The sequence below is a fragment of the Phyllopteryx taeniolatus genome, chromosome 16, assembly GCF_024500385.1.
Source record: "Phyllopteryx taeniolatus isolate TA_2022b chromosome 16, UOR_Ptae_1.2, whole genome shotgun sequence".
Classification (NCBI taxonomy): Eukaryota; Metazoa; Chordata; class Actinopteri; order Syngnathiformes; family Syngnathidae; genus Phyllopteryx; species Phyllopteryx taeniolatus.
The window spans coordinates 7,801,987-7,874,075 of record NC_084517.1 but is presented as its reverse complement, the minus strand read 5'-3'; the positions used below and the strand labels follow the sequence as shown (position 1 = coordinate 7,874,075).

Sequence of the window (72,089 nt, the reverse complement as noted above, 5' to 3'; positions counted from 1 at the left end):
TGTGACACTCTTGAGGTGGTCCAGCACGAGACGTTCAAAGGACTTCATGACCACAGATGTCAAAGTGACAGGCCTGTAGTCATTCAGACCCGAGATTGCAGGTTTCTTGGGGACTGGAATGATGGTGGAGCGTTTGAAACAGGATGGAACTTCGCACAGTTCCAGAGATCTATTGAAGATCTGAGTGAAGACTGGAGCGAGCTGGTCCGCGCAGACTTTGAGGCAGGATGGGGACATGTTCTGGGCCTGCCGCTTTGTTAATCTTTTGTTTGAAAATGCGTCTCACATCCTGTTCATGGATGGTTAAGGCAGAAGTCAGGTGTCATTGTGGTCGGGGTGCGGCCGGGTGGGTGTGTGGTGTGAAAGTGTCCTTTTCAAATCTGCAGTAGAAGGTATTCAAGTCGTTGGCTAGTGTGCTATTGTTCTCAGCTTGGGGGGATCGTCGCTTGTAATTAGTCAGCGATTGGAATGCATGCCAGACTGATTTAGAGTCGTTTGCGCTAAACTGTTTTTCCAACTTTGCTGCATAGTTCCTCTTTGCAATGATAATTTCTTTAGTCAGCTGGTTTCTAGCTTGATTATACAGAGCCCTGTCCCCACTCTGATATGCGTCCTCCTTAGCTTGGCTTAGCTGCTTAAGTTTAGCAGTGAACCACGGCTTGTTGTTGTTGAATGTGCGAAATGATTTTGTTGGTACACACACTCATCTTCACAGAAACGGATATAGGATGTAACAGTGTCCGTATATTCATCCAGGCTGCCAGCTGAATTTTCAAAGACACTCCAGTCTGTGCAGTCGAAACAGCTTTGAAGTTCAATCTTGGCTTCATTGGTCCACTTTTTCACAGTTTTCACTGTAGGCTTCGAGCATTTAAGTTCTTGCTTGTACGTCGGTATTAAGTGAATTAAGCAGTGATCAGACAAGCCCAGGGCTGCACGAGGTATAGCACGGTATGCGTTTTTTACCGTAGTGTAGCAGTGGTCTAAAGTATTATTTTCCCTGGTAGGACAGTCGATGTGCTGCTTGTATTTAGGGAGTTCGTGGTTGAGTTTAGCTTTGTTAAAGTCCCCGAGAATAATGAGGGGTGAGTCCGGGTGTGTTTTTTCCATTTCGTTGACTTGTTCGGCGAGCGTTAGCAGTGCGGCGTTCGTGTTAGCTTGAGGCGGTATGTAGACTCCAGCCAGTATGAATGATGCGAACTCACGTGACGAGTAGAATGGTTTACAGTTTAAAAATAGCGACTCCAAATGCGGGGTGCAGTGTGTGCTGAGCTCCGTGACGTCCGTACACCATTTTTCGTTGATATAGAGGCATATCCCGCCGCCCTTTGTTTTCCCTGATGATTCCATGTCGCGGTCTGCTCGATGAATGTGGAAGCCGGGAAGCATGATGGCGCCATCGGGTAAAGCGTCGCAAAGCCAGGTCTCCGTGAAGCACATGGCCGCGGAACGTCCGAAGTCTTTACTGGTCTTTAACAGAAGATGAAGCTCGTCCATTTTGTTGGTTAGGGAGCGTACATTCGCGAGGTGGATCGACCGGAACGCCAATCTGTGTCCTCTCTTGCGGAGTTTCACCTGAATGCCACCACCCTTCCCTCTGTGGCGCCGCTTCCGTCTCCATGCGCCGAAAACCACGGACGCCGCTCCGGTGAGTAACTCGGGGAAAAAAACTGAGCGGATTACGAAACTTGGTGACAGAAAGTCCGGAGTAGCCTCCTTGATGGTTAGCAGGTCTCCCCTTGTTTAAGTGAGTCGTGTAAGGTCTCCAAAGACGGACGAAAAACACAAAAACAAAAACAATACTCGAGGGCGTTACCGAGGCGACCACACTGGTAGGCGCCATCATGAATAAACGGATGTTTTTTTATTCTTTGCTTGTATGCAAACCACAATCTTTCCGCCTTGTCAGAGGACTGTGCTCTATTGGTTTTTCTTTTTAATTAGCGTGATATACAGTACATCATCACATCTTAGCAGGTTTTACAGACATATGGTAAATTTTTTCTACAATCCAAAATGGTCAGTTTAATAACTTGAAACTGACAAACGTAACAACAACAGATTTACTGAAAATTACCAAACGATAATCAGGCATTGCTTTATTTTTGTGGACCAACAGAATAGACCGAATGAAACTGGCCTGGACAAAAATGATCAAACTGCTCCAGCTGTTTGAAGGCTTCTCTATACTGCATGTTTCAGTTCCTTTCACAGATGTTCAATAGGATTTAGTTCAGGGTTCATAAAAGTCTCCTTTATAATAGTCTTAGTCTAGTAATTATTAGCCATTCTTGGGTGTTTTTAGCTGTCTTTTGGCTTATTATCCTGTTGGAGTACCAATGACCTGCAACTGGGCCAAGTTTTCTGACACTGGGGAGCAAATTTACACTTAATTTAACTGTACCCTCCACAGATTCAGGATACCCTTTGTCAACAAAGCAGTCCCACAATATAACAAAGTCATATCCATGTGTCACAGTAGTGTTCTTTTCATTTTGTGCTTTATTTTTAATTCTTTTTTTTATATTATGTGACTTGCTAGAAAGCTGCAGTTTTATCTCATCTGTTCAAAGGACATTCTTATTTTGGCAAATTCCTGGCCTGTCAGTTTCAAGTTATTTCAATTTCTACTGTAGGGTTTTCTGTGTTTAATGGAAGGGTCCCAAATATTGTGTCTGTGCCTTATGTACAAAGAAAATAATTACCACTATGTTATCAGATAAAATTAGCATCTCTTGGTACACACTGCATATGTGAATAAAATGTATAAAATAAGAAAGATGAAGGCCATCCTACCAGTGACAACATGAGGATCGATGTCGAAAGTGTCATTGACAGGGATGATGGTGCCCCTCCGGTAGTACCTCTGGCACAGTGAGAGTGCACTTCCATTGACTCCGACGCCTTGTACATAGGCGTACTGTCCCAGTGAGATTAGAGGTAGAGCTAGGTACTGACAGGGAAATGACAATTGGCAATTAATTTCTATTGTACAGTTAAGGAAAGAAAGAATGATTCATTCTAAACTGCTTTGTGAGATCTGAATAGCAATGTTAGGTTTTAAAGGTATTGATGTTTTTTGACCATTTAGACCAAAGCAGTGCAGTTACTCCATCTTCCTATGCTACCTGATCAATGGCAAAGTTGATATGACTGTGCAGTTCTTGCTGCGTGTGAACAGCCTGAGGAGCATCATCCTGGTAATCCTTCAGGAAGAGATGTTTGAATGCCGCCGTGTTTTCATCTTTAAATGTCACAACCATCTGGTTGCTCAGGCCAAACAGCACCAACTGAGAAGCAGGGAGAACAAAGACAGTAAAATACTTTACAAAAGATGAAAATTTACAAAGTACAGTACTGTATATGTACAGCTAGTCCAACATTCAAAATGTATGTATTGTCGTTTTTTTTTTACCCAATATTTTACACTGGAAGCTATAGCTAGTTTAAGAATGGAATTTTGAATGCAATAAGTAGAATAGATTTGATTTGACATTACAGTTTGTCTCCTAAAACTATAATTGAAAATTACCACTGCTTCAAAGTTGACAAGAACAACATTGTAAAAATGGTTTGGAGCTGCACAGTAATAAATAAGGTCAGTTGTATTTATACATAAGTAAAAACAGTTTTGTCCATGGACAGGATGGCTGTTTCTTTTCCTTCAACAAAAATGAGTTGATTAATCTAAATTGGTAACTTTCTTGAGTTTATTTTAGCCAACCATTTACAGTGTGTACTATTACGTACTTCAGGTTTAAGTAGTTCTAAATAGGGATACACCGATATCAGTGTCGATACTGTACATCTGTCCTGGTACTCGGACTAAAATAAATAAGTAAATAAATAAATGCTCTGATACTACACCACCAATACCACTTTACCAGCCTGACATAACTTTTGGGGAGGTTGAGTAGGATCCATGTGGAGATACTTTAAGGTGAACATGGATGACAACTCCTTGTTAGATGACTACAAATTAAGCTCTGCAAAATGGATGATTAACTCCACTTGGTTGGCCGCCACCCTATAAACTATTTTTAGAGTTTTCAATTATTGGTAACCTAACATGCATGTTTTCGGAATGTGGGTGGAACAAACTCAACATAGAAAGGCCAAAGCTGAGAGTGGAACCCCGCAAATATCAGAACTGGGAAGGAGACTAAACTCGGTCACCATGTTGCTAATTATTGTACAACCTCTGCCCTTTGCAATATGTGAGAAATGACTTCCAGGATTTGAAGGGAAAATTTTGAGCAACAGTAAAAGATGAAATAAGTGGAAAGGCTTGCTTTACATGTACCTGCACTGTAACAATGATGATTTTGAGCAGCTGCAGGCCTAACTTGAATGGTTTGCGTCCCTTGGCATGATACTTGTCACAAGGGCTCATGAAGAAATATTTTAGTTTTCTTCTAAGGGCCTCTTCCTCCTCTTCCTCCTGTTGCCGGTGGAGATCAGAGCCCATAGGTCCATGCCCAAGAAGATCTTGAGACCCATAGCTGAGACCCATGGAAGAGAGTAATCTGTCCTTCTCTGCGACAGAAGAAAAAGCAACAACTTCATTACTTTTAACACTAACCTACTTTAACAATCTAGCACAATCTAATGAGATGCAATACAAGCGCTTCAGCACAAATTGTTCCTCTAAAAAGATTATGCTCAGATATATGGATATTATGACAATAACTAACAATGATTAGCTACAAGAGAGTCTCCATTTGTTGATCATAATGTTGCTGTGGGTTAGTGTACATCACAGTACAATATATCATAGCAATGTAGCCATTCATACAACAGAACAAGTCATGGCTTCATGTGACTCTCAGTTCTGTGTTCAGGTTAATAGGCCCACAGTAAATGTATGAGTAAATTGAGATCAGGTCACCATTATTTCAGTATTATGTTTTGTGTCATTTTTGTTTGGTGGTGTGCCGTGATATTTTTCTAATGTAAAATGGGTGCCTTGATTCAATAAAGGTGTCACGTGGTTAGGGCGAAGGAGAGTAACGCAAGGCAAGAACATGGTGGACCCAATTGCAGGGAAGCAGGGAGGCAAGGCAGGAGTGCGGGAATCTCAAAATAATAATATTTAATCTTCAAAAAGGGGAAAACAAGGATATTGGCTAAAGCAAAACTGAACGAAGTCCCACAACAGATAATCAAACCAAAGTAACAAAGAAACACTTGAACATCTAAAACTGGAAACAAACTATGACCTGTGAGTAAGACGTGGAATAGATAGGGAAAATGACACCTGACAATCACATACCACAATGATGAAGACAACTGGCGACTATGACATGGCAAAGACATGTGACAACAACAATAAACCAACAAGAACTGAAAGAAACCAGGGAACTAAATACAAACAAATTGACGAGACAACGAGGAACACCTGGACAAGACACGAGTGGCTGGAGAGAGCTGATTGGTCGACACAAAGTAGACGAGAACAGGTGGACACAACAACCTAATGAGCACACGACAAACATGGAACACAGGAAAACATGGAACAAAACTAAACAACCCAAACCAAAACACAGACCATGACAGTACCCCCCCTCTAAAGGAACGGATCCCAGACGTTCCCCAAACAACAACCAAAAAGTCACCAACCCAGGGTGGGCGGAAGGGGGCCTGGAGGAGGGTACAGAGTCCACCCCTCAGGTCAGTGTGGTGGCCATCCAGGCCACCCGAGGGGAGGTGCTTGGCTGAGCCGTTCAGGAGGTCGTCCAGGACGCCAAGCACCAGGGTCTTTACAGGGCCATTCAGGCGGACGGCCATCTTGTCGAACCCAATGGTAATGCAGGGGCCAGGCAATAGGGTTGGGTGGCGGCCGCTGGAGGAGCTCCGCCGGAGCGGGGACGGGTGGCGGCCGCTGGACGAGCGCCGCCGGAGCGGGGACGGGTGGCGGCCGCTGGACGAGCGCCGCCGGAGCGGGGACGGGTGGCGGCCGCTGGACGAGCGCCGCCGGAGCGGGGACGGGTGGCGGCCGCTGGACGAGCGCCGCCGGAGCGGGAGCCTGGCGCAGCTGCCGAGGAGCCGGAACGGGAGCCTGGCGCAGCTGCCGAGGAGCAGGAACGGGAGCCTGGCGCAGCTGCCGAGGAGCAGGAACGGGAGCCTGGCGCAGGTGCCGAGGAGCAGGAATGGGAGCCTGCCACAGCTGCCGAGGAGCAGGAACGGGGCCTGCAGTCGCTTCCTCAGCCTACCGCCATTGAGGTTTGGGAGTAGAGGGTACGGGAGTGGAAGAGTGCACAAGGTCTCGGGAAGTTGAACTAGGTAAAATGGCTGGTACTGAACATGGTGGCTTGGGGGCATGTTTGACCAGACGTGACTTAATTGGAGCCGTGGAACAACGTGTGGGAACAGGTGAAAAATTAAGTGACTTGTGAACAGGGGAAAAACAACGAGGGGGCAAAATTTGACCTTTACTTGGGCGCCTCCGTTGGCCACCACGCAGCGTTTCCAGGTAGATGGCCAAACGGGTGCCCAAGAAAAGGTCCGAGGGAAAGGATTTGGACTCATTGGGGTTGGAAACGGGGAGACGTGACAACTGACGAGGACGGGATAAACTAGGGAAGGAACCAGAAAAATCTAAATCTGTGTCAGATTCAGACAGGAGGTTAACTAAATTGGGGCCATCTTCACAAATCAGAAAAATCAGAATCTAAAGAAACATGTGGATGTAAAATAGGGCATGGTGAATAACTAGGACAAGTGGGGGGACCTGATGAACAGAACAGAAAAGACTGAACGATAGGGCTTACTGGAGGAGGGTAGGTATGGATGGCAGGCTGAGGACGGTGGGAGGCAGTTTGGTGGTGTCGAGGGTGACGCCATGTTCTTCCCGCTGGGTCCTGTTCTGGTCGGTTCATTCTGTCACGTACGTGGTTAGGGCGAAGGAGAGTAATGCAAGGCAAGAACATGGTGGACCCAATTGCAGGGAAGCAGGGAGGTAAGGCAGGAGTGCGGGAGTCTCAAAATAGTAATATTTAATCTTCAAAAAGGGAAAACAAGGATATTGGCTAAAGCAAAACTGAACGAAGTCCCACAACAGATAATCAAACCAAAGTAACAAAGAAACACTTGAACATCTAAAACTGGAAACAAACTATGACCTGTGAGTAAGACGTGGAATAGATAGGGAAAATGACACCTGACAATGACATACCACAATGATAAAGACAACTGGCGACTATGACATGGCAAAGACATGTGACAACAACAATGAACCAACAAGAAGTGAAAGAAACCAGGGAACTAAATACAAACAAATTGACGAGACAACGAGGAACACCTGGACAAGACACGAGTGGCTGGAGAGAGCTGATTGGTCGACACAAAGTAGACGAGAACAGGTGGACACAACAACCTAATGAGCACTCGACAAACATGGAACACAGGAAAACATGGAACAAAACTAAACACAACCCAAACCAAAACACAGACCATGACAAAAGGTTGGCAACTCACAACGCAACTGGCCTGGTGACATCATCAGCTCAAAAGGGACTTTAAAAACTGCAGATAATATAATCAGGTGAAATCAATAAGACTAATAATTGGTTGCATTCGATTTTACTTGGGCTCCAGTCCTGGAGGACGGCACTCCCTCATTCAGTGGCAATGCACAACAATACACATAGATCATCACACAATTAATCACTTTAAATTGCTCTAAATTGCTTGAGGACTCTGCACCATTTGCACAATGCCATTACATGAACATCGCCACACTAGTGGTATACTTTCATTGCTCAATGACTCTCCATACTGGTGTTTTTTTTATGTCCTTAATGTATATTTTGTGATAGTGGCTGTTTGCTCCAATTACCGGAGAGAAATTCCTTGTGTCTTGTAACATACTTAACCAATAAAGCTCATTCTGATACACAGTGCAATTGATTGACATATGCACAGCTGAAACCATTCCATTCTTACAGTATTTGTATTATTATTTTTCTTTTTTACTATGAATTGCATTCTGATTGAGTCAAATTAGGTTCATTATTTAATCTACAATCTACAGGAATTAATTACAATATGTCACATTGGGCGGCACGGTGGTCGACTGGTTAGAGCGTCTGCCTCAAAGTTCTGAGGACCGGGGTTCAATCCTCGGCCCCGCCTGTGTGGAGTTTGCATGTTCTCCCCGTGACTGCGTGGGTTTTCTCCGGGCACTCCGGTTTCCTCCCACATCCCAAAAACATCAATGGTAGGTTAATTGACGACTCTAAATTGCCCGTAGGTGTGAATGTGAGTGCGAATGGTTGTTTGTTTGTATGTGCCCTGCGATTGGCTGGCAACCAGTTCAGGGTGTACCCCGCCTCCTGCCCGAAGATGGCTGGGATAGGCTCCAGCACTCCCATGACCCTTGTGAGGATAAGCAGCTCAGAAAATGGATGGATGGATGTCACATTGGGCTGATGTCATCCATCTCACGTATATTTACCTGTGTTATGGATGGACAACATCTCAAACTCAATTTATGAGAGGATATTTCTGTTGTGGCAGCACGGTGGACGACTGGTTAGAGCGTCTGCCTCACAGTTCTGAGGACCGGGGTTCAATCCCCGGCCCACCTGTGTGGAGTTTGCATGTTCTCCCCGTGCCTGCGTGGGTTTTCTCCGGGCACTCCGGTTTCCTCCCACATCCCAAAAACATGCGTGGTAGGTTAATTGACAACTCTAAATTGTCCGTAGGTGTGAATGTGAGTGCGAATGGTTGTTTGTTTGTATGTGCCATTGGCTGGGAACCAGTTCAGCTGGGATAGGCTCCAGCATGCTCGCGACCCTAGTGAGGAGAAGCGGCTCAGAAAATGGATGGATGGAATATTTCTGTTGTACTTTCTCTATAATTTCTTACTACAGTACTATCAATACTGTTACGCAGTTGGGGTTAATGTGTGCGAATCTGTGCTTGTATTGTGCTGTTATTATGGGTCATTAGTTTGGCCTCACGTCGGTCGCGCCTCTTGAAAGTTGTTGGTTCAGTTCTTCTCAATGTTCTGGCTTGTTCCTGCTTCCTGCTGAGTTTATGAAATAATATATACATTATACAGTAATTCAATATATTTTTTTTAGATTGAGTGCCTGCCATTTGTGGGGTATTATTCTGTTTCACATATTCTTTGTAGTCATCAAATCATCTAGGTCTCCTCAAGTGGTGAAAAACACGTAATATTTCATACTACTGTATGCAAGAAAAAAAATGCCAATTTGGGTTTGAATATTTATTTCCCCATGAGAAACAGCTCGATTCTTGGTCCTATTGTACCTCACATCACCGAATAAATTGTAAGAAATGAATGGGTTTAACCATGCAAATAATTACTTGCTTAATAAATAGCAATATGTTGTTAAATGTAATCTCATTTTAGAAAGGACATATACCCCCGCAATTGAATAACAACAGATGATGGCGTTTTGAACAAACCTGTGGAAAGGTCCTGAACGCACCTCGGGGATGCCATGGGGATGTTTGGCCGGTCACAAGGGAGACAAAAGGCTGAATATTACCTCAGTAACTTGGCCGGGAGGATGATCATTTTCCAATTTTTTGGGGTCTCACTGAATAAAAAAATAAATAAATTCTGCGGCTGAGCGTCGCAGTGCACCGACAAACCGTGGAATAGGAAACATAGCTTAGCTTCCTCAATTCCACGTGACTTTGTCACGTGACTGCTGTCAATAACACCGGGCAGTGACGTAACAAAAACATTGCATATTGCACACACGATGGAAAATATTTTCACCAAACAATATATATATTTTTTATCAACTGTGTTATGATGAAGCTCTCCAAACAATGACCATATGCAGTGTCTTATGAAACAGTTAACACTTAAAATGTAATACAGCCACCGAAGTTATGTCAGCCTGTCACAGAAGAAAATGTACAATCAACCCCCGTTTACATCTTCAGACCCACCCAGGATACGTGACAATACGTGGCGACATACCATAAAAAATGTTAACATTTATATACAGTTTTAACGTTCCTACACGCTATAAACACATTTAAACTCATTAAAACGCACAAAACTAAACGAAGGTTTTGGAGTGTCCTAGTCAAAGTCCAGACTTGAATCCAATTGAAATGCAGTGGCACCTTAAAAAGGCCATGCTCAAAAACCCAATTTTTTTGCTGAAATTGAACAATTCTGCAAGGAAGATTGGGCCAAAATATCTCCACAGAAACGTGAAAGACTCATTGCCAGTCATAGAAAACGCTTGATTTCAGTTATTGTTGAGACTGGCCACAGCAGTTATTAGCTTTAGGGGGGCATTACTTTACAGGTAACTGCATTTTTTTGGTCCTTAATAAATGAAATGACCATTTAAAAACAGCATTTTAAGGTCACTAGGGTTATATTTGTCTGATATGCAAAAATGTAAGAATTTGAGAAGTGGGGCTAAACTTTTTCACAACACTCTATAGAGACACAAGTACCCTATGTGCTCAGAAACTATAAGAATCATCACAAAAATATCTAATTCCAGTATTGAAAATATTTTTGATTGAATTTCTTGAGATTATTTAGTTTTCATTCATAATCAAAATTATGTAAAAAAATACTGAAATATTTATCTGTATAGTGAATCTATGAGTTTGAAATACCTTTGCTATACCCAGATTTATTGCAATTCACCTGTATGTGCATGCGTTGGAATCAGCAAGATTTACAACGCAGGAAATAAGATATTTAGTACTGTAAATCACTGCCCAAACACACGGCACTTGTACCAAACCTCTTTCCATATTTCACCACACTACACAGCTATATACGTGCATGTTATGAAGTTTTGTCAAAATATTCAAAAGAAACAGAACCTTTCACTCAATGAATATTCTGTTGCTTTTAAACATATAAATTTGTTTATTTTCCCATTAGACACATAACCACAATCATAAAATCATTCATGTACCAGTTGTACTTTGTGTTATTATATACAGACCCGGGACGCTGACAGTAAATTAAAAAAAATAAACAAACTAAAGTTACAATTACATGCAAGACAATGTCAACCTGACATCTAACTTTTGTTGGGCTAAATCTGCCATTAATTCTATGTATAAGAATTATTGTACACATTTTTTTGTGTTAAAAGAAAAATCTATTTATAACTGTTCATCTATGCAGCATGTAAATGAGTAAGACAATAGCTCCTTAGCATATGCCCGTTTTTTTAAACAATACTCATCAGCCATGATTATGAGGAGACGAGTATAAAAAGTACGTCAGAAATAATATTCCCCAATTAATGTAGGCCTTGTAAAATGTGGATTCATTCATCAAATAATATAAGCGCTTTCAATGAAATACCTTACATATTATACATTATATAAATGAATAATACAATATTGAAACAAGATGTTTTCAGTATGGTACAAATTTGAATTTTTCCCATGAAGTGTTATTTCATGAAATATAGTAGGACATGATGAACACAGACTGAGAAAACAACTAAAAGCATCTTCTCCGACTAAGGCTGTTGTCCATGCCTATCACAAGCCGTTTTTACACTGCATTACCTGTAAATTGGGGCAGAAGTGACAACAGTAGAGCCAGGATTTATTAGCCTGTGCCTTTCAGGCAGAACTCGTTGAAACGGGACATTAAGCGTGCACCATTAAGATAATTAATTCCATGGCAAAGTCAGTGTGACAACAGCAATCGCTTACAACAAAAAGGTGTAGACAGTGAAACCCGGTGTTAAACTTCACACTCTGGTCGGTAGCTAGTGGAAGCTGGCAAATTTCCAAGTCAACTTCAACCCCCTTCGCGGATTGGTACCTTACACACAGGACAGCAAGCTGGGAAAATGTCAGCTTACAGGTCGATAGTCAATGTGAAAGAGGCTACAGTCACTTTATACAATGAAAGTATAATGGGAATACATCTGTTACTCCAATATAAAGGAATAACTGCAATTAAATATTTATCTTTGTCCTGCATTGAAGAACAAAAAATCAAAAAATAAACACAAACCTCCCTGGTTTTCCGTGCTGTCCTTATCTGCCATCTAAAGCTTTGTCCCGGGCTATGACCGACTCATTAAACTTGATCATGAGTGTGGTGCCTTTGTGCCAGTGGGCAGTGACTTTGGCAGGGAAGCCACTGTGTGTGAGAATGGCCTCCACGATGCCTGCTGTAAAGGCAGCGCAGTTTAAGCTACTGTTCTCTTTGGGCACAGAGATGTACGCATTGATGAGGGGCTCCTTTTCTATGATGTAGTAAGTCTTGTCGTCATCATTGGCCTGCTCCAGTTTGTCAGCTTCCTTCCCAAACAAAGACTTCCATACGTTCACCTAAAAAGGAAAGAGTATGTACAACTTCAATTCATTTTACATGCACTCCCAAACAATTTACTTCTCCATTTAACCAATCACATGTGGGAACAGTTAGCCATCAATAAAACAGCAGCAAACAGAGGTAGCAAAAGTACTCTGTACTCAATTAGAAGTACAGATAATTGCGCATTAAAATACTGCGGTAAAAGTAGAAGTACTGATTTGAGTCTTTAACACAAGTAAAAAAAAAAAAAAAAAAGTACAGACTGAAATATATAAACCATTTTGAAAACTTGGAACAATGGGAGGAGGGGAGGAACTTAAAATAGTGTCCCTCTACGAACCCAAATAGCATTTAAGCCTATTTTGACAAAATAAGGAGTAGAAACTACCGTTGTTTGTTTTCAAATATAGGGATTAAAACTCATCTGAAAAATAAATACTCCAGTAAAGTATATGTGAAAACTGTACTTAAGCACAGTCACAACACATCTGTACTTTGTTACTTCCCACCACAGGCAGCCCACAACTAAAGTTTTAGACTCTTTGACAGTACAAACCTTGATAAAAAGCAGCATGTTGAGGACTTTTGTCTCCCTCTTGCCATTCTTCTCTCTCAGCACCAGCACATCTAGCATGCCAGCTCCCACACTCTGGCCCATGTCAGCCAGGCGTGTCTGCAGCTCCGAAACAGAGTACACTCGACTCTGACAGTACTGGACCATCTCTGAGAAGAGCAATGCAAAAGCACTCACACTGACTTCAGTCTTGGGTCTTGTCAAGGGGCGCTCCAAGATGTTGGATTTCCCTCGAGTGAACCGGGTGTCCATTTTCTGAGACTAAAGCCAGTTAAGATTAGTACCAATGAAAGGGGGACACACAACAGATTTAGAGAGCAACACCACCATTATAATGTTCCACATTTTTCTGCTTTGGATTATGCAACATCTTCACGGAAAACACCATTTTAAATGCACATCTTACAAAAAGACAGGGATCTCCGGCTTTGGGGTGAAATTTCAGGACGAACTGTCTCAAAACCTTTGATTGCACATTTCCAATTGTTCAATGTTTCAGTACTTTTGTACAACTAGCTGTTCTCTAAAAAGGAGATGAACGGCAAATCCCCCCCCCCCCCCCCCCCACCCTAAGGACGTCCACTTCCATGCCTTTCTGTGACACTTACAATTGGCAATTGCTATTGTTACGAACTACCAGAATGACAAATTAAAATTTGGTTTGAAAAGAAAGCACATTATAAGAACATCCTTTCACATGACAATAAAATTTATGACACTTCAGCGTTACTTAGACTTCCCATAAAACAGCATATTAACTTTGTATAGATCATTATTTTATTCTTAGCAATATCTCAGTCGAACGCTACCAGCAGGGTGTTAGCTATCTAGCTAGCTGTCGTTTTCTACAGGAGAATACGGCATAACAGTTATTTCGGAAAAGGAATCATATTATTTACTAATAGTCCCCAGTCTGTACTGATGGTGATGGTGAAAATGAATATGTATATATGTAATTGAGGAGTAGTTGGTAAGCCAAACAAACCGTATGGTGGCCTGCAGGGTAAGCTGTCTTCTTCGTCGCTCTTTTCTGGTGACGTTTCCTCAGGCATTGATAGACTGTTTCGTACCGCCACCTACAGTTTCAAATTGAGACTGCACGTTCCAAACAAAAACTGTACAGGTACTGTACATGTACCAAATGTTTTTACTCAGAAATTGGATCTATTTGATATATATCCAGAGCAGTGAAAACAATAAATAACAATACAAACTATTTTTCTTTTGAACTTGACAGTTTTTTTTAAAAATGCTTGCTCTGTTGTTTTGTTTCTATTCAATGTCCTCTCGACATCATTGAAAATCAGGGCTTGCAAACCTTTGTATAAAAGTTGGAGAAATCATTGAGGATGATCTCTTCAATTTTAAACCACTGTTTGAATTGAATTTAATTTAATTTAATTAGTCTGCCACAGGTCCAAATTTGTCTTTAGTTTACTACAAATAATGTATCTTTGTTTAACTATGTATTCCAGCACGTAGAACTAATAAATGCTCATCTATTAGATGGCAGAAGGTACATTTAAAAATAAATAAATAAATAAACTGTATGTACAGTATATCCACTTTCTTTTTTGTTTGGTGATTTTTTTTAAATGTGCCTTGCCGCTAGTTGGTAAACATTGATATAAAACAATTTTACAGTCAAAACTGCATGGATTAAATGTACTGTATTCTATTACACTTGTTATACACTAGTTCTTCTAGGATAAGAACGGTTCAAACACGTTTCAATAGAACCCCTTGAGCTATATACACAAAACTAATGTAAAACAACAAAAAGGAAACGCTACTGGACATCAGACTATCATTATCTTAAGCAAGATTTATTAAAGGCCTCATTTAGTTTAATTAAACGTATACAGATGACGAAACCCACTTTTAGTAATGGCCACTAGGGTCCGGTAAAGGACTATTTAAAGCCTCTTAATCGAGCATTTTGTATTTAGCGAAGTTAACGTGGATGTCAAAATCAAAAACGAGATTCTATACACCTGATTTTAGAATTGCACCGAATAAAGTGAGTCATTTTAGGGATAGCGTTTAAGTAATCCAAACTAATGGCCAAGTGACGAATGATGACATCTACAATTGCACTCGGACTGGAGTGTCTAACCTTCAATATCAATGAGATTTATTAACGTAAATAATCCACTTCAGTATATAGTATTACCATATACACAGTAAACCACTATTATTACACTTAATTTTTCTTAAAGGTAAATGTACAAAATACGCATCCAATACAAATTTTCGTACCTGGGAGGTACGAGTAAAAAAAATAAAAAATAAAAATGAAAGTATGAACTTGCTGCTGGAGGGCGACTCCAACTTATCGTCACCTCCCAGTCGACGTTACGTACGCCGCCGCCGCCGCCGTGGCGTGCCTGCAAATCTAATAACATGGAGTCCTGTGCTTGGCGCCTGCAAGGGAGCCATGCAAAACATCCCAAAACAGTCTAGAGTGACACCAAAAGAGCAGATTCGTGCATGTAAGCAGCCGGGGGCTTGTAGCCAGCATCGTCTCCGGGGCGTCAAGCTTCTTGCTCGGTCTTCAACTATGACAAGCGTCGCTTAGGCTGCGACTCCTTCCCCTGGATCCGCAAACCAGGCCGATTATCAGTGAGTATTTTCCGGGTAAAATGCATTGCAATGCATCGCGGTTCTTAGATTGACCTGACAACGACCGATCACGAACACTGGCCACGTACTTACTGTGGGCTAACACAAACCGAGCCAAGCCGCTGTACCTTTTGACGTCTCGGCTATTTTCTTTCTGTCTCTACGAGGGACAGAAAGGACGTGGGCCTGAAAATAAACGCCACATCTTTATGGAACCATTCGGGCGCACTGTCTCGTTTAAATGAGCAGAGGTGTTGTGAAAGTGGGTCAGACAGGCCTATAGCTGCTGCTGGTTGGGGGGCATACTTACGAGTGGACAGCTAAAACATCAACATTCTGCAACTCTGCAATCATTTGCATTGTCTGACATACCTGCTTTTGGCACACCAACTGCAGTTTTGTCATGTCAATGAATGCAATCAGTAGTGTTAAGCAATGTATGAAGGTTGAAGGCACAAAGCCTAACTACCCCCTTTTTTTCTTCCTGTTTGGATGTTTGCAGAAGACAAGGAGGAGTGCACAATGTAGGCAGGCTGGTCACCAGTGGGACTCCATACTGTTCTCTGAGTGGGAGGGGCAATGGAGTCTGAAGAGCGACCCCTGACCCCAGGGACCAGCTATGTCCCCCCATCTTTGAACTCTGCACAAAACCCTGTCACCTCAGCCTTACAGCAGGTAAAGCCCTCATGTCACAGTCATTGTTTACATTTAAGGTGGAGAAAATGGTGGGGCATGTCGTAGGCAATGTTATACAAATCACACAAGCAATATAAATAATTAGTAATTTATTATAAAAGTTTACTGAAAGACAAATGTTACTTAGCAGTCTTAGGCCACCATTGGAATTGTTGTTGTAACAATACTATAATGACCGTAAAACAGCAGGGCAAACTAGTGGTTAGCACATCCGCCTCACAGTTCTGAGGTTCGTGTTCAAATCTTGGCTCTGGTCTTTCTGCATGGAGTTTGTATGTTCTCCTCGGGCTTGCGTGTGTTTTCCTTCACATGTTAGGCTCATTGAAGACTCAAAATTATCCATAGATATCCATCCATTATCTGAGCCGCTTCTCCTCACTAGGGTCGCGGGCGTGCTGGAGCCTATCCCAGCTATCATCGGGCAGGAGGCGGGGTACACCCTGAACTGGTTGCCAGCCAATCACAGGGCACATTGAAACAAACAACCATTCGCACTCACAGTCATGCCTACGGGCAATTTAGAGTCTCCAATTAATGCATGTTTTTGGGATGTGGGAGGAAACCGGAGTGCCAGGAGAAAACCCACGCAGGCACGGGGAGAACATGCAAACTCCACACAGGCGGGGCCGGGGATTGAACCCCGCACCTCAGAACTGTGAGGCTGACGCTCTAACCAGTCGGCCACCGTGCCGCCTTATCCATAGATATGAATGTTAATAGTTGTTTGTTTATTTGTGCCATATGATTGGCTGGAGAAAGTCAGGCTCCAGCTGACTTGTGACCCAAATGAGGACAAGTGCTATAGAAACTCGATGACTGGAAAATGACAATAAAACAAATTTGTATAGAATCCATCAACAGAGTTTTGTGTAAATATACTTTATATAATCTTGCCAACTGTATCTGCCTTACTATTTATAGCCGTAGTCAGCCCTCTCAGACACATACATTTTGTGGGTACAGTACATGAGTTGACTCACCAGTTGCATGATGTGCCAAACAAATATGTTTCTGTTGTACCGGTCCACAGAATAAAATTTATTTCAAGGCTGAGGTGCCCATGAGTCATCATACATATTTAAAAGTATTTACAGAACACATACTGCATGTGGGGGATTTTGGGGGGAAATGTATGGTAGTACATTACAGTAAGTATTGTGTTTCTAAGTTATACATTTTCAAAAAGTCGAATAAACATTTGAAGATTTAAACCTCTTAACTTGTGCCTCTGGACCTCGGTTACGCCCTGATTACAAACCTGCTCCTATTTACGGTTTTATGAATGCAGTGAAAGATTACTAAAACAACAAAGGTAGTGTTGGTGAAGAATTTTGCATGGTACTGTAGATCAACAGAGTCGCTTGGATTATTTTTCCTTGTCAGGCCACATATTTGTAGGCTGATAGAACTTGTGAAGCACAATTGTTTGTGACCCGCATAGCCCAGTGGAAAAAAATTACATATGCCAGTCACACCCACGAGGTGGTTTGATTAGAAAACTTGGAGCTGATGGCCTTGTGCCTTTAGGAAATTAATAATTGTGAGACAGGTTCATTGATATACATTAGTTTTGCGATGGAATCCACCCATCCATTTTCTGTACTGCTTATGCTCATTATGGTTGTGAGATGGAGCCTATCCCAGCTTACTTGGAGTGAAGGATGGGGTACACCCTGGACTCAATTACAAAACTATATTAAAAATATTTTTTTAGAAAGAAAGAAAAAACAGTGCCTTTCTTAGATATATTACAGTAACCATTCAAAATATGCTATATATATGCATATATATATATATTTTTTTATTCTTGCCACTAGTCCTCACGTTCTTCCGATGTGAGCGACGTCCTGACTTCTGCTAAAGGCTCACAATGTCACGATGGGGATGAGGGTCCCGAGCAGACCGAGGGCTCTGAGCACAGTGAAGACCCAGCGAGGAGTGCACAGAGGAGTTTCAAGTCCTCAGCCTTTCCTTCCTCCTTGAGCTGGGACTCTGACTCGGAGAAAGAAACACTCGATGGTAACACATGACTTTTCCTATCTTGTAAAGGTTTTGCATCTTCAAGAGTGAAGTAACTAGTCAAGCCAAGCAAATACAACCATTATCATTGTTGTCTTCTTATCATTTTAAATGTGATTCAGTCTCTTTGTAGTCAGAAGTCTCTCAGTTCCCTCTCTCTGTGTAAGCGACATACAAGACAATATCGTTTTGACTGTGGATTTTAACTGTTCGGCTGTGAAGTGATCGTTTTTGTGGTTTGTGTGTGCTGTTATATGTCAGAGGAGGAGCTGCAGCATTTTTCTAACCCTCATGGTCTGGCTGCTCACAGCCCAGGATTTCTTTCCTCCGGACCCAGGTGAGGAAGGTGGTACTGTGGTGCACTGTAACATCAATTAAAGCAGTTTCTTACACAAAGACCTTTCAAAATAGCCTCATCAGAGCAGCAAATGAAAGTCCTCGAAATAGCTGCCTTTCCCTTTGACACAGAAGGTCGTATGTTCATGTGACGGTGCGCTTTTGCACAGCTACCCGGCTTCCTGAAATCAATTAGCGCCTGCATTCGATGTAACGTATTATTAGCTACTTGTTGGACAGCGACATTGCTTTCAACTCAACAGGCCAGGAGAAGGGTCAAACATTACTGCATTGTCCCGCCATCACAGCATTTACCATTTGTATTGGCATTGTCTTGGCTCAGTTACCTTAGTTAGGGCAAAAATATTGGCGGAATGACTTGAATAGAATTCTGTGCCTCAGGAAAAAGGGATAATTGCCTCCTGGAACTGGCTTTGTAAAAGGGGCTGAAAATGACCAAGTAACCATGTTAAAAAAAACAAAAAAAAAAACTATATATATACTGTAAATAAAAAAAAACATCATCCAGAAGTTTTAGTTATGCATTTTCCATGACATTGTTTTGTCATGTCATCTCATTAGACTTATATTTGTGTCCATAGTTCATTTTAGTCATGATCTTCAATCTTGTATTGGGAATGGCAGAGGAGGCACATCTTTGTAAAGTCATCTCAGGTACATCCCATAGATTATCAGTGAGGTTCAGGTCTGGACTTTGTGGTGGCCAGTCCATGTGTGAAAATGTCACATCCTCCCTGAACCACCCATACGCTGTGACTCATGGTATTGAATCATTTATAGTGTAGTGGTTCACACACCAGATGTTTCTTCTGTTGGCATGGGATTGAGCCCCATTTATTGCCCGTTGGGATTAGTTCAGGATGGATTTTGCTTGAAATCAGTTGAGATAGATGCAATGCTGTGACTCTTAGCACAACAAGGGGTATAGAGAAGGATTGGATGGAATCTTGGCATTTCCTTGGTATTTCCTTCTTGGAATATGATCTGCTGGTTGCAGATTAGTTTAGTCACATATACCCCACTTTAGTCATTTAATGTTAATTATTATTATGTAGACAGCTAAAGCATATTAATCACTGCAGTAATCATTCAATTGCAGACTTTTTCCCCCCTGTTTGTTGAGTGAGTTCATGTGGTGACTTTTTGCCTGGTGGGTGCACCAGTCACACAAGTTCTATTCAAAGCTATATATATTTCATATGCATGAAAAGCATTAGTGTGACATTGTATATATATATATATATATATATACACTAAATATGTGTATATACTGTACACACACTAAATATGTGTATATACTGTACATGTATATATAGGTATGTACTTGTTTGTATATAATATATGTGTACTGTATAGGCGGCACGGCGCACGACTGGTTAGCACATCCGCACGACTGGTTAGCACATCCGCCTCACAGTTCTGAGGACGCGGGTTCAACTCCGGCCTCGCCTATGTGGAATTTGCATGTTCTCCCCGTGCCTGTGTGGTTTTTCTCCGGGTACTCCGGTTTCCTCCCACATTCCGAAAACATGCACGGTACGTTAATTGAACACTCTAAATTGTCCGTAGGTATGAATGTGAGTGTGATTGGTTGTTTGTTGTTGTTTGTTGTCCTGTGATTGGATGGCGACCAGTTCAATTGGATGGCGACCAGTTCAGGGTGTACCCCAACTCCTTAGCTGGGATAGTCGCTAGCATTCCCGCAACCCTAGTGAGGATAAGCGGTGTAAAAAATGGATGGATGGACGGATGTGTATATGTATATACTCTCTGTATATGTATGTACTGTATATGTATGTATGTATACAGTTTGTGGATGTTTAAGTATATGCAGTGTATGCATATACTGTATGTTTATATACTGTCTATAAATGAATACATTTATATATACATTACAAAATATAAATACATCCATCCATCCATCCATTTTCTGAGCCGCTTCTCCTCACTAGGGTCGCGGGCGTGCTGGAGCCTATCCCAGCTGTCATCGGGCAGGAGGCGGGGTACACCCTGAACTGGTTGCCAGCCAATCGCAGGGCACATACAAACAGACAACCATTCGCACTCACAGTCACACCTACGGGCAATTTAAAGTCTCCAATTTATGCATGTTTTTGGGATGTGGGAGGAAACCGGAGTGCCCGGAGAAAACCCACGCAGGCACGGGGAGAACATGCAAACTCCACACAGTCGGGGCCGGGGATTGAACCCGGGTCCTCAGAACTGTGAGGCTAACGCTATAACCAGTCGGCCACCGTGCCGCATAAATACATGTTAAATAAAATAATGTATATTTTGTTTTATTTATTTATTTATTTTGATGCTGTCCAGAATTGATTGTGAGGATGACAGAGAACCTGGAAAATTACAGCACTTAGAGCAAGAGGCTGGGCTGTCTGTCTCTGGGGAGGTGTGCAAGGAAAGTAAAGAAAGCACAAAAAGAGAAGAACCAAATATATCTCATCCTGGCCCAAAAGAGTGTAAGTACCCACATGGCAGAACAAAATCTGCTTTTCATGGTTTTCTGTAAGGTTCTTTTTCATTCACAACTTTTGCTTCACAGTAGGAGGTAGCCATGACTGTAACATATCTGTGGGAGCTGAGGTCATCCTCTGCAAATTAAAACCAAATGACACTTCCCTGATGGAGGAGGACACAGACAAAAGGGAGGGAAAGAAAAGCCTAGAGGGAGAAGATAGCAAGGAGCGTGAGAGGGATGTGTACACCTTCACGGGAGACTCTGACCCTGAGAGTTCCCCACCTGCTCCGTGGACTCACTGTACACTCTTCCAGAGGTGCAGGAAGAAGAGAGTCTTACTCACGCCATTCTCTGCATCCTTACCACACACATCTCCTGAGGCCGGTACGCAAGCAAGTGGGAGTCCACAAAGATCAACAACTACTGATTTGGCACCACCAAGTCAAAGTGGAGGATCATACTCTTTTGATAATTTTGGGAAGTCATTGTTAGAAGATCCAGTCATGATCAGAGATGCAGAAGAAAAAGTAGATGAGCACGAAGACTGTTTTGAGCATGGTACAGATATTTTCACCTGTGTCGAATGTAGCATATACTTCAAAAAACAGGTCCACCTGAAGGAGCACATGATTGAACACTGTCAAACAGGTGAAGAAGGTTCAGAATGTTTTCAGTGTACTGAGTGCGGATGGGACCTGCCTGATTCTGTCGTACTAGCCGACCACCAAAAACGGCACCAGGAATCTCGTGTGAAGATCCTGTCAGAAATTGAGAAGCTGAATGAAAATGAAAATGCAAAAGAGAGACTACAAACTAAGGTCGTAAAGCAGGAAAGCCTGAAAAATATGCGTCCAGTTCCTACTCCAGGGAAAGTGTCAGACACTTGTCCACCTTTATACCAGGCTCCAATGTCAACATCAGATGAGGACCAAGTGGCTCTCGAATCAAACACACCTCAAAGTTCTCCAGGTTCTTTTGGAACCACATTCCAGCCCCGAGCTGTTTTGTACCGTCGCCGCTTTGTGTGCACGCAATGTAACTTCACCACAAGAACCTCCCAGGCGCTTGCTAATCACACCAAGACACACATGAGAAAAAAAACAACTTTAGTCTTTAAACCCAACTCCTCCTCTCCTGATCCCCCGTCATGTTCATCTCCTCTTTGCTCAAGTCAAGTCATCACAAAGAGACAGAGGAAACAGGCCCACTCAGGACCGGACTCCATCTGTAGGGCACAGGGTGGTTCTGAGTTCAGCCATTCGTCTCATGATTGTGCTTCTAGCGCCACTGTGGATTCCAACTGTGTCTCTGACTCTATATCCCTGCCCAACTCATGTCAAACCAAAGGCTGTCAAGGAATTGAGATCTCAGAGAATGATGCGGCAATCCAGGTAGTCGTCGGATATAATAGGAACAGGAGGTTCAGTAGGAGAGCAAGGTTTGGGTCCAGACCAAATGAAGAGGAACTTCCAGGGAGTGAGGGGGAACAGGACGAAAACCCAGAGAATGACCCTGAGAAGGTGGTAGTGAAAGGGCGCACCAGAGCTGGATCTGACCCAGGTGAGGCTAAAAAGTAAATTGAAGACACTACAAAGCGGTATTTAAAGCCTAAACTGTACACTTTTATTTTATTTTTTTTACAGATGAGTGTTCAGAGAACCTGAATGCTGCATTATCTGAGATGAGGAATAGTTTAAAGGAGAAAAATGGGAAAGAAGAGGAGATTGGTAATCAAGTTTTTGTTTTAAGGAGAAGCAACCGGATTACTGCTACTATTGCAGAAATTGAGAGTGATGATGGTGATGACGACGACATTGATGATGAGCGTGTGCGGCATTTCCTGTCTGGGAACAACTTGGATGACGTCGAAGATGAGATTGATGAGGTCTCCGAGGCTCTGAAGAGCGTGGAGAGGAAATGCCCCTACTGCCCCGATCGATTCCATAATGGCATTGGCCTCGCCAATCACGTGAGGGGGCACCTGAACCGGGTGGGCGTCAGCTACAATGTGCGCCACTTCATATCCCCAGAGGAGGTCAAAGCTATTGAGAAGCGGTTTTCCTATCAGAAGAAGAAGAAAAAAGGTCAGCATCTTTTTACTTAAATTAAATTGTGAAACTCACCAAGACAAATTTGTTTGCTTATCTTTGATTGGAAAAGAAACAAGAGCAGAGACTAAGCCAACATAAGACACAAAGTGAATCCAACAAAGTGCTGTTGTAAACATGCTAAGATACTGATTTCAGTCGTAAATTGGTCTCTACTTTTAAAATGCTGCCTTACATAAACTGTGTTTTCGGAAATTTCAGACCTCTGACTAAGAATAATGTGATGGAAACAGACAGAAAAAGAATATTGGTGGCACCTTCCAAGACACACTGAGAGACTATAAGATTATTATTATCGTGTACTACACAGTATGTTTTCATTCCTACAGTATATTAGATATTTCCATTTGCGCTGGTACTGCAGTGGTTTGGGATTTTGACTAAATATCCATGATTGACGGAAAATTACAGACTTCTTGATATATTTCCCATATCGTTGCTGTTGGGCAGAATCCTTGCATCTCCAAAACCAGTACATTTAAGGAATTAAAAAAACAGCCATCTTGCTTGAGTTACCAAACCCCGCATTGTTAAAGTTGGTATTGTACATTATTTTGCTTGTTTTGTGCATCACCATCAACACAACCCCCCCCCCCATAATTATGTTCAATCACGAGTTAAAATTGCAAAAAAATTGCTAATTCATTACGCTGTCATTGATTAGAATGTTACAGGCACCATAGGTGTTTCTGCTGTTTATTTTGTTAGGTAGGATTTAGTTTACGTTTTTGCTAGTTATAGGAAAAGATCTGGGTGGATCAGACAGTACCACTGTCCTCTGTTTGAATTGGATCGAGAGAAGTTAAGTTGTTGTGTCATGTTCATGTGATAACATTAGCCAAGGTACTACGAATAGGTTACTGACTGGCATAGGAGTTTCTAACCCATTTTTGGGTGTGCTGAAGCAACCGAAAAATGAATCCCAGCACCCCTAAACCGGTATATGAAATTAAAAAAACAAACAGTGAGCTCACTAGACACAGTGTAATAGGTAGGGTTGGGCATCGTTTGAATTTGAACAATTTCGGTCCCAATTCTGGTTCCTTATTTAGATTCCAGTTCCAAACGATTCTCGATTCCGATTCTTTTACGGGGCATAGTTTAAATAAAGGGTGTCCAAATTATTAACATCCGTTTTCTCAGCAGTCCGCAGTATAGACTAAGATGAACATTTGACTCGGGGTTCTTTATAACAATAACAAACCTGTGAACTAAAAGGCAATGTGTGTGGAACTAACCCAATTCACTTAATATTCATTAATTCATTCATCGTCCGTTCCGCTTATCCTCACTAGGGTCGTGGGCGTGCTGGAGCCTATCCCAGCAATCTTCGGGCGAGATGCTGGTATACCCTGAAGTGGTCGCCAGCCAATCACAGGGCACATACAAACAAACAACCGTTCACACTCACATTCACACCTATGGGCAATTTAGAGTATTCAATTAACCTACCCTGCATGTCTTTGGGATGTGGGAGTACCCAGAGAAAACCCACGCAGGCATGGGGAGAACATGCAAACAACACATAGGCGGGGCCGGGATTTGAACCCCAGTCCTCAGAACTGTGAGGCAGATGTGCTAACCAGTTGTCCAGTTGCCTTATTAATGAATGTTTTAGTTAAAAGTTAAATATAGCATTGTTAAAATTATCTGGGACTGTTTTATCACGTCAAATGGTTTATATGTGCAAATTTTAACTTGACTTCCTGTTTTAAGCTTGTAGCCTTTTATTTTGAAGGGTACGAACTGGAACTCAGCATTTTGGCACGGCACCGTGCATCCATCCATCCATTTTCTAAGCCGCTTCTCCTCACTAGGGTCGCGATCGTACTGGAGCCTATCCCAGCCATCTTCGGGCAGGAGGCGTGGTACACCCTGAACTGGTTGCCAGCCAATCGCAGGGCACATACAAACAAACAACCATTCGCACTCACATTCACACCTACGGGCAATTTAGAGTCGTCAATTAACCTACCATGCATGTTTTTGGGATGTGGGAGGAACCGGAGTGCCCGGAGAAAACCCACGCAGGCACGGGGAGAACATGCAAACTCCCCACAGGCGGGGCTGGGGATTGAACTCCGGTCCTCAGAACTGTGACGCAGATGCTCTAACCAGTCAACCACCGTGCCGCCTCACACGGCACCGGTGATTTTTTTTTTTTTTTTTAATGGATGGAACCAAATGCTATAAAAAGTTTATTCCTTTCACTACCCCCCGATGAGGCACAAGGTTAATGTTTGTGATACTGTGAGACAAGGTTTATGTGAATTTTGTCTCAATTCATTATGATGTAAAGTTGCTATGGTGAAGTTTTAGCTCAATGTTAAGCTTTTTTTTTCTGTCATTGGCTCTTACGTTGGTTTGAAGACTAAAATAAACGGTGAAAATCATCAGTGCAAAAGTGCAACCAACCATTTACCCTGTTAACTGCCTCAATGTTGGTATAGATGTATTTTAGTGTTTCACTCACCCAATTGACTGAGCGTTGACTTCACTGAAGCTCCGTTGCAGTGTAGGCTGAGGCTCGGAGTGGGAGGGAGCACGTTCGACGCTACACTTTGGCAAAGCCTCCTTTGCACAATATAATCTTATTCCAAGTGTTGCACTGAGGCGACTGGTCATTCATTTTTACGAAGTAAAGACACACTTTTGTTCGCCGCTACCCTTGGGCACAAGCATGTCTTCGTGCGCGTTCTTCTTCGTTGGTTTTCGCCACACTCTTCTTTGGGGTGGGCGGACTGGGATCGAAACTGGGAACCGAATTTTTTTTATTTGAACGATTCCAGGAGAACCGTAACGTGAGTCCCGGTTCCAATCGGTTCTCGATTCTCGATGCCCAACCCTAGCAATAGGTGGAAATTAATGTGCACGCAAACTTATCTTCGTGTTTGACGGTCTACCTTCTGCAATGGAGCATTGACAGATATAGATTCTTAACAAAACTGGTCTATTGAAGTGTATATAACCTATTTTCACTCATTAAAAACAAACAAAAACATACAGACTTTCAATCTTTAGGCGACATAATGCCGTGAGGTTCAAGAAGAGGTGGAGTTATATGACACTTCTCAGATAGTTCAAGTGTTTTAGAGAGTTAACAGATCTACTCTCAAGTTTTCACCACTTTTTAACCATAGATTAGTTAATTATTTATTTGAAATTGTTTAACCAGGAAAGCCTCATTGAGATTAAATTTTTTCTTGACAATAGTGTCCTGGTCCAAGACAACAAGTCGTCATGGAAGCAACATAGAGACAAACATAAACATCCATCCATTTTCTGTACCGCTTATCCTCACTAGGGTAGCGGGCATGCTGGAGCCTATCCCAGCTCTCTTCAGGTGAGAGTACACCCTGAACTGGTCGCCAGCCAATCGCAGGGCACATAGAAACAAACAACCATTCGCACTCACCAAACATAAACAGTACAAAATAAATACATGAGGCACATCAACATATCCAGTGAAATCTCAAAAGCTTAGCTATTAAATAATTTACAACCTGTTGCATCATCATCCAAACCTTTCAATTTTCTTTTAAAAACATTTAAAGAGTCCCGCTCCCTTAAGCCCAATTTTTCCTGCAAAAGATTCCACGCTACCGGAGCAGCATGTCTAAAACTCCTTTTTCCCATTTCAAGACGTACTTTAGGAACAGACAGCAAAAACAGGTCTTGTGACTGAGTAACAGAACGAAGACTGTAGGTTCCAACATTTCTCTGCTTGATTAAATCACAAAGGTAAAATGGAAGCAGATTAATAATTGCTTTATAAATAAAAAATGCCGATGATTATGTCTTCAAATAGACAACACAGACCAACCAACATGAAAATACAGGTCACAATGATGTGTTAGAGTCATAAGACCTAAACCTCAAAGCTCCATGATATTTAGTGTCCAATAATTTGTAAAAAAAAAAAAATGTCGATTTTTTTTTTTAAAAAGACCACGTGGGGACCGACCATATTTGGACGTAGAAGGTTTCCACCTGTCAGCGGTGATATGTTAAATGGAATGGGAGAATCTCTTTCTGTGAATGTTTTGAACTCCTTTGTCAATGCCAATTTTGTATTAAGCAGAATTACGATGCCTGGAGGAGTTGTGCCATAAGGAAGCCTGCATGACTTTAGCTCAGCTTCCCATAGCTGACATCATTTTTCTCTTTAGAAACTCGATAGGTAGTTGAGAATTGTTGAATCATTGAATGCTGTTTGGAACCTATTACATCGTACACTTTATTTTCCCTCAATTACATCAAGACGTGATTAAGGGGCAAAAGGCAGGATAAACCCTGAATTTGTTTCCAGTCAATCCCAGGGCACATACACTGTAGAACACAACTATTTGGACACACATTCACACGTAATTTAGAATCCTAAATTCATCAATGCATTTTTTGGAATCGGTGAGGAAACCGCCAAACATTCAAACTCTACACAGAAACGTCGGGGCTGAGATTCGAACCGAGAAACTTTTACTGTGAGGCAGACATCCTATCCACAACCTACAACTACACCTGTTAATAATCTATTTGAGTTTATGTAATTCCAAACAGGCAACAGAAGTCTTAACGATCGATTAATTATTACACCCCAAATTTTGTTTGAATGTTGAGAATTCTGTTCAGAGCTAAATTGTCCAAAAAAATAAAAATTGAAAAAAGTATACATATATCATGCAGCTATTCCCACAAAGGGATGTGCGCAGGATGGGCATGAAAACTGAAAATAAAATGTCAAGTGATGATTTAGCCTATTTTGTTGAAGAAAATCATTAGTGTAAATGCTTGACCCTTTTCACTTGATAAGAGACTTTTTTTTTAGCAAAGTTATTTCAATTAAAACTGCAGGTAAAGTGATTGGGCACATTTGCATTTTCAGTCACATGTCTAGAACTACATTTATTGCTTTCCCCCCCCCCCCCCTCCCCCCTCTTCACAGTGGCCAATTTTGATCCATCCACGTTCAGTGTAATGCACTGCGAGTTCTGTAGCGCTGGCTTTGACACTCGTGCCGGCCTGTCTAGCCATGCCCGGGCGCATCTCCGAGACTTTGGCATCACTAACTGGGATGTTACCATCTCCCCGATCCACATCCTAAGAAAATTGTTCTCCAGCAGACCGGACCTTGTAATCCCCACAGCTCCCCCACGGAGCCATATCTCCGTTCAGGAAGAGGAAGAAGAAGAAGAAGAAGAGGAAGATGGGATCATTGAGGTCAAGTTGGAGGGGGAGACAGGTGAGAGGAGGATAGATGCTGCTTCTCCTGTTTCTCTACCTTCTGCATCTCCTGGACCTTTGAATGAGGAGGAGGATGTAAATGAAGGTATGTTTTATGGTTTGAATTAGTTGTAGGTCAAATTGCAGCACAGTGGCCTCAGCTCGTTGCAAGATGGTTTGAGTGAGTGGTGGCTCAGACCTTTTCATGTTCTAACCATGCTTGCTGGGTTTGTCTCAAAATATCCATGTTACGTTAACTGACATACACTCTTAATTCAACTGTGATAGACTCCAGCTTCGCTGTGACTCTGAACGGGAGCTGTGTAGTAATTGCATAATAATGCAAGTAATCTCAGTCTGCTAAAGAGGAGTCTTTGTTTGAAATGTCTTGGCAGTAGCTGGATGCGCATAGAAATTACACTCATGCAGTCTTTTTATAATAACTGCCCATTTATTTGCTTAAAAACCAGGATTCTCCTTCATGCTCTTAATTGGAAACTTTACTGAGAACAACCAACAGAGAGTTGTCCAGGTTATAATATAGATCACAGTAATGGTGCGAAAAGTTTGAAAATGAGTTATCTTCTCATCCTTTATACCACAAAAACCTGGCATTTGAACAGAGTTGTGAAGACTTTTAATAGTCACTGTCAGTTGATTCAAGACTAAATTGTCCAGTGGTGGTTGTATGTATTTGTGGTGTTTGCATGTTCTGCCAGTGCATGTGTGGGTTTTCTCTGGGTAATCCGGTTTCCTCCCACATTCCAAAAACATGCAGGTTGGGTTAATTAAAGACTCTAAATTGTCCTGTGAGTGTTAATGGTTGTTTGTCTCTACAGTATGTGCCCCATGATTGACTTACAACCAGTCTAGCGTGTACCCTGCCTCTCACCCAAAGTCAGCTGGGATAGTCTCCAAGACGATGTGCTATCCTAATAAAGACACGTTGTGTAGAAAATGGATGGATGAATAAGAGTGGTGTTAACTTCATCTGTCTTCATCCTCAGTTTGTTTTAATGTTTCTGGGGTTCTCTGGCTTCCTCCCTGAGTAGAATCTGAATTTTTTGCTCTTAAGTGGCACAATTGGGATCTGCGTAATGGCCTTGTAAAGGGGGAAAAAACATGGATACAGAACACAGATATCTTTAGATAGGAGTCAGGTGTCTTCCAAATAGATACAACTCTGATGCCTCCTGAATATGTGCCAATGTGAGTGCAGTATAAATGCACAGATTGGATACACTTCACCACTTACCCTCTTTCCTCAATCACTCTGCCTTGGTCAAATGACATGGAAGGTTTGTTTACTAGTGGTGCCATCGGAGAACACTTGGACATTTGTCACCCAGAAGAACGTGTGGCATTTTATGACATTGACATGCATGGAACTGTGGGAAAATGTGAACTCAGATGCTTGAGGTTCACCTGTCACTTTGAATGCGGAATCAAAACAGGGGTGTCTGACCTGGGTGTCACCCTGCTCCGGTGTGTGTGTGTGTGTGTGTGTGTGTGTGTGTGTGTGTGCCAGAGGGGAGGGGGGATTCTGGAGGAGTGTGATGAGAAAGTCTCCCGATGCCGGTTGATGTGGCACTCCACTCGGTGCGTTCATCCCAACCTCCGCCTCCTCTCGATTGGTCACGCCTTAGCTCAGCGGTGCATATGGGGGCAAAATGGCTGCTTCCACCTCCCCGCAAACCCAAACAATAGCGGAAAAACTGTCTCGCTCCGGCTGCCGGGAGTCCGATGCGCTGCGGTCGCGGACATGTGAGTAGTGGCCGGTGTCGACTCGCTTGCCCTCAGTTCCCACGGCGGCGATGCGCTCGAGCCGCATCTCGAGTCCCATTGTGGGCAGACAAGAGCCATTAAAAGTGTCAAGGAAGGAAATGCGCGTCTCCCTTGCAGGTACCGCGCACGTCAAAGCGCGTTAAGCAGGTCATTACTATGGGCATTACAAGGCAGCCGTCTTGGTGTGTATATCACATTATAATCGCAGATAGAACGTTGTTCACAGTTCTATGAGTCAGTCTTTTCCGATCATCCCTAAAATTGCCTCCAGTTTCCCAATCCTCGCCATTTTACTTCACTTTGATTTTCGTAAGAGGATGTGCTGTGATTCCATTACGTGAAAGCATCTTGTATCTCGTTGTGCTTGTGGTCTGATACGTGATGTTAACTTAGTGCACCGAACACTTATTTGGCACCAGTAGCCCGATGGAAGTTTGACTTTAGTTGAGTGCATTCAAAGTGGAGCGCGAGGTTCACTTTGCTCCACGCGTTAAGATAATGACTTCACTGGCGCTGTTCGTCTGTACCCCGAGGTGTCACATCGCCGCTCCATTACCGTTAAGAGATGAGGGGCCCGCCCACCAGACAAAAACCTTTGTGTCTCCACGTCTCCTCTGATTCACCCGTTTGTCGCAGAAAATGGCACGTTTGCCCTTTTAATGCGTAACTGCAGGAGATTGCCTTTATTTTTGCCACTTATCGGCTACATTTTTTGCAGTTTTTTTTTTTAAATGCATGGAATATGTGAAAGTGTGCTACTATTCTAAAGACGGAGCTCATATTTTCCTGCTGTCAAGGTTGTGCTTTTGTATGTGGTGGTGTCATTAGTGCACTTTACACACATTATTGAGACCTTCTTGAATTCATGTATTGTCTTCACCTTCAAATTATGACTATCTACCGTATCAGGACACATTTGGTCCCTATCCGGTCATAAAATTACAACATCAGTTGAATAATAGCACATCACATACCCACTGTCATTATTTATTGAACAAAAACAAAGCCAGCATGCAACAGAAATGTGTAGTGAAAAAAAACTCAGTGAGGCCTCTAAGGTCAAACACGCTTGTTGATTTGTTTGAATTTTCTCATAGCACGTAATAAAAATCTAACTGATCTTAAAACCTTTATTAACTCTACTGGCAATCCATTTGGTTCTTAACTGTCATACTAATAATAAGTATAAAATAGATTATCCATCGATTTTATATTGGTCTTCTCCTCATTAGGGTCGCAGGTGAGCGAGAGACGATCCCGTCTGATTTTGGGCGAGAGGCAGGGTACACCCTGGACTCATCAACACCCAATTGCGGGGCATATACAGTATAGACAAACAACTATTCACATTCACATTAACACTGAAGGACAACTTAGAGTCTTAAATCTTCCTCTTCTTTTCCTTTCGGGTTGTCCCGTTAGGGGTCGCCACAGTGTGTCATCCTTTTCCATGTAAGCCTATATCTCCTGCATCTTCCTTTCTGTCTTCCCTCACTACATCCATCAACCTTCTCTTTGGTCTTCCTCTAGCTCTCTTGCCTGGCAGCTCCATCCTCATCATCTTTCTACCAATATACTCATTATCTCTCCTTTGGACGTGTCCAAACCATTGAAGTCTGTTCTCTCTAACTTTGTCTCCAAAACATCTAACCTTGGCTGTCCCTCTGATTAGCTCATTTCTAATCCTATCCAACCTGGTCACTCCTAGAGAGAACCTCTACATCTTAATTTCCGCCACCTCCAGCTCGGCTTCCTGTTGTCTCTTCAGTGCCACTGTCTGTAATCATGGCTGGCCTCACCACTGTCTTATAAACTTTGCCCTTCATCCTAGCAGAGACTCTTCTGTCACATAACACACCTGACACATTCCTCCACCCGTTCCAACCTGCTGGGACCCGTTTCTTCAGTTCCTTACCACACTCACCATTGCTCTTGACTATTGACCCCAAGTATTTAAAGTCCTCCACCATCGCTATCTCTTCTCCCCATAGCCTCATTCTTCCCCCTCCACCCCTCTCATTCATGCACATATATTCTGTCTTACTTCGACTAATCTTCATTCTTCTCCTTTCCAGTGCATGCCTCCACCTTTCTAACTGTTCCTCCACCTGCTCCTTGCTTTCACTGCAGATCACAATGTCATTCGCAAACATCATGGTCCATGGGGATTCCAGTCTGACCTCATCTGTCAGCCAATCCATCACCACTGCAAACAGGAAGGGGCTCAGGGTTGATCCCTGATGCAGTCCCACCTCCACCTTAAATTCCTCTGTCACACCTACAGCACACCTCACCGCTGTTCTGCTGCCCTCATACATGTCCTGTACAATTCTAACATACTTCTGCCACTCCAGACTTCTGCATGCAGTACCACAGTTCTTCTCTGGGTACTCTGTCATAAGCTTTCCCTAGATCTACTAAGACACAATGTAGCTCCTTCTCACCTTCTCTGTACTTCTCCATCAACACCCAAAAGGCAAATAATGCATCTGTGGTACTGAAAACATACGCTCGCAAATACTCACTTCTGTCCAGAGTCTAGCCTCCACTTCTCTTTTCCATAACTTCATTGTGTGGCTCATCAACCTTATTCCTCCATAGTTCCCACAGCCTTGTTCACAGCCTATCCTATCACCCTTGTTCTTCAAAATGGGCACCAGCACACTTTTGCTCCATTTTTCAGGCATCTTCTCACCCGCTAGAATTATGTTGAACAAGCTGGCCAAAATTCCACAGCCAATCTCCGAGATGCTTCCCTATCTCCACAGGTATGTCATCAGGACCAACTGCCTTTCCATTTTTCATCCTCTTTAATGCCTTTCTAACTTCCCCGGTACTAATCATTGCCACTTCCTGGTCCACCACACTTGCCTCTTCTACTCTTTCTTCTCTCTCATTGTCCTCATTCATCAACTCCTCTAAGTATTCTTTCCATCTATCCAGCACACTACTGGCACCAGTCCACACATTTCCATATCTATCCTTAATTACCCCAACCTGCTGCACATCCTTCCCATCATTATCCCTCTGTCTGGCCAACCTATATAGATCCTTTTCTCCTTCTTTAGTGTCCAACCTGGCATACATGTCATCATATAACTCTTGTTTGGTCTTTGCCACCTCTATCTTTGACCTACGTCACATCTCAATGTATTCCTTTCTCCTCTCCTCTGTCCTCTCAGTGTCCCACTTCTTCTTAGCAAACCTCTTTCCATGTATGATTTCCTGTACTTTGAGGTTCCACCACTACGTCTCCTTCACTCCTTTCCTACCAGAAGATACACCAAGTACTCTCCTGCTTGTCTCTCTGATCAACTTGGCTGTAGTGGTCCAGTCTTCTGGAAGCTGCTCCTGTCCACCAAGAGCCTGTCTCACCTCTTCCCGAAAAGCCGCACAACGCTCTTACTTTCTCAGCTTCCACCACATGGTTCTCTGCTCTGCCTTTGTCTTCTTAATCTTCCTCCCCACCACCAGAGTCATCTTACACACCACCATCCTATGAAGTCTAGCCACACTCTCCCCTACCACTACCTTACAGTCAGTAACCTCCTTAGATTATATCATCTGCACAAGATGTAATCCACCTGCGTGCTTCTACCTCCGCTCTTGTAGGTCACCCTATGTTCCTACTCCTTCATTTTCGACCCACAGTAGCTGAATTTCCACCGGCACCCTGCAGGTTAACGGCACCGGTGGTGGACGTTGTTAACTCGACTTTACACCGATCTGATCGGTGTTATCGGTATCGGCCAATAATTAGTATTTTATGCTGATCGGCTGATCGGCTTTCATGTCATAAATCGCCGATCCAATCAATGAATGACGTCATCGATCGGCTCCACACAAGACACTTCGTCGCGTATGAATCCAAAAGCTAATTTATTTTTAGCCTTGTCACGTGTCTTGTTGCGCAGTACTGTAACTATCTGAAGGCCAATAAAGTTTTTTTCAATCTTGTCGGTGAAAAAACATGTCATCGGTGTGGGACTATTTTGCGGCGTCTCAGACAAACAACACGTAAGTTATTTGCAGTCTGTGCACAACTGAAGTACGTCATCTAAATGCTTCAACACAAGAAATTTGATCGAGCACCTGAAGAATGTACACGAGGAGCATGCCGCGTTCAAGCAACGCAACGTGGGGGGGAAAAAAATAAAGTTAAACGGACTCGAACTCTGGACAACATCCGTCCATATAGCTGGGACAGTGAGAAATTTTGAGTAAGCACGTCATTAACAGTATTTATTAAAGTTTAATTGCAATAAATTAATTTAATTGCAGTAAGTTTGCACCCATTATTTCTGTCATGTAATGTTGATTTGACCTAAACTTATGTCAGTGGCCAATCCTTGAATGCCCCCTAGAGGTCATTGGTGTTTTAACTTTTGTCTAAAATGCTAGAGAATAATTTGAGCTGGGACGGGGATCCAGCACGCCTGCAACCCTTCTGAGTATAAGCTGTACAGAAAATGGATGGATACAGTATACAGTACACAAGTATATACAATAAATGAACAAGTCATATAAATAGACACATTGCTCCATCTTGTGATCGGATCGGTGATCGGTTATCTATCTTTTTAAACTTGCTGATCGGTGATCAGCCCCAAAAGTCCTGATCGTCTAAAGCCTATTGTTAACCCAGTCCACGGCCGATCCAGTATGGAATTCGTTGGATGAAGGCTCATATTTGTTTGGCAAAGTTTTAAGCCTTTCCTGACGCAACCCTTTGCATTTATCCGGGCTTGGGACCGGCCTACAGTTTGCACTGGCTTGTGCCCCCAGTGCAATTTAGAGTCTTAAATGAACCTAAGAATCATGTTTTTGGAATGTGGGAGGAAGCTGTAGTACTAAGAGAAAACCTGTGCAAGAGAACATGCAAACTCCAATGCCAGAACCCGTATTTGAACCCCAAACCTCAGAACTGTGAGGGCCTTGGACTGAAATTACAGGGATGTCCTTCTCACTGTAGAATGATGGACTTGAAGATTTTTGCAGATGGCTGTCCTCTTGGTATTGTATTAACACACCCCCAAATGCACCAGGTCTGCAGAATACAAAAACTTCTACTTTAAAGAGGTGATGACACTTGCTAATCACTCCTTAATCAAGTGTACTGCATTAACAGCACCTTCCTACTACTTAATGCTGGTGTACTCACACACTGTTTTTGCATTGGCTAAGTTGGTGTTAAATAAGTACTGTAAAAGCATAGAACAGGGGTGTCAAACTCATTTTTGTCATGGGCCACATCGTAGTTATGACTTCCCTCGGAGGGCCATTATTACTGTGAACCCGTATGAAGGAATTCTCACCTTATGTAATTACATATACACAACGAATTGATGAACAACTAGTTGTGAAATCAGAAGCTGCTAAAAACATGTTTTTAACTACTACATTTCTTTTCAAAGCGGGATTGGAAACAAAAATGCTTGCAATATCTCAACATCATTACAACCCCAATTCCAATGATGTTTGGATGTTGTGTTAAACTTAAATAAAAACAGAATACAGTGATTTGCAAATCATGTTCAACCTAGATTTAATTGAAAACACTACAAAGACAAGATATTTAATGTTCAAACTGATCAACTTTATTGTTTTTAGCAAATAATCATTAACTTGGAATTTTATGGCTGCAACACATTCCAAAAAAGCTGGGACAGGTGGCAAATAAAAAGAGAAAGTTGAGCAATGCTCATCAAACACCTGTTTGGAACATCCCACAGGTGAAGAGGCTAATTGGGAACAGGTATGTGCCATGATTTGGTATAAAAGAAGCTTCCCTGAATTGCTCAGTCATTCACAAGCAAAGATGGGGCGACGTTCACCTCTTTGTGAACAAGTGCGTGAGAAAATAGTCGAACAGTTTAAGGACAATGTTCCTCAACGTACAATTTAGGGATTTCATCATCTACATCAACTTTATTGTTTTTAGCAAATAATCATTAACTTAGAATTTTATGGCTGCAACACGTTCCAAAAATGCTGGGACAAGGGTCATGTTTACCACTGTGTTACATCACCTTTTCTTTTAACAACATTCAATAAACGTTTGGGAACTGAGGACACTAATTGTTGACGCTTTCTAGGTGGAATTCTTTCCCATTCTTGCTTGATGTACAGCTTCAGCTGTTCAACAGTCTGGGGTCTCCGTTGTCGTATTTTACGCTTCGTAATGCGCCACACATTTTCAATGGGAGACAGGTCGGGACTGCAGGCAGGCCAGTCTAGTACCCGCACTCTTTTCCTACGAAGCCACGCTGTTGTAACACGTGCAGAATGTGGTTTGGCATTGTCTTCCTGAAATAAGCAGGGGCATCTATGAAAAAGTGTTTCTCCAAAACCTGTATGTACCTTTCATCATTAATGGTGCCTTCACAGATGTGTAAGTTACCCATGACATTGGCACTAACACAACCCCATACCATCACAGATGCTGGCTTTTGAACTTTGCGTCCATAACAGTCCGGATGGTTCTTTTCCTCTTTGGCCCGGAGGACACGATGTCCACAATTTCCAAAAACAATTTGAAATGGGGATTCGTCAGACCACAGAACACTTTTCCACTTTGCATCAGTCCATCTTAGTCGGGCCCAGAGAAGCCGGCGGCGTTTCTGGGTGTTGTTGATAAATGGCTTTTGCCTGACATTGGTTTTCTGAAGTGTTCCTGAGCCCATGTGGTGATATCCTTTACACATTGATGCAGTGCCACCTGAGGGATCGAAGGTCACGGCCATTCAGTGTTGGTTTTCGGCCTTGTTGCTTACATGCAGTGATTTCTCCAGATTCTCTGAACCTTTTGATGATATTATGGACCGTAGATGATGAAATCCCTAAATTCCTTGCAATTGTACGTTGAGGAACATTGTCCTTAAATTGTTCGACTATTTTCTCATGCACTTGCTCACAAAGAGGCGAACCACGCCCCATCTTTGCTTGTGAATGACTGAGCAATTCAGGGAAGCTCCTTTTATACCCAATTATGGCACCCACCTGTTCATAATTAGCCTGTTCACTTGTGGGATGTTCCAAACAGGTGTTTGATGAGCATTCCTCAACTTTCTCTTTTTTTTTTTTTTTTTTGCCACCTGTCCCAGCTTTTTTGGAACGTGTTACAGCCATAAAATTCTAAGTTAATGATTATTTGCTAAAAACAATAAAGTTTATCAGTTTAAACATTAAATATCTTGTCTTTGTAGTGTATTCATTTAAATATAGGTTGAACATGATTTACAAATAATTGTATTCTGTTTTTATTTATGTTTAACACAACGTCCCAACTTCATTGGAATTGGGGTTGTACATTGGAACAGTATTAGCAATTTTGATTTTCTTTCGCAGGCCACATAAAATGAGATGGCGGGCCGGATCTGGCCCCCGGGCCACCAGTTTGACACTTGTGGCATAGAGCATCTGAGAATGTATTTTACTGTATGTCCTGGTGCATAAAACAATGAATAATGAAACAGGGGGTTCTTTTCTCACATGAATCACTATTCATTGTCTTATTCAAAATTGTATTTCTATACTACAAGGCACAGTGTGTGCTATATTTTAGGTGACGGAGAGGCTGAAGAAGACGTTGAGCCTGAACACTTGGCTGTTGATGGTCTCAGCTCGAGCCCAAAGAAAACACGGCTGCTGAGTGTAGATGAGGATTGCTTATCTTCAGGGGAGAATGAAGAACCCAAAGGTGAAAGAACAACTTTTTTTTTTAATTGTTAATTGTACAAAAGCAGTAGCTTTTAAGAGTAATATTCCCAGGGAGTCATTATTACCCCCAGAGTAACAATGTCTTTTTCCCTCCTTAGAGTGTAAGTATGGCATCCAGGCAGGATGAAATAGCGATATAGAGATATGTTGCATCATTATCTCTTGTTGTACAGAATCGATACAGCAGCATCAAATATTGATACAGTTGCTGTCAACACTACTGATACAGGTGCAAGTTATAAACTGATTAATTTAGTAAATAATCCATCCATCCATTTTCAACACGGCTTATCCTGGTTAGGGTCGCGGGGTAATGGAGCCTATCCCAGCTCACTTCAGACGAAAAAAAAATCAAGATGGCCATGACTTCTTACGTGGATCTTGCACAGACAGTTTACTCAACTTTCTCCCTCTTAGTTGACGTGAGCTCAGTGAGGTAGACAGAAATCTAGACCCACCATTCAACAGGCAGTATAGTTTGTTTCAGTTTGAGAAAGTAAACGTTTTTCAAGATCTATTATATAAGGTTCCACAATAGCTTACCTATTATTTATCAATTTTTTGGCACCCTTCCATCAGGGTAGTTACAGCAGTGGCTTGGTACCAAAATGGTGAAGCAACATCATGCCACTTTAAAAGTCTTGTGGAGAGAGGATTCAATTTGTTATTCTGTTTTTATTCAGTGATGAGGTCATCTTGCAGCAGTTTACTGTGACTCCTTCCTTTTAGTTGAATTCATTTGCAGCTTACACTGTATTAAACTCACATTTTATTTTTTTAAATTTTCAGTCGTGTTGTGTACAGATAGAAACGACTGATTTGAAGCTCCTGTAAATTGGTATAACTATCAATGAATTTTTGGGATGAGAAATTAAACTGGATGAAGAAATTAAACCGGATGAACAGTTTGTACAAATAATGTTGCTTGTCTATTTGGGCGTGTGTCTGTTTCTTTGGGTTGTTTTAATCTCTGCAGATCAAGGCACAAATGATAAGGGAATCACTGCACTTTGCTGTTTTAGTATTAGCATTCCACAGGTCAGGCAGCAATGTCTTCTCTAATAGTTTTGATAGACTGACAGTTTGAAATTTGTTCTACCGATACCTAGGTTAATTTCAACACAACCCTCATTCAATGTACAGATACCAGTGGTTATCTTTCAAAACTGTATTGAAGTAAACAGTTGACCTAAGTGGAAACAGACTAAAGCCATGTTTTCACCAGGCAGTACAGTTAATTTCAGTTTGCCATGTTATGGTTGAGATCAGTAAATACTAGGGGTGTAACAAAAAACAATTTGAATCGAAAATCTATTTTTTGAGTTAAAAGCAGTCAGTGCATCGGTACAAGAACTAATTAATTGTATCGCATAGAACTCAATGTAGCTGATCGCCCGGTCAAAAGTAAAAAATCGCTTTGATGTTGCTGACAAAGCTGCATTTCTTTCTTTTACCTTATCCCGCTCTATGAAAATTCTCACGAGACTTGTCGCAGTTACATCAAATAGTGCTGTGAGTTTCTGGGAAAATACCAGGAGAAATTGTGGACTCGGACAGGATTCACAACGCCCTGGCAAGTTTGAAGTCCAAAGTGTGGAAGCAATTTGGATTTTATATGAAAAATAAAATCGAATTGAACCGCATCGAATCGTAAGCCCATTGAATCAAAACAAATTGATTCGATCAACTTTAAAATGTACCGTCCTTGAATCGTATCGCATTCCATGTATCGCGATACGTATCAAATTGTCTTTTATTGGAGAGATGCACACCCCTAGTAAATACTGATGAGGGTTGGGTAAAAAGCAACACTAATGCTGTAAAAAGAAATTCAAATAGAACAACATTTTGTTCCATTCCATTCTTATATTCCGTCTTTTTCACAGAAGTGCAAATTCTATGTCGACCAGTCAACAGACAGCAGAGTGTCTAGCACTGCAAAATTAAACCGTACACAAATGAAAGGGTGCTGAAGTTATGGGTTGAGTATTTTGAGGTCCTCTACTGTACAGTTACTGAAACCATTGTACAAACACGTTAATGAAAAAAAAACATGTACTTCTTTGGGTCAAATGAATGTATCATTTCACAATTAATGGAATTTCTCAATCAGCTTTTCTGGTCTTTCTTGCAGTTCATGGCTTGAAGTGTGAATTGTGTGGCGCTCAATTTGAGACCAGGCTTAAGTTGTCCAGCCATGCCCGCTCTCACTTGAGGCAGCGGGAATTCAGTGTTTTTGAGAGCGGTGCTGCATCCATTGACCTCCACTGCCAAACTGCAAAGGAGCATAACCTAGACAGCCAAATAAGCTCACCTCACCTGGAGCCTCACTCAGCTAAGAGTTCCTCTCTGTTTGACTCAGAGAACCATAAGGACAAAGGACATGAGGAAGGAGAAGACTTGGATGAGAAACCGATATCCCTTTCCATATTGACCAAAGCAGTTAAAGCAATGACATCCCCTTCCTGCTCTACACCTACTTCTTCTCCTGGTCACTCTCCCATTCTGGCTCGTGCATGCTCTCCATCTTCAGTAGTGAGGAAAGCCCCTATTTCCTCTTTACTGCCAGCCTCTTCCCCCTTGCGCTCCATAGAGCACAAGACCGGGGGGATGAAAAGCTTGACCTCAAACCTCTTAACTTCCACCACCATTTCACCATCCAAACCAATCTGGGCCCCACACGAAAATGATGCTCCTCTCAACCTCAGTAAGTCTCTGATTGTCTATTTTTTTTCAAATGAACAAGATGTTTCTTAATCAATATTTCCTTTTTAAATGTCTTTCTAAATATACAGCCCTTGAGGTGGAGCCCAGCAAGGACATAGTTTGTCAGCTGTGTGGTGCCTGGTTTGAAACTCGCAAAGGCTTGTCCAGCCATGCCCGGGCCCACCTACGGCACTTTGGGGTGGAGTACTCTGAATCTAAAGGCTCTCCTATCACCCTCCTGAATCAGCTCATGGACTCTGATGACTTCAAGCACAAAGCCAGTGAATTCCAGCTTGACACTGATTCCCGAGGTATTCCTACCATGCTGTCCTCCCCAAAGAAGGCAATGCTCCCGTCTTCCTCTCCATCCCTACTGTATAAGGTGACAACAGCGGGAGGCGGGTCAAACTCCAAAGCTACCTCTCCCTCATCCTTTGGCCCGCCGGCCAAGCGTCTCAAATCATCTTCCATGCAGGTCTTCCGCCTGAGCAGTGGCGAGCTCATGGCCCTTCCACACAGTGAGTGTTGTCATTAGCTCATTGGGATAACCGAACATGTGCAGCAATATACACAAATAATGCAATATTCTGTTTGCTTTTCTAATTGATCAGGTGAACCTACAAAGGAAATAGGCTGTGAATTCTGTGGGGAATATTTTGAGAACCGTAAGGGACTGTCCAGCCATGCTCGCTCCCACTTGCGTCAAATGGGTATTACTGAGTGGTCGGTCAACGGTTCCCCAATCGACACCCTAAGGGAAATCATCTCAAGACGTGGCTTGCCTTGCGCCCGTCCTCTAAAACCTCGCAAAACTTCCCCTCCATCCTCTTCTGGACACCCTCAATCCCCTCTCTCGACCTGCTCTTCGCCATCGGCCCTCCTCAGCCGCCTAACTTTCCCCTGCTCCTCCAGTCCTCCTCAGCCCCCAGGTTCTAAGTCAAACTCAACTCCACCAATGTCCTCCAGCGGGCTGATCCTTAAGCTGAAGCCTGAACCAATGCAGCTGGAGGTCACGACTCCTGAAGCAGTGAACAGTTTCTCAGCTGATCCTCTCAGCTCCAGCTGGCGCGTCTCTGACAGTGCGTTACCCCTCAACTTGGGTAAGCTTTATCATCTAAGCTTTTATTAATGCTTCAGGGGATTTAGCTACACCACTACCTTTTCTAACTATCTCTCTCTGCTTTCACCACAGCCATGTCTCGTGAGGTGGAGCCTACAAGAGATATTCGCTGTGAGTTCTGTGGGGAGTATTTTGAGAACCGCAAAGGTCTTTCTAGTCATGCTCGATCCCACCTGCGCCAAATGGGCATTACTGAGTGGACGGTCAATGGGTCGCCCATTGACACCCTAAGGGATATTATGCACAAGAGAGGGTTAAGTGTGTCCTCTCAGTCTGAGGGAGTGAAGAAGGAGGTTGTCAAAAGTCCATCATGGGGGAACACAATCAAAGGTTCAGAGGGTTTGTGTATCTCTGGCTTCCAGTCATCCAAACTGTATAAATCCCCTCTTAGTATGCTATCATCAGGGTCCAGGCTTTCTAAGCAAGCCCTAAGCTCTGTGGGACCGTTATCTATCCCAACCTCACCGAAGATTGTCAGGATCTACCCACTAGGAAAACAGTCAGAAGAAGCAGAGCCTATGGATACTTCCAATACAGTACAGCATCAACGTAAGACTTTTTCACCACTGCCACACGACTTCCCTTTGAGAAAAAAACCTTCCCCTGACAAGTACGTCCGTAAGGGTAAGTGATAAAATTCTGCCCTGCATTTTAAAACTGTAATGTTGAGATGCTCTTTATTCTCAAAGATCTTCCCTTCCCCCTGTCCTGTATTTTCAGATCCCAGCTGTGAGCTGTGTGGCTTCTACTTTGAGAACCGCAAGGCACTAGCGAGCCATGCACGAGCCCACCTGAGGCAGTTTGGGGTGACTGAGTGGTGTGTAAACGGATCCCCCATTGAGACACTGAGTGCATGGATTCACAGCAGGCCACAGAAGGTGTTGGAAATGCATCGTAGCTACATGCAGGGTAACCGCCCCACCTCCAAAAGGGTAAGTAGAGGCAGTCTGGTTTATTCTTGTTAGTCCAGTAGGTCAGCCCAGCCAATACTTTTATCAACAAGCTTAGCTCCTGGGCTTTACTGCATTTATCTTTTACCTTTGACACTTCAGTCTACTGCGAGCTCTAAAGGAAAAATAAATGTAGACGAAACACCAAACTAAGCCGCTCAAATCATAACCCACTGCAGTGCTCATCTGACTCAATTGGCTCTCTATGTCTCTAAATAGGCGTCAAATGCTTGGAGATCTAACATGCCTCAGCTGGTGGTTTGGTAGGCATTGTGTGTCTTGGAATACTTAAGACGTGTTGTCTATCAGCTTTGAGTGTTAATGTAGATTCAGTGTCTTTACATTTTGCAAACATCACTGTGGAGACATGCCAGCACAAGTGAGCTATTGACTTGATAGTTACCATAGTAACCAGGGTGCCTTGCAGCTTATGTTTCATCTTCACATAAATTATGTTGTGCTGCTGATTGAAGACAATGTTTTTCTTCTCTCCTGAATTAGTTTCTGGTGCATTTGCGTCACTGTCACACCTTTTGCCTGAGCTGTGATGGGACACACATACAGAATGGCTTACCTTAGAGATGTCATTGTGTTTCAAATAGATTAAGTCAGACTCCCACAGTATTTCATATATAACTGTTATGAATGAATGAAACGAACAGATTGTAATTGTATTGTAATTGAATTGTAATTGTATATGTGCCATATCAGTCAAACATTTTAGAACACCCTAGTTTTTTCATATATATCTAGGAACAGAAAGTGGATATGATAAGCCCCAAAGGTAACACTAGCATCATAGACTGCTTCCTGTCCTACGTCAAAGGGGTATTTACATAAATCAGGCGATAAATGGACCTAAGAAATTATCGCCCAATAAGCCTGCTCTCAACAATTTATAAGGTCTTTGCAAAGATATTGGACAAACGAATTGGAATCAAACTCGGTGAAGCACAGCCGATAGAACAAGCGGGTTTTCGTAGCGATTTTAATACTATGGACCACATATCGACAGTTCAACAAATAATCAAATGACACAAAGAGTACGAAATGCCTCTGTGTGTAGCTTTCATCGACTATGAAAAAGCATTTGACTCAGTCACCACAACTTCGATACTGCAGGCGCTAGTAAATCAAGGGATAGAGCCGACCTATATCAACGTTCTACAATCAATATACAACGATTCTTTAGGTTCAATACGAATTGATGATGAAAGAGTGCGAATAAGTCTAGGAAAAGGGGTCAGGTAAGGCGACACACTGTCTCCAAAGATATTTACAGCTTGCCTTGAAGAAATATTTAAAAAGCTCAATTGGGAAAAAGAAGGACTAAAAATTAACGGTGCTTATTTGAGCCATCTTCGTTTTGCAGACGACATCATTGTATTCTCCTACGATGCTGAACAACTACAGCGTCGTATTCAGGAACTAGTTAGAAAGCCGTCGCTCAGGTCTGAAAATGAACAAAAGCAAAACGAAGGTCATGTTCAATCGTTACTGTCCACAAAAATATATCAAAATGGAGGACTATGTCCTAGACGCCGTCGACAACTACATCTATTTAGGCCAGCTTGTAACAATGGCTGGAAATACAAGCACTGAAGTCGAACGCCGCATAACGCTTGCCTGGCAGGTTTATGGGAGGCTTAGCGTTATATTCAAGAACAATCTTCCCATTTGCTTGAAAAGAAATGTTTTCGATCAATGTATTTTACCAGTCCTCACTTATGGTGGTGAAACTTGGACTACGAATGCCAAAGTTATATAAAGACTACGTGTAACCCAAAGGAAGATGGAACGCCAAATGTTGAAAATAACCATTCGCGACAAGAAAAGATGCAGTTGGTTAAGACAGCAGACGCGAGTTACCGACGTTATTCAAAAAATAAAAAACCTTAAATGAAAATGGGCTGGCCACGTTGCCCGAAGAGCTGACAAAAGGTGGACCACAGAAACTATCACTTAGATACCACCGGACACAAAGCGACCACGGCGAAGACCTAAAAGTAGATGGATAGATGAAATCATTAAACACAGCGGAATACACTGGCAACAAATTGCAAAATGTCGTAGTAGTTGGAAACATGAAGAAGAGGTCTTCATTCTGCAGTGAATAGAGAATGGCTGATGATGATATATATATATATATTATTTTATTTATTTTTACATTGAAATTCATGCAATTTGATGTCTCATTATAATCTGAAATGAAGGCACAGAAAAAAAATAAACAATTTAAGTTACAAAATAAATCATGGAATCCATCTATGTATATAAAAAAAAGTATTCTAAACTTTTACTCATTAAAGTAGCCACCTTGTGCAGATATTTCAGGTGAAAACACTTGTGAAATTTTTCTACAATGGAAATCAAATATTCTTCATAAAGTTCTTCCCAACTTTGTTGCAGACATTCCAACAATTGAGTGGCACTTGTAAGTTGCTTTTCTTTCCCTCTTTTGTCCAGTTCATCCCAAACCAGCTCGGTGTGGTTAAAGTGTTGAGCCTGTGCCCTTTCGTATAATTCTAAAATGTACGTAATTTTTTAGTTTTGGTAACCTTACCTGTTTGTTTTTAACCACTGGCAGTTCACCACTTACCGGTATTTTAGTTTGTACTATTTCAAGCTACCCATTGGACTAACTACTTTACTTGAAAATTTTTAAAAAGTGGAAATATTAGGGTGTTCTAAAACTTTTGCAATCAAATCATTTTGATTCATTGTTTTGAAATGGGCGGCACGGTGGGCGACTGGTTAGAGCATCAGCCTCACAGTGCTGAGGACCCGGGTTCAATCCCCGGCCCCGCCTGTGTGGAGTTTGCATGTTCTCCCCGTGCCTGCGTGGGTTTTCTCCGGGCACTCCGGTTTCCTCCCACATCCCAAAAACATGCATGAATTGGAGACTCTAGAATTGCCCGTAGGTGTGACTGTGAGTGCGAATGGTTGTTTGTTTGTATGTGCCCTACGATTGGCTGGCAACCAGTTCAGGGTGTACCCCGCCTCCAGCCCGATGACAGCTGGGATAGGCTCCAGCACGCCCACGACCCTAGTGAGGAGAAGCGGCTCAGAAAATGGATGGATGGATGGGTACTGTTATCGAAGATTTTTTTGTGACAGAAAAAAAAAAATTCAAAAGATCCATCCACAACGATAACAGTACCTCTCAGCAAAAAAAAGAAAAAAGAAAATGTCAATAATATAAAGTGCACATGCCTAGTACCCTCAACCGGGCATTTTACTAAATGTTTTTCACCATTTATAGCAAAAATCTATTATGCTTGAATTTATTAATTGTTGTTATTCAAATGCGCCGTGGAGCATTTGGTTAGCACATCTGCCTCACAATCTAGAGGTTCTGGGTTTAAATCTGAGCTTGGTTTCCTGTGTAGAGATTGAAAAACATGTGTGTTAGGTTAACTGAAGACTTTAAAGGTCCTATATTTTACCAAACCAAGTTTTTCTAGTACTGTATTTGGGATATTATGTTGGATCTATGGTGCCTCTGTAAACATGTGAAATACGAATTAAAATTGTCCACGCATTCCTGAGTTACAGACATTTTTCTGCTGATAGGCCTGAAATCAGGTCATTCAAATTTCTTGAGCTTATGTAGGGCACTAGCAAAGATCTCCGCCCCCGAGCCAGCTCTTCAACATAACAAATATGTGTGCTCTCACAAGTGGATCTTCTACACGAAGGCAACCAATCAACCAAAGGGGGCAGTCTTAGCCAAATATGGACAAAGTGGATACAAAACTGGGCCAAACAGAAGTAGCTGTCAGAGGGGCCTTTTCTGGACACGGCAGGTCGTGTGACAAAACCAAGGTGTTTTTTTTTACCCTAGAGAGGATAAGCGGAACAGAAAATGGATGGATGGATGGATGAATACTAAGTCCGTGTTACAGACTCACTCTATGAAGATCTAAATAGCCAAAATATGGGACCTTTAAATTTCCCGTTGGTGTGATTGGAAATGTTTGCTTGTCTATACATGGCGATTGAATGGCGACTAGTCCACGGTGTACGCTGCCTCTTGCTGAAAAGTCAGCCGGGATAGAGCCTAGCTCACTTGCAACCGTGAACAGGATAAGTAGTAGAAAATGAATACAGTGAATGTCTTTTATTTCATGGAGAGTCCTACTCAGAATGTTTCGGACTCCTGTTTGGATGCCAGTGTCTTATTAAGCAAATTAATGTTGCCTGGAGGAAGTCTTAGTGGATGTAGCTCTATTGCTCATAGGTGACCTAATGTTGTTGTTCATGAAATTGCAAATTAGTTGAAACTAAATCAACAGGGTAATGCCCTTCATTTCACCTCAATTGCTTGAAAGAAATTGAAAGAAACGTAATGAATGAATCGATTTTTATGCCGATCCCTATTCAGAAGGTATCTGTAACACTGTTATATCAACTCCCTCCTTTTGATGTGGCATTGCAGCTGCTCTACTCCGAGCCCCTCCCGGATGACTAAGCTTCTCAATCTTTCTCTAAGAATGAGTCCAGACAAGCTACAGAGAAAATTCATTTCCAACACTTATTTCTGGGACATCCTTTTCATTACTACAGACTTCATAGTTATATGCGAGGATAGGACCCTGTAAATCAAGAGATTTGCCTTTTGGCTCAGCTTTTTGTTTACTATGACAGGCAGGTACACCCTCGGCATCTCTGCAGATGTCACGTTTTTTTTTTTATGTTTCGCTCCTACAGAGCAGTATTATCTGCAATTATGCCCAAAATTGTTAACGCCAAACAGCTCCCAACTGGGAATTGTTTGATTTTTTTTGCCCTGCTATCAATATGAACCTGGTGCATGCAGGACCTTCCCTCAAAAGCATAACGATTAGGATTGTTCCAGGGCCTACATCTACTTTTTATTTCCTGAATAAGAGGTTCACAGTTGGTCAACTTCCTTTCCAGCTAGCATAACCTTTTCCAGGCACAATGTGGCGGTGGGGTCCCCTCATGGTTGATAAAAACTGTCCAATCCCTCTTTTTTGAACCTGGTGCACGCAGGACCTTCCCTCAAAAGCATAACGATTAGGATTGTTCCAGGGCCTACATCTACTTTTTATTTCCTGAATAAGAGGTTCACAGTTGGTCAACTTCCTTTCCAGCTAGCATAATCTTTTCCAGGCACAATGTGGCGGTGGGGTCCCCTCATGGTTGATAAAAACTGTCCAATACCTCCATCCATCCATTTTCTGAGCCGCTTCTCCTCACTAGGGTCGCGGGCGTGCTGGAGCCTATCCCAGCTGTCATCGGGCAGGAGGCGGGGTACACCCTGAACTGGTTGCCAGCCAATCGCAGGGCACATCGAAACAAACAACCATTCGCACTCACAGTCATGCCTACGGGCAATTTAGAGTCTCCAATTAATGCATGTTTTTGGGATGTGGGAGGAAACCGGAGTGCCCGGAGAAAACCCACGCAGGCACGGGGAGAACATGCAAACTCCACACAGGCGGGGACGGGGATTGAACCCCGCACCTCAGAACTGTGAGGCTGACGCTCTAACCAGTCGGCCACCGTGCCACCTGTCCAATACCTCTTTTTTCAAAAACAAGACTGTATGCTAGTCAAAAGTCACTGTTGTTGACATTCATATGACAAATAGAATTCCAGTGCCCTCTCCTTGTTTTCCACCATGCAGGGTTTGGTTCAATTCACTAAGATACTTACTGTATTTACTCAATGTACTAATGCAATTTCATTTCCAAATGTAACTAAAAAAAATTGCAGTTCTAATAATAAAACACCGCAACACCAAAATGTCGGGCAGGAACAACTGTAGTACGTGCTTTGAGTAGTCAAGGAATGTAATTAGAAGAACTGGAATGTAATTAGAAAAAAAAGTAAATGTGCATTCTCTGGAACAAAGTCTCTTGTCTATAGATACTGTAATAACCATTCCACATACCAAGAAGAAAAAAGAAGCGATGCAGGATATTCCCCATTGTTGGCCATTGTATATTTTGTTGTGTACATTTGCATATACTGTTAAATTTGTTGGTGGTTTACACTTTACTGAGCTGTTGATGTCACAGTATTCACTCAAGTGATTCAGCTACTATTGTTATTGTTATACAAGTACTGTGCAATGCTTACTGTGGAGAACTGAACTACAGTGACCCACAGTTATTGCAGGGGATAAGTTATGTCTAGACCCACCCACAATTTTAGACTTAATAAAACACGCTTTTTAAAGAATTCCGTAGCTGTCATGGGTGTGGTTCCGGTTTTTGTCTTCCCCTTGTTTCATACACACCTGCTCCTGAGAGCATCTTCACCACCTGTGCCTCGTTCACCCTAATTACACCTTGCATTTAACCTCGTGTCTCATTCTTTCTCGTCGCCAGTTCGTTGTACCTTGTCGTCGCGTTCCAGCATTCCTTGATTCCATGTCATCGACTCACAGTAAGACTAGACCCTGTTCCGATTATCGACCTTGCCTTTTTGCCTCACATTTTTGGATACTGTTGCCTTTTTTGGATTGCCTGCCTCTGTACCGACCTCTGCCCGTATATTAAACCTCTCTTTTTGAAACTGTCCATTTGTTTTGGAGTTGTGCATTTTTGGGTCATATCCTCTGTTTCGTTCATGACAGAAGCACTTGTTTTCACTCTCCCTTACAAAGTAGCTAATTCAAATAAGAGTCAAAGTTTCAAGCTTTGTCACTCCCAGTTAAAGTTTACTCTAAAACTGATGCATAAAACAAAAGTGACTTAATCATTGTATATTTAAACACCAAAATGTTCAACCAAACCATCTACAGATAATTCGATCTAACAAGTCTGCTATCTTAATGCTGACAAATATGCTAAATGCTATCGATGGGCTACTTGAAATTAGCATAGTTACAATTGTAAGCCTTTGAAGAACTGCAACTTTAACACACACGGTCTAGCAACGGTCACTGATGGTGTAGTGGTAGACTCGCCTGACTTTGGTGCGGGCAGCGTGGGTTCAGTTCTCACTCAGTGACGGTGTGAATGTGAGTGCGGATGATTGTCTGTGTCTATATGTGCCCTGCAACTGACTGGCGACCTGTTCAGGGTGCAGTCCGCCTTTCGCCCAAAGTCAGCTGGGGTAGGCTCCAGCGCCCCACGACCCTAACCAGGATAAGCGGTGTTGAAATTGGATTGATGGTTGTAGCACCACATACAATACCAACAGAGCATACAACAACACTCTGAGGCATATACCGGTATTTTCTCTGCTCTTTGAGAATGACTATTACTAGACCTGAGAGTTGGGGGATCTTTCTGCCTCTTCTGTTGCTGTTAATTATGCCTCATCTCATCCAGTAGACCTCAGTGCTTCCCTGCATGTCAAAGCACAACAACTCTAAATTCGGACTTGCCTTTATATTGTAAAAAACTCATATAAACATCCATCCATCCATCCATCCATTTTCTGAGCCGCTTCTCCTCACTAGGGTCGCAGGCGTGCTGGAGCCTATCCCAGCTGTCATCGGGCAGGAGGTGGGGTACACCCTGAACTGGTTGCCAGCCAATTGCAGGGCACATACAAACAAACAACCATGCGCACTCACATTCACACCTACGGGCAATTTAGAGTTTCCAATTAATGCATGTTTTTGGGATGTGGGAGGAAACCGGAGTGCCTGGAGAAAACCCATGCAGGCACAGGGAGAACATGCAAACTCCACACAGGCAGGGCCGGGGATTGAACCCAGGTCCTCAGAACTGTGAGGCTGACGCTCTAACCAGTCGTCTACCGTGCCGCTCTCATATAAATAGTCGCTTAAAAAAATCAGTGATGTAGCATATACTGTATAGTGGGGAGTCACTGATGGTGTCGTGGTACACTCGCCTGACTTTGGTGCGGGCAGCGTGGGTTCAGTTACCACTCAGTGACGGTGTGAATGTGAGTACGAATGGTTGTTCCTGTCTATATGTGCCCTGCGACTGACTGGCGACCAGTTCAGGGTGTAGTCCGCCTTTTGCCCGAAGTCCGCTGGGATAGGCTCCGGCGCCCCGCGACCCTAACCAGGATAAGCGGTGTTGAAAATGGATGGATAGATGTATAGTGGGTTTTCACTGTATACTGGATTGTTGTTGGTTATTTTTGTTTCCCCCCCCCAAGTTGTTCAATGTATAACGTCCATAAACTGCTGATTAGATAACTTTCTTCCTCTCGTCTTGCAGAAGAGCAGCTCACCTCTCCCTGCATCGACAGATTCAGATCATAGCTTCCCCTTCTCCTCACAAAAGGCCTCCTCTTCATCATCTTCATCCTTCTCCCAATGGTCTTCTGCTTTGGCGGTGAACCTGGTGCGCCCGCTGAGCCGTGATCTAAGCCAGCGCTCCGTCAAGGCTTCACAGGATGAAGCAGGTCCTAACCCTCGGGGCCCTCACATCAGGCCTAACAGCAGCAGTCCCAGCCCCTCGCAGCTTGTCAGTAGCCTCCCAGTTCAAGCACAGGTGGCTCGCAGTGAACTCAATGTTCGTCTGCCAAGAGGTACAGGAAATTTTGGTTCATTTTGAGTGCGTGTTTGATAGCCTAGATTGTTGCCTAGCTCCAAATATCCACCTTTGCCTTTTCCACAAAACCCAGTGAAGGTGGGATTTTGCTGCAAGTCCATGCACTTTTACTGTATACAGCAAAACAGCATCCTTCACTCAGATAATTAGATTTGTGATAACATCAGAGCCAGCCTCTAGGGCGACATAAAATAATTGTCAAGACAGAAACATTGCTTTGAACTGTGGATACACCCAAATTTCGGTGACCGAAAACAGCATTGTGCATTTTCAGCCGACTTGTCAGAGAAAGAAAACTACTGAAAAAAGATGCTCGCGTGGTTGTGTACACTATATTGTTTGTTTTTTTAAAAAGGCACGTCCACATTAAACAGTCGCCCAACCTCCTTGCTTTGCGATGTTATGATACTACAGGAGAAATGCTTGGTGCACACTATTTCTCACTGCCCCAGCTACAGACGAGCTACAGCTGCCTATGGCTAGCTAACGTGGCGAAATACGATGCCGAGCCAAAGGAGGCAAAAGCTTGCTTCGCGTTCGCTGTCAACGCAGCATAAGTCACTTATCATCCCCTCCACGGCAGCAAATAAGCTACACTTGTGACAAGCGTCGTTATCACGAGGAGTAATTAACAGGAGAAAGATGGAAAAGCCATGCTAATTGCTATGCTACAGTCACATGTAGTCACAAAACACTGAAATAAAGTGACTGAGGGATATAATACACTTGTCACATACTGTAGGTCTGGCTGGAACCGCATTATAGTGGAGAGTAACCAACTTTGAACAGCAAAATAGGCAAATTAATAAGATTCTGTATTAAAAATAATACAGCAACACAGAACACAGTCCGGATCCAGAAATTAGTTCATATGTCACCTGAGTACAGGGCCATATAAGTTTAAAAGTACATTAGTATAATAAATATATACCGTACTATTGTCCATGCATAAACTATCCGATCCAATCGGTCAGTAATGTTAATTGTTTGTTTGTAAAATAGAGTGGTGATCGAGTTTTGATTTTGACTTTTGAGATCTGATGAATCTGATTTAATAGACTTGCTTTCTTTAATACAGTTGAAAGCAGAATCGGTAAATGCTAATTAATCCAAAGACAGATATTTTTGATGATGGCACAATGAGATCTCATCCTCTTTGATTCAGGCTGCAACTGCTTTACAAGGTTGACGCAGTAAATACATATAAATAAGAAATAATGAAACCATAATTTATTAACAATTACAATTATAGATTAATGATTAAAAAATGCCAGAATTTACAGTGAAAAACAAGGAGCACAAAAAAAACATCCAACTAACAGGAAACGTCAATGGGAGCACAAGATAGCATGGAGCACAGCAAATGGCAAGAACAAAGGAACAAAAAGAACAATCTGGCATCTTCCTGATGTGGGTGCAGAGTTCAGAACTGTGAGCTGATTACCAATAGCTCTCAGGTCCGCACCTCCTTGCTCACACCACCCAGCTGAGTGCGCCACCTAAAGGAAACAAGAAAAAACACAGGGAGGAACCAACTGACGGAAAATACACAAACAGAACCCGACGACACAATTGTGGTATAATATTGAGCCCATATTGCCTACTCCTGGTGGTCATATTTAGTGACTGTGAGTTTGACACAGGTGGTCTTAAGAAGTCTTAAACTAGGCATCTTTAAGTCTCCAGAGACCTTGCGGATGAATTGAGTGTTGTGTGTGAAACTTCACACACCTATCCCGCCATTCAAGCATTCACTTTTACATTCCCTCTGTGTGGCTCAGATACTGCTTCTGAGGACAGAATATTGTCGGCACAACATGCTCTCCCTATTCCATGTTTGTGTTGTTTATATAGAACAGGGACCAGGAAAAAGTGTTTAGCCAGCAGTGTAAACGTTTTTTTTTCTGTTTTTCTACACACCATTTCATGCAAGATTCTTTCACCAGCATTGTTGGATAAACCTACGCAATCTGATAAGATCTATTGCAAGAATTTTGTTAACAGAAGTGGCAGGTGTCTGCTACATTTTGGCCTTCTCATGTTTGTAAAAACAACAACAAAAACACTATAAAGGAATCTGTATTTCAGAGTAATAATAATATTATAATAAAACAATCGTAGTCCCGAAATATTAATCAAATGCTACTTCTAATTACCCCTTAAGTGTTTTATCCAAACACTAGCATGAATGAACAATAGTTATGTCAACTATGTTTGTCTGCATTATGAGTCATTGCTTTTTGACTTACGCGAAGGACATTAATAGATGGCAGATAAGATTACCAACACAGTACCAGTGTTTGCTTTAAAAGTTACCTGGGGTTAGCTGTGTGTTGTAGTTGTGGGGAAAAGGATATGAATACACCTTCACAATAAATCAAATGTATCTTTATGCTTGTCAAGGCTACAGGAAGTAAAGATACCAGATCCTTAGCCATTAACAGGGATATATGAGAATTAATTTTAATGTCTGCTAAATTTCAGAATCAGAATCAACATGACAGGATTACAGAAAAACATCTTAAATCATAAACTTGGTTAAAACAGTTGACTTTCTCCTTCAGTCTCAGAATCCCTTTGAAGCCACACCCACCTGCATGCACACTGCATCCCTCCTTAATATTGAAACATGGAAAATATAAATACTGTAGTACTATTGTCATTGTGATGTTTGTTTTATTTGAAATTTCATTTTTCTTATTGGTAAAAACGAGTTAAAGGCATTCAAGAAAATGCTGTTTGCATATTTACTTGTCAAAGGCAACGGCCATTATTATTTGCATATGATACACTTTGTATACTGCAAATGACCTGAAACTAATCCTCATTCATTCTTATTCACATGCAAGTATACAATTATATTTGCAAAATTCATAAACTAAATTTCCACTGAAAATCAGGCTACTGTTGCTCACTCAATGCAAAATTATATATTTTTTCAACCCCATTCTGGGAAAGCAGAATTTTTATTTTTTCCATTGGCATAAGTTGTAAAGGGAACCAAAATAATGTGCCACTTTTGTCACCTTTACCACTTTTTGCACCCGTCATCTTGAGTAGTTTGGTACCATAACGGTGGAGCTAGATACACCTCAGGCCACTCTGTGTGACAATTGGAAGAAAACCTAGCACGTTTTATTTTTGTTAAACAAAGCTCTTCTTGTACAGTCACATACCAAAAAGAAAGGTCACGAAATACTGGATGGCTCCCATCGTTATTACCTCTGCCAAGGCATATTCATTTGATGCCATCTTGTGAACCTGTAGTGATACTCCATTGTCTACTGTACAACAATAACTAAATAAAATATGCAATAATGATTTAAAAGTACTCTTATGGTATCAGAAAGACAGCTGCAACTACAGTATGTCATAATGATATAATGTTTTTAAAAATAAGTGTTATTAATAAGTGTCCACTCCTCAAAGGTTTTGAGCGTCGGCCCCTGAAGCACCCATCCAGCGTCGAGGGAACTGAGAGGGACAGTGGCCCCCCAAAGCCCCTACGCACAAGCACAGTCCCTGCTTTAGTGCCAAAGCCACCCGCCTACCCCCTGGTTAAGCTGGTGGGCAAGTTCTACACCCTGAAGTGCCGGTGAGTGACAAGTCCCAGTTGGAGAATCTTATCACCGAGGCTCTAAAAGTCGTTATTTGTTGGGAATGAGAGTTATCGCATGCCTCCTGCTCTAAATAGGTAGACAGTTGCCAGTTTTCCCCCCAATTTAAACAAGCTCTCGTGCAGTTACTCCGATAGTGTGGTTTGTTTGATCAAGTGCATATATGTGAACACAAAAAAAAGGTCTCTTGTCAAATTGTAAACAAATTGGTGTAGTTCATACTGTCTATCCATTCAGTTTCTTTTTTTTCCCTTTCCTGTCCTCATTAGGGTCACGGGTGAGCTGGAGACTTTCCCAGCTGACTTAATGTGAGAGTCAGTGTACAGACTGACATGGTCATCAGTCAATCGCAGGGCACATACGACACAAATACCTTTCGTGAATGTGAAAGGTATTTGGGCAAATTATAGTCTTCATTTAATCTAAAAGAAAACTCATGCAAGCCAGGGGAGAATACATTCAAACTCTACATAGGAGGCCTGAGCCGAGATGCAAACCCACAACCACACGACTTTGGAGCAAATTTGCTAACCATGACTTCACCATGGTGCTGGTTCAGATCAGGTCAAGCAAAGTGTGAATGCTAAATTGTCCAAAGACACAGACAGACCAGTGTTTATATTAAAGTGTAAGGGTTTGTAATTGCCTATAGATGCCATAAGATGGCAGCAAAAGACTGCTTTGCCCGAAAGAAGCGCTTCAGCTCATTTCAAAATGTTTCTTTGGTGCAAAGCTACCACCAGATGGCCTAAGCACAAAAACAGCAAATAGGTGATTATTATTATTTATTTTTTTCAGTGAATAATGGAGAACAGGCCCCCCAAAAAATAAATCAGTAAATAGGCGAATTCGCAAATACTGAACCTCGAACATTCGGGGCTTCACTGTATTTACAAATGTCAAAACTACCTTGCAACATATCTCAATCTGTGTGTGCAGCAATGCTACTCCTGGTGATTTTTCGATTAAAATTTATTTTAGAAGCTGATTATGACATCATAACAAATGAAAAAAAAATAGAATGGGTGTTTGGGTGTTGTTGCGCGTCACAAAGGCTATCCAATTGGTTTGTGAGTCTTGCTTCTTCCTGGTCCAATGTTAAAAGCATCAGTGTGAACGCTAGTGAACCAGCATTTGTGATGTAACATTTTTCTGCTTTGGTTCAGACCAGATAACCAAACCATTAGTGTGAACATGTCCTAAATGGAGCATCCTTAGTTTGTTTTGTAGGTGTTATTATCCCAGGTCACCTAAATCCTTTTGCTCTCTCAGATTCTGCGAGGTGGAGTTCCACGGTCCGCTCTCGGTGCAAGAGGACTGGATCAGGCACCTCCAGCAACACATTCTCAAGATGAACTACAGCAAGCCTGTTGAATCCAAAGCAGCCTGTGCTGAAGTTGCGGCCGATGATCCGGCCCCAGTCCACCAGGCCTCCGCCGCCAGCACCTCCTCAACGACCTCCCTCACCCCCACCATGACTTGCTCCCTCGCTGCCAACAGCCACTCACCTGAGCCTCCAGCAGAACTTGCTCCTAGTATCACTGAGATAGTCAAGATCTCAGAGGAATTGCTCACCCCAGCTCCCATTCCCCTCCCTGCCCAGGTCGTGTAAGCTCATCTCTCACTACCTTGCTCCCCCTCCCCTCTTCTTTTATTATTTTCCTGCCTTTTTAGTTTATTTTAGTCCATCTGTCTGTTTCCTTTGGAGGGAACACTCTCCTTCAACATTTGGTGAAGGCCAAAGAGCCCTCTGAGCCACGAGCACCTTTTGAAGCAGCTTTTTAGACTGTTACAAAGTCTTGTTACCATGGGAACGAAACTCTCCTGGCTTAAGGGCGATTTGCAGCCAAGGTTGTACGGCGAGATGAACTACTGTTATGCCTTGTTTATATCGAATGTCCAGGTGTTGACGTGGACCATTGCTGTACCCCAGCACCCATTTATCGGGTGGCTTAAGAGTTTAATGCACCTCTTATCACGCTCCGGCTCTCTTATTCTTATACACTTTGTGCCACCTGGATGGTCAGAACCATTTCTACCAGCACACTCTTACAGAGAGCGTGCTGGCAGCACTGGTCTCACTCAAAGATCCTGACTGAAACTAGAGAGAGATTTCTTAATCCAGTGAGTCTTGCAATGGAGACTTTAAACACACCTTAACACTTAGTGTTAAAACATACATGGCACTTTTGACATTGACACTGAGCACTTATGAAAATAATTTGATCGGGTGAAATTGTGAATAATGTATCTTTGTTTAAAGGAGCAAGAAGTGGAAGCACACCCAAAAAGGGAAATCAACTCAATATAATACGGACCCCAAAATATAGATTTTGCTTGAATGTAGCATAAAGCACTTGTCCATACCTTTTTTTTATATACACAAATTTATTACTCAAAAATATGTCCCATGTTAAACCACTGATATTCCACTGCTGCTGTGCAGATTTTTGTCATTATGCCCCTATAGATTTGGGGGCCTTATAAAAAACAATCCATTACATATTGGTTACACATTTTTAAAGTTAACCCTTCATTCACAGTGTTACCGTCTTCTTCTTGCCTTTTTTAATATAACCCAAATAATTATTTATTTATTATGCGCCTGAATGTGGCAAGCTAGCTCATTGTAAAAGCTTAAGTAGAATTTTAGATTGTTTGGTAAACTGTACACATTTACACGAGTGCAGTGTGTGTGTGTGTGTGTGTGTGTGTGTGTGTGTGTGCGTGTGTGCGTGTGCGTGCGCGCGTGTGTGCGCGTGCTTGTGTGTGTATTCATACACTGACCAGCCACAATGTTAGGTACAGTACACCTGCACAATCTACTGAGATCCAAGACAAAAAGACAAAAGCCTTATTGTAGCCTAATTGTAATAATGCTCTATTTTGAATGACATACCATAATTTGTATTAATGTAGTTGTAGATTGAAGTGTTGTCAAACTACATTTGCTGTTGAGCTGTGTCTAATATTTTGAATTTCATTTACTGTAGCTAACCAAGATAGCCCGAATATTAGGGACAGCTCTCAGTATGATGCAGTACAGTTGTTAATAACAGCAAACTACGGTGGCAATAATGTGTGTGTGTGTGTGCATATATATATATATGTGTGTATATATATATATATATATATATATACACACACACACACACACACATATGCGGTACGGAAGATGAATGAATATATATATATAAACACACACAGTGGGGCCAAAAAGTATTTAGTCAGCCACCAATTGTGCAAGTTCTCCCATTGAAAAAGATGAGAGAGGCCTGTAATTTCCATCATAGGTATACGTCATCTATGAGAGACAAAATAATTTAAAAAAAAATCCAGAAAATCACATTGTCTGATTTTTAAAGAATTTATGAGCAAATTATGGTAGAAAATAAGTATTTGGTCACCTACAAACAAGCAAGATTTCTGGCTGTCACAGACCTGTAACTTCTTCTTTAAGAGGCTCCGCTGTCCTTCACTCATTACCTGTATTAATGGCACCTGTTTGAACTCGTTATCAGTATAAAAGACACCTGTCAACAACCTTAAACAGTCAGACTCCGAACTCCACTATGGCCAAGACCAAAGAGCTGTCAAAGGACACCAGAAACAAAATTGTAGACCTGCACCAGGCTGGGAAAACTGAATCTGCAATAGATAACCAGCTTGGTGTGAAGAAATCAACTGTGGGAGCAATTATTAGAAAATGGAAGAGATACAAGACCACTGATAATCTCCCTCGATCTGGGGCTCCACGCAAGGTCTCAACCCGTGGGGTCATAATGATCACAAGAACGGTGAGCAAAAATCCCAGAACCACACAGGGGGACCTAGTAAATGACCTCCAGAGAGCTGGGACCAAAGTAACAAAGGCTACCATCAGTAACACAGTACGCCGCCAGGGACTCAAATCCTGCAGTGCCAGACGTGTCCCCCTGCTTAAGCCAGTACCTGTCCAGGGCCGTCTGAAGTTTGTTAGAGACCATTTGGATGATCCAGAAGAGGATTGAGAGAATGTCATATGGTCAGATGAAACCAAAATACAACTTTTTGGTAAAAACTCAACATGTCGTGTTTGGTGGAGAAATAATGCTGAGTTGCATCCAAAGAACGCCATACCTTCTGTGAAGCATGGGGGTGGAAACATCGTGCTATGGGGCTGTTTTTCTGCAAAGGGACCAGGATGACTGATCCGTGTAAAGGAAAGAATGAATGGGGCCGTGTATCGTGAGATTTTGAGTGAAAACCTCCTTCCATCAGCAAGGGCATTGAAGATGAAACATGGCTCGGTCTTTCAGCATGACAATGATCCCAAACAAACCGCCCGGGTAATGAAGGAGTGCCTTCGTAAGAAGCATTTCAAGGTCCTGGAGTGGCCTAGCCAGTCTCCAGATCTCAACCCCATAGAAAATCTTTGGAGTGAGTTGAAAGTCAGTGTTGCCCAGCAACAGCCCCAAAACATCACTGCTCTAGAGGAGACCTGCATGGAGGAATGGGCCAAAATGCCAACAACAGTGTGTGAAAACCTTGTGAAGACTTACAGAAAACATTTGACCTCTGTCATTGCCAACAAAGGGTATATAACAAAGTATTGAGATGTACTTTTGTTATTGACCAAATACTTTTCCACCGTAATTTGCTAATAAATTCTCTAAAAAAATCAGACAATGTGATTTTCTAGATTTATAGAGTTATACCTATGATGACTATTACAGGCCTCTCTCATCTTTTTCAGTGGGAGAACTTGCACATTTGGTGGCTGACTAAATACTGTTTTGCCCCACTGTGTGTGTGTGTGTATGTATATATATATATATAGTTGACCTAAAACCATTCTGATGGTGTCAATCTAAAGTGTTGTTTTTTTTTAAGTCAGCATATTTGATACACCTCCTTTATTGGCTCTCTTTAGATCGTGCGGCTGGTTACAATGCTGTGGCCAGTTGGTGAACATTAAAAATTAGCTTTTGTTTTTAATGAAAAAATTACAGAAGTAAAACTGCTTGATCGGACATCTTTGTGACTTATGTGGCCTCCTGATTGTATGTCGTGTGATCAGGACGTACAGTATATACATTGGCGTTTTGGTTGTGCCAAAGAGTCTGTTTACTTCCTTGTCTTGCCTCTGTAAAAGGTGTTTGCATTAGACCTGAAGACGGAAGAAGTATTAGAGTTCCACGAGGCTCCTCACCGAATAATGGACTGAACAGCGGTGACCCGCATCCGACTTACATGCAGCCTACCGGCTTCTTCGTTTGAAGGACGCAGCCTCCTAGTGAGACACCATGGGATTCATGTTAACAGGAGACGATTCCAGTTCAAACATGAACATAAACCAAACTTCATTCCAAGCCAGAGCTCTGGAGAACTCTCAGCTCACAGTCCAAACAGAAATTCGTCCAACTTTGGGCTGTAGTCCTTCAAAGTTGCTTCAGTGTGCTTATATCAATGCAAAACTGAAGCATAAACATAAGTAGGCTGAAACTTTTAAAGTTCGTTCCAGTGTTGCCCATGTTAAACAGGACTGTTTGCTTCAAACGATCCCCTTCCCTGTGTATGGAATATAGATACACACTATATAACTCCATGTACTTAAGAAGTTGTTGACACTAGTAGAGCTCTTAGCAGTTTTTTGCTGAACAAAAATTTAAACGAACACTTGTTTTTTTCTCCCATTTTTCATGAGCTGAACTCTTAAAATCTTTTGAGATCAGCTCATGAAAAAAGAGAGCAAAAACAAAAGTGTTGCGTTTGTTTTTGTTCCCTATGTTAGCCAAGTAGTTGAAAAAAGAAGTGATCTTACTTCCTTCATTGTGATTTAATTTCAGCCTCTAGTTCTATGTATATTCTTTCCCTGTGCATTTTCTGTACTTGCAGTCCTGCAAAGTGAATCTTAGAACATTTCTAAATTTTTAATCTGTTAGTCGCAGCAACTGTTGGTGCTGGTCAGAATGTCGCTGTGTGATTGAAGGTGAGGAAAACTTTTTATTTTTATTTTACCGTGGATCAATGCAACCACAGAAGCTTTTAAATGGGACTACTTTGCACTCTGCGTCACTGTGTGAGCCTTAGTGTTCCCCTTTAAAAAACAAAAAAGATGTGTGTACAAACAGACAAAAGAGATAACAGTGACAGCAGAAGATAAAAAAGATTTTTGAGGGAGAAAACAACTGTACTGTACAGTTTTAGGTGAATCAACTCCAGAACAAAACAATAAATGTGATTTCCGTTTCAGACAATGAATTTTTGACTTCCATTTTTGGGTGCTTTCTGTGTACACTAGGGGGCGACAAAATATTGTCTTTGCTTCATTGGTATTATAAATTCAGAAATCCTTTGACTTGGCTTGACTGGCGTGCAGCAGGGAAATGTTACGTTAAAATTCTGCAGAAATCGCTCAGATAGTGCAGGTCCTCCATAAAGGAACATCTTTATGCGCATATTGCCAGAAGGTTTGCTCTTTCCCAACATATTGTCAAGAGTATGGAGGCGATTCAGTGGTGGGACTGGGAAGTAACAAAGTACAAATACATTGTTACTTTACTATAAATTCAGGTATCTGTACTTGAGTATTTATTTTTATGCCTGCGTTTTACTTTTACTTCCTTACATCTAAAAACATATCTGTACCTTCTACTCCTGTCAAAATAGGCTTGTTACTTTTTTTCAACCTCTGAGGACACAATGTAAAAAAAAAAGGCATAACTAGAGAGAGGTAAAGTCAGTGGGGCTGAGTTCTTGATTAATTGTGATCTTGTCTTATAAGGTGGAAAAACACAAGGATAGCAGTAACAAGGAGGAACATGAACCAGGGAGCATTAACGATGCCAGCAACAGATTCCCCATCCATGGCCTTATTTTGAGAATTGTTTAATGTTGCTAAGCTAAGATAGAAGCAAACACTTTAGATGTCAAATAACATTTCTGCAGTTATTTTTACATTTCATTTTTGAATCTGTTCGAGTAGCAATAGCTTTGGTCTTCAGGTTGTCACAATCCATATCCGACTGTTTGGTTCTGAGACTGAAAACGCCTATTGATCACTGCGATGTTGGTCAACCAAACCTATTATTTGAAAGACCCTAAAAAACTCATTAGAACTGAGGGCACGCAGTAGCTTTGTTCATAAGTGGAAATGATGCAACACACACACCATAATGTGATGCACTGTTATTTCAAAGAATATTGATCGTCTGTGCTTTGAGGGTATCGTTTAAAGCTATTTACTCAATGGCTCAGTGAGGAGACAAACCTGCCTGACAGACAGACAGACCTTTATGACCTTACCTCATACTTAATGACATCAGCTGCCTTTATCCAAAGACTTGCAATGCCACTGTGAGATCAATTCTTTTTGAGCTTCTGTCTTCAGAAAAACAATTACGCTCTCATCAATGATTGAAGCTCTCTGAGAGGAGCTGTGCACAAATGCATGTTTGACGACCCAAACATTAACAGAAACATTTATGAATTTCTCCAGGGCTTTATTGATTTGTTGTATCCATATAATGATTTATTTCTGTCAAAATACATTTGAAAGGGGATTTTCTGTTTGGCTTTGATCGTTCCTGGAAAAGAAAGTCACTCTAGGCCCAAATTGCTTGCCCATATTGTTTCGCTTGTACTTTCTGCCCTCTCACTGATGCATTCAAGCAGTGCTCCTTAGAGATGTGGCCAGGTCAACCAGTGGAATGCAAATCGTTGTTTTGTTATTAAAGGAACCATTTGAAGCGATGTGATTTTTTTAAATATTTTTTTTCAAGGGATCCATCTCAATCTATTGATTATTACACTGGCTTGTAACCCTGGGTCACTCATTTTAGTGGTCTATAATACTGATGGTTCTGCCCGGACTATATACTGTCTGTGCATAGGCAAACTTACACTGACACTAAAAAGACAACATATGATATTTCAATGTAACGTCATTGTCATTTTTTAATTGTGGTTGCCCTTGTTGGTATACAAGTACCACATGGATGTTTATAGTTTGATGAAAAGAAGACCGTCAAAGTTGGATGTTTATTTTGGACTTTAAAAAGAGGGGACAGTGGAACCATGCTGCTTTAGCTGCAGCTGCAAATGTTTCACTGTCTACCCATGCAAACACCTTTGGGAACACAAGTAGCAAAGAGTTATGCTTTGGGCTCAAAAAGAAATATCATCCAATGTAAGACTGCCAAAATAAGTCTTTTCACCTTCTGCAACCATGAAGGAATGCTGATTTTGTTCTCTTAAGTAAACATCTCTGTGAAACCACTTAATGTGAACTCTCACAGGGGGAAAAGTGAAGACTCATTTAAGTCTGCTGGTATTGGTAGAGCCTGAGTAAACGGTCATAAAACCTAATGCATAAACAAGTCAAGTCCTGCGCATATAATGCCTCTGCAAGGTCACGACTCTCACGGCCATGAAATTACACTATTACATTATCTGTGTTATATACCACTGCATACCACAGCTCCCATAATATTTTTTTTTAATTCACATCTCTCTCACAGTATTGCATTGGATGTCATAAGATTGTGCAGTAGTATTGTAATGTTGTGGCCTGTAGTTAGTGACTGTTAAATGCATATCAACATTGTATACTAACAGAAGATCAATCAGACCAAGTATGAAAGCAAGCCCAAGATTGAAGATTCTGTAATTCATAGGAAGATCTCTTATCAGGACCAAGACGGTCATTATTAGAACTACACAATTTCTTGACTGTGATGATTACAATCCCAATGTGACTAAATAAGTCACCCCATTGCCTGCAAGTCAGGCAATTTACTTTTTTACAGACCTTACTGGATGCACAACCCCCGTGTTAAAAATCTAATTATTTCTCCTTGTCATCCAATCTCAGTGTTTATTAATTTTATTTTCTGGTTACTTCAATATTTTTTGTTTTTGACTGTGCATCCCACTGTTTACATTGAGGCTCTTCTCTCTATTGACCCCCAAAAAGGATTTGTATTGATCTCTCCCTCTTGCTGCTACATAAGCTTTAGTGATGAGCGAGCCATCTACTGTAAGCTGCATGTCTGCTGCATTGGTTTTATGATATTATGATTATGATAATAGCTTTGCTTATACCTATTGTTTATACCTATTTAAAGAAGGAAGTCATTAAATGTGTGGAATGATGGCTCCAACTATTTTAGTAAGGTTATCTATATCAGGTTATACATACTCTGGACCTTCAGAATTTCCTTCATTTTGATACGTTCATAATTCCTCCTTGTCATTCGATCTTCATAGCAGCCAATTTGGATTGGAAGTAGAGCAGGAAGAGTTTCTATCTGTCATTGAAGATTACATCACTGGACGTCTCACAGGGACGTCCCAATTCAACCGATCGTTTGTTTAAAAAGTTATAAGCAAACCCCCGAAGAAGGATACATTGTTGGGAAAAGATAGGGAAACGTCTGTTCTGTCAGCAGTAAAATGTAAACATCCATCCAGCCAGCCACTTTCCGTAATGCTTATCCTCACTAGGGTCGTGGGCGAGCTGGAGCCTATCCCAGCTGAATCTAGCCAAGAGGCGGGTAAACCCTGAACTGGTCGCCAGCCAATCGCAGATAAATAGTGAACAATACTTTTTAAACATTTGACTTAAGACTAAGTACTTTTTGCTGTCATCACATTTGTCAGTATAGCCTATGTTTTTCCTCGGAAAAACTATTAAAAAGCACTTGACAAACCATCACAAGATCTTTAATATCAATAGTTGGGATTTTTATTTTTTAGGAAAATCAGACACATGACCAATTGAAGCAACTTGATGTGGCATGTGGATGTGGTATTTCCCAAAATGTACAGTATATTTGGATTTCAAAGGGGTGGGAAGTAATCGTTTGGGACGTTGTGTTAAACATAAATAAAAACAGAATACAATGATTTGCAAATCATGTTCCACCTATATTTAATTAAATACACTACAAAGACAAGATATTTAATGTTCAAACTGATAAACTTTATTGTTTTTAGCAAATAATCATTAACTTAGAATTTTATGGCTGCAACACGTTCCAAAAAAAGCTGGGACAGGGTCATGTTTACCACTGTGTTTAATCACCACCTATATTTAATTGAATACACTACAAAGACAAGATATTTAATGTTCAAACTGATAAACTTTATTGGTTTTCAGCAAATAATCATTAACTTAGAATCTTATGGCTGCAACACGTTCCAAAAAAAGCTGGGACAGGGTCATGTTTACCACTGTGTTACATCACCTTTTCTTTTAACAACATTCAATAAACGTTTGGGAACTGAGGACACTAATTGTTGAAGCTTTGTCGGTGGAATTCTTTCCCATTCTTGCTTGATGTACAGCTTCAGCTGTTCAACAGTCGTGGGTCTCCGTTGTCGTATTTTAGGCTTCATAATGTGCCACACATTTTCAATGGGAGACAGGTCTGGACTGCAGGCAGGCCAGTCTAGTACCCGCGCTCTTTTACTACGAAGCCACGCTGTTGTAACACGTGCAGAATGTGGTTTGGAATTGTCTTGCTGAAATAAGCAGGGGTGTCCATGAAAAAGACGTTGCTTGGATGGCAGCATATGTTTCTCCAAAACCTGTATGTACATTTCAGCATTAATGGTGCCTTCACCGATGTGTAAGTTACCCATACCATTGGCACTAACACAGCCCCATACCATCACAGATGCTGGCTTTTGAACTTTGCATCCTTAACAGTCCGGATGGTTCTTTTCCTCTTTGCCCGGAGGACACGATGTCCACAATTTCCAAAAACAATGCGAAATGTGGACTCGTCGGACCACAGGACACTTTTGCACTTTGCATCAGTTCATCTTAGATGAGCTCGGGCCCAGAGAAGCCGGCGGCGTTTCTGGGTGTTGTTGGTAAATGGCTCTTGTTTTGCATAGTAGAGTTTCAAGTTGCACTTACGGATGTAGCGCCGAAGTGTATTTACTGACATTGGTTTTCTGATGTGTTCCTGAGCCCATGTGGTGATATCCTTTACACATTGATGTCATTTTTTTATTAAGTGCCGCCTGAGGGATCGAAGGTCACGGGCATTCAATGTTGGTTTTCGGCCTTGCCGCTTACATGCAGTAATTTCTCCTGATTCTCTGAACCTTTTGATGATATTATGGACCGTAGATGATCCTTGGTGGCTGACTAAATACTGTTTTGCCCCACTGTGTGTGTGTGTGTGTGTGTGTGTATTCCTTGCAATTGTACGTTGAGGAACATCATCCTTAAACTGTTCGACTATTTTCTCACGCACTTGTTCACAAAGAGGTGAACCTCGTCCCATCTTTGCTTGTGAATGACTGAGCAATTCAGGGAAGCTCCTTTTATACCCAATCATGGCACCCACCTGTTCCCAATTAGCCTGTTCACCTGTGGGATGTACCAAACAGGTGTTTGATGAGCATTCCTCAACATTCTCAGTCTTTTTTTCCACCTGGCCCAGCTTTTTTGGAACGTGTTGCAGCCATAAAATTCTTAGTTAATGATTATTCGCTAAAAACAATGAAGTTTATCAGTTTGAACATTAAATATCTTGTCTTTGTAGTGTATTCAATTAAATATAGATTGAACATGATTTGCAAATCATTGTATTCTGTTTTTATTTATGTTTAACACAACGTCCCAACTTTATTGGAATTGGGGTTGTATATGTTTATCTTTGATTGTTTTGAGAGCTGACCAATTCCTTCTTTTTAACTTTTGTTGCTAACCATAGTTAAATGATCTCTATAAACTCTAATAGTCACCTTTGCGAAAGGCTGCGGTGTGCCCCCGTGAGGCTTTGTGACGCTTTGCGACACTATTTGGTCACAGCTCCCGTTTCTACAGTCTCTGATTGGCGATTCTTGTCAAGCCATGACCAGTTGTAAAACTTCCATCCATCCATCCATTTTCTGAGCCGCTTCTCCTCACTAGGGTCGCGGGCGTGCTGGAGCCTATCCCAGCTGTCATCGGGCAGGAGGCGGGGTACACCCTGAACTGGTTGTAGTTGTAAAACTAATAATTAAAATTAAATTAAAGGCATAAAATGGTGCCAGATAGGGATGATTTTTCAAAAGATCATTTTAATAATATTCTTCTATCAGGTCATGCAGACAGTTTAAACATAGAGTATATGACAATAAGTTCCCCCCCCCCCCCCCCCCCCACCAGCTTCAAACTTGGGGCGGCACGGTGAATGACTGGTTAGAGCGTCAGCCTCACAGTTCTGTGGACCCGGGTTCAATCCCCGGCCCCGCCTGTGTGGGTTTTCTCCGGGCACTCCGGTTTCCTCCCATATCCCAAAAACATGCATTAATTGGTGACTCTAAATTGCCCGTAGGTGTGAATGTGAGTGCGAATGGTTGTTTGTTTGTATGTGCCCTGCGATTGGCTGCCAACCAATTCAGGGTGTACCCCGCCTCCTGCCCGATGACAGCTGGGATAGGCTTCAGCACGCCTGCGACCCTAGTGAGGAGAAGCGGCTCAGAAAATGGATGGATGAACTTCAAACTTTATCTTTAAATTGTTATAAAGTACTTACTAAGGGTAAAAATAATAATGTATTTACCTAAGTAATGTAATCAATCTAGTAAATTGTCATATATTCATGTTAACGCCCATGTAGTCATTTCCAACTCGCATAGTGGTGACCTTTTATGCTATTTTCCACCACCATGTTGTGGTTATGTACTGCATATACGTATGGTCAGTCCAACAAGTAGTGCCAGCTATACGTTAGATGTGGGCAGTACTGCAGCAGATTGTACTGTTTTTCTTTCTAATATGATTTTTATATCTGAGATGAAGGGGTCAAATGGGTTCTTGTTGTCCCCTTACTGCAGTGACAATTTTGAACATTTTCTACAAACCAGGGATTATTGCTCTATGCCAGATTCCTAATGGCTTTGAATTATATTAGATCTCAGATGTTTGAGATAGCTAGGTTCAAATGTAATCATTACGTATTGCCCTTTAAATTACCATGAATAGTTCTTTGCCACATTGATGGCCGCCAGTATTTATTTAGGTTTCCGTTCTGAGGAAACTTATTTTTAGTAGTTCATAAACACTGCAGCCTTGTCTTTTGTCTGTCCTTTTTGTCTGTTTTCTCTCTGACTCAGAAGGGGCTGAGACACTGACCAGAAAGGGCCAAAGAATTCATCTGTATTCTCCTTGTGAATCCTCCAGGACAACGTTTATCATTACAATCTCCTACAGCATAGGTGTCAAACTCAACGCCCGGGTGCCAGATGCGGCCCACCAGATCATTTTTATGTGTCCTGCGAAAGCAAATCATGCTCGTCAACTTGCGTGATTTTTGCTAAAATCTGTACCCAAATTCAACATTTTCATAATAATAAACAATAATGTTGAGATATTGCATTTTTCTGTTACCAAACCCTTCTTCTACAGTAACCTAAACAATACTTGAACAAACTATTATTCTTGTCTTCTGATTTCAAAACTAGTTATCCCTCAATTTGTTGTGTAATGGTAATAATATGATTTGGTGATTAAACATTTCACTGTTCTAATGGCCCTCTGAGGGAAATCATAACTACAATGCGGCCCGAGACAAAAATTAGTTTGACACCCTTGTCCTACAGTATGTGAGTGGACTGAAATGTAACACATAACTTGTTTCCATCTGGAAAATACAAAGACCGATATCCAACTTTCCATTCTTTCACAATATTGAAATTAAAATAGCTTTGCTTGTGTGAAAACGCATAAATTACTATCTAGTCTTGTGACAAGAGAAAGAATACTTACAACTTGCCTGTTCCACTTGATGCTACTACTCTATGACTGCTTTTAATAGAGGCACACTTCTGTTTGTATTTTATCCCTTAAGAGCGGAAAGCATAACCCTACAAGAAAAAAACACCCAAAACTAACTTTGAAGGCTAAAGCACGAAGAATGATGATAATGATTTGTGATAGTAATCTCAATATCTTCCACATGCCGGCACGGTGTGCGATTGGTTAGCACATCTGCCTCACAGTTCTGAGGACCCGGGTTCAATCCCCGGCCCCGCCTGTGTGGAGTTTGCATGTTCTCCCCGTGCCTGCGTGGGTTTTCTCCGGGTACTCCGGTTTCCTCCCACATCCCAAAAACATGCATGAATTGGAGACTCTAAATTGCCCGTAGGCATGACTGTGAGTGCGAATGGTTGTTTGTTCCTATGTGCCCTGCGATTGGCTGGCAACCAGTTCAGGGTGTACCCCGTCTCCTGCCCGATGACAGCTGGGATAGGCTCGAGCACACCCGCGACCCTAGTGGAGAAGCGGCTCAGAAAATGGATGGATGGATGAATCTCAATATCTTCCACATGCCGGCACGGTGTGCGATTGGTTAGCACATCTGCCTCACAGTTCTGGGGACCGTGGTTCAAATCCAGGCCTCGCCTGTGTGGAGTTTACATGTTCTCCCCGTGCCTGAATGGGTTTTCTCCAGGCACTCTGGTCTCCTCCCACATCCTAAAAAAATGCATGGTAGGTTGATTGAAGACTTTAAATTGCCCGTAGGTGTGAATGTGAGTGCAAATGTTTTTTTTTTGTTTGTTTTTGTGCCCTGCGATTGGCTGCCGTTCAGGATGTACCCCGCCTCCCGCCCGAAGATAGCTGGGATAGGCTGCAGCAGCCCGCAACTCTAGTGGGGATAAGTGGTAAAAGAAAATGGATGGATGGATATCTTCCACACATTCACAACACATTCGATACATCAAGTATATAGTGGAACCACAGGAGACCTACGCACCTAATGATGTATAATTTGGCATTTGATGAAGATTTCTAGAAAAATATGCCTCTCAAGTCACACAAAAATCTAGATTTCCAATTGCTATCATGATGTTACATGAGACTTGCGCATATCTTGTAGGTGTAAAGGTGTTGTTTTTTTGTGCAAAAAATACTGATACAAGTATTGCAATGGCGGAAAAATGTGATGTACACAGAGCAGAGAAATCAAACTTATTCGAACATAGGAATGTAGTGTGCACATCTCTGTCCTGGCTTCTCAGGGCGTATGGTTATGTAGGCCAAGAAGGAACTCTCCTCCTGAGCACAAACACTAAATAATAATTACATAATTTCTATAGACCTTTACGTACATAGGGACAGTGTTATGGTATGAAACCAAAGGTGTTAGATTGGACCCAAAAGCAGACTGAGACAGAAGAAGTCATGGGAAGGGGTTTTATTGGGAGTTGTGTGTGGTCCAGAATCCAGAGGCGTGAGGGTGGTCCATGGAAGCAGGAGAATGCAGGAGGTTGATGATCAGTGCTGGAGAGTGAGGGAGAGAGAGGAACAGAGCACTGCCATGCTCTGCAGAGGGGGCTCAGAGTGCTGATCACCACAGACAGTTTCAGACAGGACATGCCTACTCAGTAAAATATGACTAAATTGACAATAAATCAACAATAATGCGAAGAGACTCACCAACATAGATCTCTGGATCATACAGAGAGGTGTATTGCCATCAGCTCCTGTGTTAAATCTCATGATGTCTGTCTACCTTGCATACAGGCTTTGTAATTGTAACAAATTGTATTTGTTTCTAGATTATATTAATATTTGGAGCACAATACTCTTTGCTTTCAGGTGGCGCAGCTTCCATTAAACAATTACGATGTTCCTTCTAATGGATTGAGGAGGGATGAGAGTGACTGCATAAATGCATAAAGGACATAACAGTAGTTTAGGAAACTAGCCAGATGCAGGCAAATGTGCCTTAAGTACTTACACTTTGTACTTAAGTAGAAGTGCTGATACGTGTGTAAAAAAATAAAAAATAAAAAATACAAAATACAAAATGATGCAACTCCAATACTTGGATAAAAGTAAAAGGTTGCAGCCTCTGAAATGTACTTTCCCATGCCACACCCGTTTTTCTTTTTTTTTTCTTTTTTATTTTTTTATTTTTCTTAATAAACTTTGATATCATTTTATCTGGTTTGTAAGATAATTTAGGTTGGAAATTGAGTTTAATCGTCTGGCAGATAAGAAGTACGGATTTCTTCTTAATATTCAATATCCAAATTAGCTTTGCTCTGATTGGATCGCTGTTCTCCATAATTAGAATTTGGAAGACAGCTTTGTTCTGATTGGTAGTTGGTGATATCGCTGCATCTTGTGACGGCCATGTCGGCTGGCACATTGAGCGATTTGATCTTGGACGCCCTGAACGGTGAGCCTGTATAGGCTTTTGAAGCTGTACAAACAGTAGGCTGCATTGTACTTTATCACTTTTATTAAACCATAAAAAGATAAAAGAAGTGGGTTGCTACAGAGAGGACGTAGGTGAAAGTAAAAAGAGAGTGGAGACATATTGCGTCTCTGCTCCATTCACCTGAAGGTAACCGCCACTGCACGGACCGCTTGTGTACATTTTGGCGATTATGACAGCAAGCTGTTTTTAAGTATTGTTGTAAAACATAATATACTGTATTTATAGGCTCGTCGGCTGTCGGCTGTGTCCCGTTTAGTTAAATGCAATGTGTTTTTAGCACTTTAACACAATGTCTCAAACACTCGGCTTGTTTGAGTTTGGCAGGCGACACAAAGCTTTGCACAAGATGCAGCTGCTTTGTCACTCAGCCATTTTCCTGATTTGAGTGGGCGTGTGCCAACCATGAAGTGGGCAGGTACTTGAAAAATGAGCAGCGTAAGTACGTCACAAAGACTCACAAATCTCATCCGGTTGTTTTGCAAGCCTTGTGCCTTTCAAAGGCTATTACATAATTGACAAACTGCATAGCGGTACATGTCAAACTTAAACCTGGTTAGAGACTCGTTTTGACCTATGTTATGCATAAAACAGTGGGGAAAAATTGATTTTGAGGGCACGGGACCTTTAACAACAAAAGTAAAATTATTTTTTTTACTGTCAGTTATATACAATAACATTTTGCTAATTTGGCACCAAAAAAAAAAACTTCGCACAAAATAAATAAAAATAAATAAATAAAATAATAAATAAAGTAAATAAAAGACAAAAAATAGTTTGTCTTTTATTTACGCTATCAAAAACATGTTCCCATGGTGCTGCTAACTTTGTGAACTGAGTAACAAAAGCAAAAAAAGCAACAACAAAAAAACTAAATTAGTTAATAACTGGAAAAAGTACAGCTTACCAGTGTGTGTTTTTTCATATTATAAAAGCTTGTGGTTTTTAGGCTGGCACAACATGTTGGCCACAAATCATTCTTGTAGTTGACAACATCAAACAATTCTCTTAAATAAGACCATGGATGGGGAATATCTTGGAATATCAATAATCTGTTGACGTTGTTAATGCTCCCTGGTTCACGTTCCTCCATGTTGCTGC

General features: G+C 41.8%; 3 protein-coding genes across 12 annotated transcripts in view; 1 reads left to right on the top strand and 2 right to left on the bottom strand.

Moving 5' to 3' along the window:
• LOC133465378 (mucolipin-1-like) overlaps positions 1-9,667 on the bottom strand; it is a 22,036-nt gene extending 12,369 nt beyond the window's left edge. For 2 of the 3 annotated variants that reach the window (XR_009784621.1, XM_061748124.1), the window contains exons 1-4: positions 7,175-9,432; positions 4,304-4,536; positions 3,129-3,290; positions 2,797-2,953 (exon numbers count right to left, since the gene is read on the bottom strand). Coding sequence is in view for 2 of the 3 variants with exons in the window: in XM_061748124.1 (XP_061604108.1) it covers positions 2,797-2,953; positions 3,129-3,290; positions 4,304-4,536; positions 7,175-7,397 (775 nt within the window). In the remaining variant the exon portion in view is untranslated. The other variant, XM_061748125.1, reaches the window with a different exon arrangement.
• A 1,186-nt stretch (positions 9,668-10,853) lies between these two features.
• On the bottom strand, positions 10,854-13,961 carry trappc5 (trafficking protein particle complex subunit 5). Of its 5 annotated transcripts, none has more exons than XM_061748127.1 (4): positions 13,861-13,951; positions 13,053-13,136; positions 12,858-12,974; positions 10,854-12,315 (listed from the first exon to the last, which is right to left on the bottom strand). In XM_061748127.1, exons 2-4 carry the CDS (start codon positions 13,125-13,127, stop codon positions 12,019-12,021), a joined length of 489 nt encoding a protein of 162 aa, XP_061604111.1. In that variant the 5' UTR covers positions 13,128-13,136; positions 13,861-13,951; the 3' UTR covers positions 10,854-12,018. The 5 variants fall into 5 exon arrangements, with proteins under 5 accessions (XP_061604111.1, XP_061604113.1, XP_061604114.1 ...); XM_061748129.1 differs by having other exon boundaries at positions 13,775-13,899; XM_061748130.1 differs by having other exon boundaries at positions 12,858-13,136; positions 13,861-13,961.
• Positions 13,962-15,254: 1,293 nt separating this feature from the next.
• Positions 15,255-61,023, top strand: wizb (WIZ zinc finger b). Of its 4 annotated transcripts, XM_061748120.1 has the most exons (17): positions 15,255-15,497; positions 16,000-16,172; positions 18,011-18,212; positions 18,474-18,549; positions 20,901-21,049; positions 21,133-22,608; positions 22,692-23,132; positions 28,099-28,482; positions 37,726-37,860; positions 40,015-40,587; positions 40,676-41,104; positions 41,198-41,686; positions 41,779-42,330; positions 42,427-42,638; positions 50,828-51,140; positions 54,593-54,758; positions 56,053-61,023. In XM_061748120.1, exons 2-17 carry the CDS (start codon positions 16,077-16,079, stop codon positions 56,390-56,392), a joined length of 6,033 nt encoding a protein of 2,010 aa, XP_061604104.1. In that variant the 5' UTR covers positions 15,255-15,497; positions 16,000-16,076; the 3' UTR covers positions 56,393-61,023. The 4 variants fall into 4 exon arrangements, with proteins under 4 accessions (XP_061604104.1, XP_061604106.1, XP_061604105.1 ...); XM_061748122.1 differs by lacking the exon at positions 28,099-28,482; XM_061748121.1 differs by lacking the exon at positions 37,726-37,860.
• Positions 61,024-72,089: the final 11,066 nt, after the last annotated feature.

Bases quoted from the DNA above. Each gene is read 5' to 3' on its own strand.
- trappc5 (XM_061748130.1), bottom strand. From the start codon at position 13,127: ATGGACACCCGGTTCACTCGAGGGAAATCCAACATCTTGGAGCGCCCC. The intron at 12,316-12,857 runs GTTTGTACTGTC...TTTCCTTTTTAG, and splicing joins ACATGCTGCTTTTTATCAAG to GTGAACGTATGGAAGTCTTT.
- wizb (XM_061748120.1), top strand. From the start codon at position 16,077: ATGGAGTCTGAAGAGCGACCCCTGACCCCAGGGACCAGCTATGTCCCC. The intron at 23,133-28,098 runs GTCAGCATCTTT...CCCTCTTCACAG, and splicing joins TCAGAAGAAGAAGAAAAAAG to TGGCCAATTTTGATCCATCC. The intron at 51,141-54,592 runs GTACAGGAAATT...CACTCCTCAAAG, and splicing joins CAATGTTCGTCTGCCAAGAG to GTTTTGAGCGTCGGCCCCTG.